Genomic DNA, 60,948 nt, shown 5'->3' with positions numbered 1-60,948 from the left:
CTTTATTTGCTTAAGACCTATTACATTTCTAACCTTCGACAATTCTGATGAAGGGTCACTGACCTGAAACATTAACTCTGCTACTCTCTGCACAGATACTGCCAGACCTGCTAAGTATTTCCAGCACTTTTTGTTTTTATTTCAGATTTCCAGCATCTGCAGTATTTTGCTTTTACTCCTTTGTGCTAAGTTTGACTCTAACCAGTGGCAAGTTGTCTCCCCCAATTCCCATTGACTTCAATTTTGCTAGGGCTCCTTGATGCCACACTCAGTCAAATGTTGCCTTGATATCAAAGGCAGTCACTCTCGCCTCACCTCAGGGATTCAGCTCTTTTGTCCCTGTTTGCACCAAGGCTGTAATGATGTCTGGAGCTGAGTGGCCCTGGCGGAACGCAAACTGAGCATCCACAGGCAGGTTATTGCTGTGTAAGTGGTGCTTGATGGCACTGTTGACGACAGTGTACATCACTTTTGCTGGTGATTAAGAGTAGACTGCTGAGGCAGTAATTGGCTGGATTGGATTTGTCCAGCTTTTTGTGGACAGGACATAACTGGGCAATTTTCCACATTGTTGATAGATGCCAGTGTCGTAGCTGTACTGGAAGCTTGGCTAGGGGCACAGCTAGTTTTGGAGCACAAGTCTTCAGTACTACAGCAGGATGTTGTTAGGGCCCATAGGCTTTTCTGTATCTAGTGCCTTCAACTATTTCTTGATATCACATGGAATGAATTAAATTGGCTGAAGATTGGCATCTGTGATGCTGGGGACCTCAGGAGGAGACTGAGACAGCTCTTCTGGCTGAAGATGGTTGCAAATGCTTCAGCCTTGACTTTTGCATCTATTTTGTAGAATAAAGTCTCTGAAGGCCTGAGAGTTTAAACTGACTATTTTTATTTCAGTTGAAATATGCTATGAAACATTGCACTCTAATACTGAGCCATTAAAGGCAATTTTACTGATGATGAATAGGAACAGGTCACTTTTGATGTTTCAGTCTTCTGTGTCCTCACGACTGTCCAATATATGACGAGATTTAGCAAATCCCACTCTATTGTTTCCCCGGTCAAAAATGGTGTAGAATTTTGCAAGAAAAACATCCCCCAGAATCCAAAGAGGTCCATTCGAGGAATATATATTTATTGCTTGGAATCCATATAGACACACTGAGTGTTCGTTAAACTTGTGTAATGAAAGAACAAAAAGTCATATTGAAAACTTTACAAGCAATAACATAATTTTTATTTATAATAATATTTTGTAATAAAAATAAAATGTGGATTAATCCAGTTGAAAGGGGTACCTTTTTAATATAGTCTTTTGCTTCCAATGTATATGGCACTCCTCCAATAGTGAAAGTCACACTTGGCAGCATGGGTATTTTTTTGCATTCTACCATAATCTGACAATTAAGAAACAGGTTATGGATTAAAGGGTTCACTTGAAACATTGCACACTATTTAAATGACTTGCTTAAGATCTAGGTTCTCTCTGTCTATATATTTGTCAAAGTACCAAAGTGGATGCAGATATAATCCTTGCTAAAATTAATGACCTCAAAACAGATCAGGCTGCTGACCCTGATCATATTCTCCCCAAGTTGCTCAAAAATACACAAATTTGGTTATATCCAAGTTGTTAGAGGGACTCGTTAAAGATATACTGTACAATCACCTCAACAGAGAAGGGTTATCAGGGAAGCTCAGTGTGGCTATTGGAAAAAAAAAGGTCATATTTCACCAATGTCATTAAATTTCTTGTGGAAGTTACAAAGATGGTGGATTTGCCAGGTCGACATTATGTATCTTGATTTTCAAAAAGCCTTTGACAATATTCCGCACATAAGGTTACTAAATGAGGTTGAGTCCTGTGGAAATGGTGGGAAAATTTTGGGTTGGATATGGAACTGGGTGCATTGCTGTAAACAGAAAGAAATTCTTACTGGTAGTGGTTCTATATGGCGACTGGTCACTAGAGGAATCTGGCAGAAATTGATGTTAGGACTATTGGTCTTCACCATCTTTCTCAACAATATGGACAAAGATTACAAAAGAGCTGTCCACAAATTCATGGATGACACAAAGGTATGTGTGTGTAAGGACCTTAGATGAAAAGAATTGATGGCAAGCGAATCTAGATACAATGGCCGGATAGGCCATACTTGTGTAGGGGCAATTTCAGGCACGTGTACACAGTGTAAGGTTGTGTGCTCAAGACTGCTGAGTGGGAGAAGGACCTAGGGTTATAATCCATGAGTCATTGAAGGTCCATAATCAGTGCCACATGGCTGTCATAAAACAAGATTGTTGAGCTAGGACACTACCCCAAGGAAATCCTGCAGTGATGTCCTGGGGCTGAGATGATTGGCCTCCAATAACCGCAACCATCTTGCTTTGTGCTAGGTATGACTCCGCCCGGTAAAGAGTTTCCCCCCTAATTCCCATTGACTTCAATTTTGCTACGACTCATTGATGCTGCATTTGGTCAAATGCTGCCTTGATGTCATTCTCACCTCTGTTACTGGGTTTCAAATTTGTGTTACATTAAAGCAGCAAAAATTTTGACAATCAATTGACAGAATGTAACATAACAGAAATAAATTAACTCTTCTAGGACCTTTCTAGTTGTATGTCTCAATTTCACACAAGGCAGTGTATTTATTCACAGATCCATTAGGAAAGCCAAGATTGACATTTCTGTCATTGTTTGCCATCCCATAAGTAGCCTGATATGTATTCTTGAGTATTTTATACAGAAATGTGATATTCATTGGTTTGACAACAATTGAATTTTTGACTAAAACTCAGAAAATTGATACAATCTGTAGATTCATGGGGATGCCTCAGTTATTATATTAAGTACCCAACACCCATAATCCCAGAAGTAATAAATAATTTCATAACTAGTGTCACCATCTAATTGTAAATCTCCTAAATGTTTCAATGGCGAATTTAATAAAGTACAGATAAATGTTTGACTGATATGTTAATGTGGTAATGTCAGCATTGCAAAATATCATATTTTTCTAACAAAACTCATAAGTTTTGTATTGAGTTGCACAAACATTTAGAACTATATATCCCTATGTCTTTTAAAATTAAATAGGTATGATCAGTTCAACAAATGTCAAATTAAAATTCATACCTCTCCCTTGCCAAGCTGAATTTCAGGAAAATCAGGAAACATATTTCTTATTGAGCTGTAAGGACCAGCTATCAAAGATGTTCCAGTGTCAACTATTGCAGTACATCCCTTGTGACAGATGACAGTGTCTTGATATGTTATACTGGATGGAAAGCATTGCATAATGTAAGTAATCCCTGAATCATAAGCACAGCAGATCAATCTTTACTCATTCAACATGACTGGTAATTCAGATACAGATCTTGATTTCAGATTCCAAATTGATACTGGTGTGCATCATAGGACTGAATTGTAACTCCCAATAGTGGATGGGTTGGTATTGTATCAGAGGTTAAATTTCAAAAAATGTGAAATAGAAATCCAACCTGCCTCAAACCCATCCAATTCTGGTTTTAACTGGGGTGACCAATCCTCTTGTGGGAAACAGGTCCATCATTTAAATATTATAATGAGGCTGCCTGCCTTCATTTTAGCATCATTCTATTATGATCTCATGTCAACTGGGCTTCCCAAACCTCAGGAAACCAAAGCGGTGAAATGAGGATTAGGAGTGTTTCCTCCAGGCCCAACAACCGACCGGGTAAATCACCCCACCATCCATCTCCTCTTTACCCCTCCCACACCATCTGACCCCTACTCAACCACCATCAGACCACTTCCCTCACCCACCACGATTGAGATATGCCCCACCACCACAATTGGTACACCTATCCCCCTGTGATTGGGAGCCCCTAAACTGCAGCACATTGGAGAAACCTGCTGTTCCGGTTTTCCTGACCTTAAGATCGTCCCCATCATGGAACATGCATCCGGACTAAAATTCAGGCCATATTGTTAGACCAACTTGGAGCTAATACGTACGGCCTATATCCAAGGGAAAGATTTGTTTTTGGGAGGAAATGGTACAGCTCAGGATGCGGGCATTACTGGGAAAGCCAGCATTCATTGTCCATTCCTAATTGCCCTTGACAAGGTTGCAGTGACCACTTTCTTGAATATAACTGAGTGGCTTGCTCGGCCATTTCAGAGTGCAGTTATGAATCACCATATTGCCATGGGTCTGGAGTCACATATAGGCCAGACCAGATAAGGATAGAAGATTGTCTCCCCTCAAGGACATTAGTGAACCAGATGCATTTTAAGATAATCTAGTAGTTTCACGGTTACCATTACTGATACTAGCTTTTTATTTGAGATTTATTTAATTAATTGAATTTAAATTCACAAGCTTCCATGCTGGGATTTGAACTCGTGTCTCTGGATTGTTTATCCAGGCCTCTGGATTACTAGTCCAGTAACATAACCAATATGCTACCATAACCTTATTCTGAGTAACGTATCAGAGAAGCCGCTCCATTTGCCATCAAAAAAGATGTACTGAAAGCTATCAAGACTGGGCTAATTAAGATTCACTGTTCCTTTCTGATTTATGACTATATAAATAATCTTAAATTCAGATGCTTTAATTGATTAAAAAGGTTAAATGGCCTTCCTTAATAAGAACAATTCTGGCAGGTTCCGGATAGTATCAACATGCATCAACAAATAAATAGACACTGCACACAACTGCAATACAGATTCTTTATGGTACTGTGCTTTCGCACTCACTTACCTTCGCACTTTTATTTGCCAGTAACCCTCTTGGGAGACATTAACCCAATTAATTGAGCCTGTGTAGCGCGAATGGTCGATGCCTCCCAGCAACAATTCACCACCATTTTCACTATCTGCTTCTCTAGAAAAATAAAAATGCATTTAGCGTACAAATCAAAAAGACTTCGGATGAAAAATGAAACTACAGAATTTCTATATTAGCATGACTCACATTTGCGATATACATTTGTCTCAGAAACTTGTGTTTGTATTATTTTCAAAGCACTTGTCGTCCCTCTCAAAGTTCTGCAGCATTGCACAATTATTTGGTTTAAATTAATAATAGGAGTGTGATTGGCGTTCGTGTACACCATTTATGCTATTACCACTATCGGCAGAGAAGATGGGACTGGTTTGTGGAAACACAACTTGCCAATGTGAAAATTTAAGGGTTCAATTTGGAGAAGAGGTGGCCTAAGACTAAGGAAATAAATTGCAATTGTCATTGCTGTTATTTCCCACAACAAGGTTCCTGTGAGAAAAATATCATTATTCAACATCACAAGTTCACTATTTGTTCCCTTGCAGAGATCAATATATGTGTCTAGCGGTTTGGGGTCCATATGAACACATCATTGTCATTCCTATTATGTTGCATTGATTCCCCTTCCGGCTGTTTTTCTGCAACTTCAGGATCTTAATGCACAGGTGATGTTAGAATTGCCTGCAGCTAAATTTCTTCATCATCCAATACCACTTGGGCTTGTCTTGGGTACATGCAGATGTATGTTTTGGTGTCATTTGTAAAAATCATAAACACCCATAACATATCAGTGTGAATTCTGTTGATATTTGTTCTACGAAGTCCAAAAAAAAATTCAGATGGGTTTTAATCAATTTCGAAAGAAACTCCATACAATAGCTATATGAATGATTATTGTGTATGGCTAAGTGTTTACATTCATATGTAATACAACTTGTATATCTTTACTGCAACTAATGATGGCAACCTTAAAAGCTACGTACACTTTTAAAGTGACAGATTTACCAAAGTTATCAGGGCCACTGGAGCTTATTTTTCCATTTTGTTTCAATGCATGTTATCCTGAAAAGCTTCTGTGGATATAAGCATTAGTAATGGTGATGATCTCCCAGTAGCAGCGTGCCACAATGATCTATTATGGGGAATTCGAGACTTCTCTTTTAATTTTGCAATATCAATTGTCATAGTGTAGTCACAGATTCTGGCCACTAGGTGGCTCTGTAGAGTGATTTCCAAAGCATTTCTCCCAACTCTGTTGCTCTTATTTTTATTAAAAAATTAACATATTCATCAACTATGAGAAATTTGGTAGTATATATAATTTCTGTTTATTTTGTTTGAGATATAAATTAGTGCACTACAAACACTACTGGTTTTATATAGTATGGAGATGCTGTAAAACAAACCTGTTTATTAGGACAGAAAATACAGGTTCTTTCAACAAACCCTGCTGCATCATTCTGTCGAACACTGGAATAGCTCCACCTTCAGCTAAAGAAGGATATCCTAGACCTAAAATACCATCAAAATGTGCTAGAGTAAATGTCGAACCAGGTTCATAGACAGATTCACCAAATTCTTGTCCATTTATAGTAACATTTCCAATCTGTAAAGAATGAAGAGAAAGAATAATAGATGTGCAGTTAGAAGACTGAAATCCAACTCATGTGATGATCTTAATCATGAAAACTGGATGGTATTTTCACTTTCCAGCCTCGCATGTGAAATCTACATTTTATTTTATATAATATATGCTTTTAACGATGTGTTGTTCAAGTCTGAAAAAACATTGAGACCCATAGCTTGCATATCACTGGGTCTATATAATAGTTTGAAGTAACTAACATACTAAAAATTGGTTTAAAAAGATACTTTAATGAAGTTGATGCAAAATGCCATCTTGCTATTTACTCCATTGGCCCTCATGCAGTTTTGAGCTGATATGCAGAATTATGTTCAGACTCTACACAGAATACATGGTAGCAACAGTCTGAGTAGCAAGAGATACTATGGCAATGTCACAATCATTGTGTTGAACAGACCCAAGGTAAATTGGTCTTAGAGAAAATTAATTGAACAGTAAAATAGATAGACTGTAATGAAAAAGTAAGGATAGTAGTTGGTGTTATGACAAGTAAGACAAACTTATGAGAAGGAAAACATATACAAGAAAAATTAAGGGAAATAGAAACAGAAAAAGACTTGCGGGTTGATGGGTAAATTGGCCATTGTAAATTGCCCCTAGTGTAGGGTAGGTGGTAGGAGAATTGAGGGAAGGTGGGATGTGAGAGGGAAAGGGGATTAATGTAGGATTAGTATAAATGGGTGGTTGATGGTCGGCACAGACTCGGTGGGCCGAAGGGCCTGTTTCAGTGCTGCATCTCTCTATGACTATGAGAAAAGGTATAGGTAATAAAAAAATATAGTTGAGTGAAATTGAGTAAGAGGGCTAAAGGAGCATTAGTGTACATTAATGAGACTTCATGGAACTTGTGGAGATGTGGATTGCCATGAATTAACACTAGTTCAATATGCTAGTTTAAATAGGTTAATTTTCTTGATTATCATGTAATGCAGCACTGAGCATATTTGAAGCACTATAGTATTAAGCGGTTCATTCCTGCAGAGGCAAAAACTCCAAAAGCAAGGACATTTTATATTCAATCAACAGCCCCTTCTAATTACCTGTATAAGCATTTTTGGTTGTTTGCAATGGTTCAAAGGCATATGTATTGGTGGGCTATGACACATTATATTAAAAACATTTTGACATATAACATTGGACACATCATTTATTAAACTAAAGTACAGTAGTGAAATCACTGTGGAGATAGGTTTCAATGATCTAACTGTAAACATTCTCCAGTTTAGATTTGTTTTAAATAAAGCCTATCAAAGGAGGATAAAGAAATAGGACTAAGAAAAGACACTCATTTGGGTCACCCTGTTAAGATCTATGTGCAGGTCCCACTCAAACTATGCTATGTTGTAATTACTGAGATTCTGTACAAGTTAACAACGGTTTTAATCATGCTTACTTTGACTTTATCTTTACCCAACACTCCTATGAGTTGCCCAGTGCCATATCGTATGGCAAAAGAGTTTCCTCTGGGAAAATATGATGATGACAAAAATGATTGAAAGCGTTGATGTTGTTCTATATAGAAAGAAGAAACAATTATAATTGGTAGATTAGTATTTTTATTCTATAGGACTAAGGATTGCTGCCTAGTCGATGATACCATTGGCCGGTCAGTTGATCTCAGCCTGGGCAGCAGTAGAGATACTACAAAGAACCTCAGTGTCTTGAGCTAATAAAGGGGGGAAAAAACAGCCAGGGCTATCGCCTTTGATCATTATCCTGTGATTGCTGCTGTAAAGTGGATTTGTATGGACATTGCATGAGGGCAGGATTGGGCTCAGCTAAGATGTCATCCACTGTGAATAACCTGCCAACACTCATGGTCAAGGCTAACACATGAAAGATGCTCACTAAGCCAAGGTACTGGAGGTCTGTTGCACTGTTAGAACTTTCCTCCAGCATAAGTGAGGTCCTTCAAGAGAGGAGAAAGTTAAGGAGAAAGGTTAATTGAAGAAAATCTCCACTTCTTTCTGGATCTTCTCATTGATATCACAGCAGATGAGGGAAGTAATCAGAGTCCACTGTCAAACTCTGTGAAGATTCATAGCAAGAACACCTATACTATGATGTTATTATTGCATTGACCCCCTCATCACCACGTAGGCTATTTCAAAGAATACTTCCAGGTAACTCAGTCCTGACTTTCTTGGCATACGCTAAATTCGCCCCATCAAAAAAAACTGCAGAAAAAGTGATGCCTTCCACTTTTCAGTAAATATTCAGTACAGAAAAATTCAAAATATTCCATAAAATTCATCAGAATATGCTCCATTTTACTGCTAGCTCATTTCTAATTGATAGTGAGCATTATAGCAATTCATTTTAAAACTAATGCAGTATTTTAAAGTATATCAGAAGTAATAACAGGATGTAGTAATAGAAGTTATATGCCTGTCCCAAATTAGCTCAGAGAAATTTCCCAACTTATAAATTTTGCCTTCCCGATCTGGTCCATGCTACTGTTAAGCCAGGTGTGAGTGGGTATATTACCAGTGAAAGAGGACAATGCACAAATCTTCCCAAATACACTCACCTTTCTTCCATGTAGTACATCTTCCTGCTAATAAAAAATATATTTTGTGCGTGCACCTCACGCATAGCATAAGCACACAACGTCCAATATGCAAATTCAAATAAAGAGTACATGAAGCCGCTTGCACAGCATAGCCTCAATAATCAATAGAATTGAAATGCTGAACCTGAATTCCAGCAGAGTCTCAGTATAAACAAGATGAATTTGAGTGCTTTTGTTTTATTGTATTTAAATTTAGCCTTTACCCCAACATCAAGATTTGCTGATTTCAGGGAGGTTTGGGGCAACATGGTCACTTTTTTGCAACAGCAGAGAGGAGGAGAAAGGTGCTCGAGTCTATTATGGTTTTATTCACATGCACAATCTGAACTCTCCTAACCCGAATTCTCAATTGAAATTTCAAAAATTTGGATTTTTGTTTTAATTAGCTAAGGGTATGAAGGGTTAGAGAGCCAAGGCAAGTTGGTGAGGTTAAGATACACATCAGCCATGAGCTAATTGAATGGTAGAACAGGCTCATGCGGCTGAATGGCCTCCTCCTGTTACTAACCAGGAAGAATAGAGAAACAAACAGGGAAGATTCCACAGAAGATTATAATCTTATAAGCAATAGCATGGATCTATCCAAGGTGGAATTTATAAGTTGACAAACAGTCAACAGCTCAGAAAGACTCCAGGATGACCACCCACAAATATAATTGTTTCTATAATAAGCAAACGAAATGTAGACTGAAATTTAACCCCCTCCCTGGGCTCGGAGGCGGGTGGGGGGGGTGCATAAATTTCTGTGGGAGGCGGGTTGTGCCCTGCCCATCGCCTACCCGCCACCGCTGCTATTTTACCAGAAGTAATGGAGGTGTCAAACGGCCCACCCACCACAGGCCAATTGAGGCCCTTGTGGCCAATTAATTGCCACTTAAGGGCCTTTTCCTGCCACTCTGGTCTTTTACCAGCAGCGGATGGACACTTCGGCACCCGAGGAGGCCGTCTAGTAAAACGTGGCAGCCTCCATTGCGGGCTTGGGAGGAGACACTGCTGATTGGGCACCCTGTGCCCCACAGAGGACACCCCACACAGCACAGGTCACCCCCACTATAACTACCTTGCTCTCCGACCCACCCACACCTCGCCGGGACATAGACGATTGTCCCAGTGAGACCCAATCCTCACTTATCTCTTTGAAGGGCTTCTTCTTGCTGGGTGCAGTTGCAGTAGTGGCCACTGCTCCCAGTGGCGCTGCTGGGACTGCGGAGCTGCCGACCTTCTGATTGGCTGGTAGCTTTTAGAGGCAGGACTTCCTGACTCAGAGGGACGGAAGTCCCAACCAAAGCCAATTAGGGGCCTGGGCCACCCAAAATAGCAGCGTGGCTTTCAGTCCTGGCAGAGATGGGCTCTCGATCCCCCGGCTTTTCAGTTAGCGGGCAGGGCCACCGCTTCAACATTAAATTCTGGCTGTAGGGTTGCCATGTATTGTTGGTTTGAAACCATGTGTTTGTAGTGTGTTGGTTATACCAGCAACATACTGCAACTCTATATTTCCATTTTAAATCAAACAGAATTATTTCATCTGATAGAATATGAATTGATGTAACTTTGATTTTACTCACTGCATGCCTCGCTGATGCAGTAGGCTGAAGGCACCCAGAGATTTGATGAGCCAGTGTCAAACACTACAGTAAATGTCTGTGGTGGAGTTCCAATACTAATCTCTCCATAATATTGGGCCTAAATGTTCAAAAACACAACATTAAACCATGGCATCATTTAAAGCATTCACAGTAAATGAAGTATTCCAAAAACCTAAATTCTCTTCCAGGATGCAACTGAGCTACTTCCAGGAGTAGCTCTCCCACGCTGGCTGCATGGGAGTGTTGTGGAAATCATTTATAAATCCTAACTTTAGGTTCCATAATTTACTCCCTATTCACACTCGCCTCTCATTCTCAGATTGACTCAATGGAGCTGACTTTTAACTTGCCGCCTGGGTATAAAACTGGTGTTGAGTATTGGATAAATGGAAATGAAAATCGGGCAGCTGATCTGCAATGACCAGTTTTATGCCCGGGCAGCATTGAAACTCCAACCCCTTATCTCCACACATACTTTTTGGACAAGTACTTATCTCATTAGCCTCAGCTTCCTACTGTGACTGACCTGGTTTGACCCATGGGCCAGCTGCTTTCTACTTTCCTCATGAGTGCCTCTTGAATCCTCACCTCAGACAGGCCTCTATCTATTTTAGAACTACTACTGATCAAACTGAATAGTCCCAGATCTCTTGTTGGAGGGTGAGCAGGAGCAGCTCAGGATTAATTGAAAACAGTAGTAATGCAAGCCAGAGCAGAAATACAGATGATGAGCTGAAGAGAGTGAACCAAATGAAAGTAACATAACTGTGACTTTACAAATTAGAGCTTTGTGAATATTAGACAGTAAGTATAGGGACTTCTGGGGGACAAGTTAAAATTAGACAGTTACTGTAGTGTTGTTCAAACTCTGACAGAAAACAAGTGCAGCTTCAAGGAACCTTTACGGACTGCTGGTTAAGCCAAATGTCGACGAGGTAATTATGAGTGCTGCAGGCCCAATACTTGCTCCATTCAGTTCAAATCAATTTCCAAACTGGGTCCTAAAACAGGTATTAGGCCCCTTATTAGCAGATTCAAGATGCTTAATACCTGTTTTGGGAAACTCTACTCTGTTGGAACCATTATAGAGTTGACATGTTTTTGACATTGCATTGCCTAAATTGGACCTCTGAGGCAGTTTTACACCCAGGAAATGAGTGCAACAAAGTTCGATTTCTCCCGCTATGCTTTGTTTCCAGGGTAGGTTTAGAAAAATTAGACTGCTGGAGGTCAAGACCAAAAAGGGAAATTTAAAAAAATACCTTCATCTGGAGGTGAGAGCAGCAGGACTGCTCTCTCAACTCCTTAGTACTATTGCAGGCTGCAGCTTGCCCTCACTCATCTCCCCTCCTATTCTCCACCCCTTTCTCAGGGTTTACGTTAGATCCACTGCTGGCGAGCCATTGCCAACATTGCAGCATACCACAGGGGCAAACATCCTCTGGAGGCATGATGTGCACCAGCAGCTCACTCAGATTATTAAGATGAGGCCTGAGGATCAATTTCAGGTGGTCCTCAGGTTGGTCTCTTCTGGCATATCCAGTGTGCGTGCCCCCCCCGGTTCAAGCCCAAAAATGGGCGCAGATCAATTTACTTCCCCTTTGAATTCAGGATATTTAGCAATCCTAAATAGCTGCTCAAAATGAGATGATGGCCCTGAGAATATAATTTAGTTAATGCGCAAGATTTTTCTATATTATATATACAGCATCCTGTAAGACTCTGATCTGTACAGTGTGGAATGCAGTCAGGCAGCTCAAGTTGTACATTGCATTCTGCCCATCGACAAAGGAGCTCTGGCATGTACATATTTTTACACATTCACAGATTTCCACTCTCCTGTGGGATGAATTGTTTTCTTAACATATGGCACAAAAATCACTCCTAACATTAGAAATATTGGAAACTAAATTTATAATGTCCCAAGGTCATGGGAACATTTTATGCTTCCTTTACACCAGGCTGGTGTTATACTATGCCTGGTGAGAAACCCAGGTCGCTTGCTCACTAAGCTGGTTCAAATCATAAAATATTTTCTTTAGAAATGTTTCAGCAATTACAGACTAACATTGTCCATGAAAACTGTACAGGTGCAGGGTATTTACAAACTGGAGTGTTATGAAAACAGTATGTACTGGAATTTTACCAAATGGCAGCCCCAGGGCTAAGGGAATAGAGTGGGGCCATGGGACTGATTGGATTGCTCTACAGAGAGCTGGCATGGACTCAATTGGCTGTGCCATAATGATTCTACAACTCTATGACTCTATATTATTCAGTAAACTTTGCTGCCCTGAAGATTGTGAGTTCTAGAGGAATTGAATTTCAAGATTGTCAAGTTCCTTTTATTTATTCACCAAATAGTTCAAATGATGCTTTGCATTTGCTTTCCTGCAACAAGGATTTTCTTTCCTTAACATCCAATTGGCATAAAGAAGGGAGACCTTTCCCTCCTCCCACCAGGTGGGTTTTGACGCCATTTTGAGCTATAGGCTTAACACACAGACAGTAGAGACAGAGCGAGAGACAGGAGCATGGCAGGAGCAGAGGTTTAAAAAGTGCTCCAAAAGCCCAGAATCGGAGACCGTAGACAGAACGAGACAGAGAGGAGCACGGCGGGAGGGGAGCAGGGAAAAATCGAAAAGTGACATCAGAGTGACATCACAACCAACAGAGAAAGCATGGAAACAAATAGCTGCTGGGGTGAGTATACAGGTAAGCTTTTAATTTAATTTAATTTAAATCAAACATAGCATCAAACATCACAGGCAAGCAGGTAGGTGATTGGTTTGGGAAGAAGCTACATGTTTGGTGAGTATCCGGTAAGTGATTAAGGTCCATTCTAATCCTAAAGTTTAAAATAGTAAAGGGACTAGTGGTAAGCTTAATAAAATATATTTTAAAAAGGAAAATAAAATAAATAATTGAATAAAATAATTAAGTAGTTAATTAAAACACATTAAGGATGGCAGGACAGGTGATGTGTCATGGCTGCAGCATATGGGAGCTCCTGGATGCCAGTGCGATCCAGGACAAACATGTCTGCGGTGTTTGTGGCTTGAAGAGTTTCGGCTCAGAGTCACTGAACTGGAGTCCGAGCTGCAGACACTGCAACACATCAGGGAGAGGGAAAGTTACCTGGACATTTTGTACCAGGAGGCAGTCACACCTCTTAGGATAGATCCTTCGTATTTGGTCAGTGGTCAGGGACAGGAGAGTGTGGCTGCAGCTGAGGCAGGTAAGGGGACCCAGAGGGCAGGAGTGCAGGAGCCTCAGCCTTTGCGATTGCCCAACAGGTTTGAGGTTCTTTCAGCTTGTTTGGATGAGAGTGGGGGCTGCAGGGTGGATGAGCAACCTGACCATGGCACCATGGTACAGGAAGCCATTCAAGTGGAGGGAGAAAAAAGGAATGTAGTGGTAGCAGGGGACAGTATAGTGAGGGGGATTGACACTGTTCTCTGCAGCAAAGAGCGAGAGCCCAGACAGCTGTGTTGCCTGCCGGGTACCAGGGTTCGGGACATCTGCTCAGGGCTGGAGAGGAAATTACAGATGGAGGGGGAGGATCCAGTTGTCATGGTCCATGTAGATACCAACGACATAGGCAGGACAAGGAAAGAAGTTCTGCATAGTCAGTATGAGGAACTAGGCGCCAAATTAAGGAGCAGAACCTCAAAGGTAATAATCTCTGGATTATCTGGATTATTACCTGAGCCACGTGCAAATTGGCATAGGGCAAATAAGATTAGAGAAATTAATGCGTGGCTGAAAGACTGGTGTGGTAGAAGTGGATTCCGGTTCGTGGGGCACTGGCACCAGTACTGGGGAAAGTGGTGGCTGTACCGTTGGGACAGTCTACACCTGAACCGTGCTGGGGCCATGTTCTAGCGAGCCGCATAACTAGGGAAGTAGAGAGGGTTTTAAACTGAATAGTGAGGGTAAGGGATCAAATTTGGGAAGATATGGTAAATCAAGGAGTACAGATAAGGCAAGAGAGAAAGGTATGAATATGGGAAATGATAAACAGACTGTGACAGGAAGGAACAGAGCGTACAAATCTAAGAGTAAATCAACAGATAAGGTTAAAGGTTACAAAAATAATAAAAGGACAAAACTAAACGCATGTAGCATTCGAAACAAAACAGATGAACTGAGAGCACAAATAGAAATAAATAAGTTCGATCTGATAGCCATTACAGAGACATGGCTGCAGGACGACATAGATTGGGACCTGAATATTGAAGGGTACATGGCCTGGAAGGACATGAAGCGAAGAAAAGGTGGAGGGGTAGCTCTGTTAATTAATGATAGTATTAGTGCAATAGAGAGGAATGACTGTGCAAAGATGGGAGGCAGGTAAGAAGATTGGACAGAATATAAAAACAGCAAAGAATGACTAAAAGATTGATAAGGAAGGTAAAATTAGAGTACGAGAGAAAGCTAGCAAGAAATATAAAGACAGATAGTAAGAGTTTCTATAGATATTTAAGAAAGAAGTTAACAAAGTGAGCGTTGGTCCTTAGAAAGTGAGTCTGGGGAATTAATAACGGATAATAAGGAGATGGCAGATGAATTGAACAGATATTTTGCATTGGTCTTCACTATTGAGGATACAAGTAACATCCCAGTATTAGCTGTATGTCAGGAAATGGAAGGGAGGGAGGAACGCAAGAAAATTACAATCACCGAGGAAATTGGTACTGAACAAATTGTTGGAGCTACGGGCTGACAAGTCCTCGGGTTCTGATGGACTTCATCCTAGGGTGTTGAAAGAAGTGGTTAGTGAGATAGTTGATGCATTAGTTTTAATTTTCCAAAATCCCCTAGATTTGGGGAAGGTTCCGTTAGATTGGAAAATTGCAAACTTAACTCCTTTATTCAAAAAGGGAGGGAGACAGAAAGCAGGAAACTACAGGCCTGTTAGCTTAACATCTGTCTGAGGGAAAATGTTAGAGGCTATTATTAAAGACGTTTTAGCAGGGCATTTGGAAAAATTCAAGGTAATCAGGCAGATTCAACATGGTTTTGTGAAAGGGAAATCATGTTTAACCAATTTATTGGAGTTCTTTGAGGGAATTACATGTGCTGCAGATAAAGGGGAACCAGTGGATGTATTGTACTTAGATTTCCAGAAGACATCTGATAAGGTGCCATATCAAAGGTTATTGTAGAAAATAAAAGCTCATGGTGTAGGGGTTGACATATTGGCACGAATAGAAGATTGGCTAGCAAACAAGAAACAGAGAGTAGGCATAAATGGGTCATTTTCTGGTTGGCAAGATGTAACGAGTGGTGTGCCACAGGGATCTGTGCTGGGGCCTCAACTTTTTACAATTTATATAAATTACTTGGATGAAGGGACCAAAGGTATGGTTGCTAAATTTGCTGATGACACAAAGATAGGTAGGAAGGTAACTTGTGAAGAGGACAAAAGGGAGCTACAAAGGGATATAGATAGGTTAAGTGAGTGCGCAAAGACCTGGCAAATGGGGTATAATGTGGGAAAGTGTGAAATTGACCACTTTGGCAGAAAGAATAAAAAAGAAGCATATTATCTAAATGATAAGAGATTGCAGACCTCTGAGATGCAGAGGGATCTGGGTGTCCTACTGCATGAATCACAAAAGGTTAGTTTGTAAGTACAGCATGTAATTAGGAAAGCTAATAGAATGTTATTGTTTATCACAAGGGGAATTGAATACAAAAGTAGGGAAGTTAAGCTTCAGCTATACAGGGCCTTGGTGAGACCACATCTGGAGTACAGTATACAGTACTGGTCTCCTTATTTAAGGAAGGGTGTAAATGTGTTGGAGGCAGTACAGAGAAGGTTTACTGAACTAATACCTGGAACGGGCAGGCTGCCTTACGAGGAAAGACTGGACAGACTAGGCTTGTATCTGCTGGAATTTAGAAGTGTAAGAGGCGATTTGATTGAAGCATATAAGATCCTGAAATGTCTTGACAGGGTCGATGTGGAAAAGATGTTTCCCCTTGTGGGAGAATCTAGAACTAGGGGTCAATTTAAAAAGAAGGGGTCACCCATTTAAGACAGAGATGAGGAGAAATTTTTTCTCTCAGAGGGTCATGATTCTTTGGAATTCTCTTCCTCAAAAGGCAGTGGAAGCAGAGTCTGTGAATATTTTTAAGGCAAAGGTAGATAGATTCTTGATAAGCAAAGGGTTGGAAGATTATCGGGATTAGGTGGAAATGTGGAGTAATCAGTTCAGCCATGAATATATTGAATGGCGGAGCAGGTGTGAAGGGCCAAGTGGCCTACGCCTGCTCCTAATTCGTATGTTCATATGTACTAGACTTCAGTCATGAGCTCAGTGGACACCTTGATTCCAGAATTCATATCTCAGGTTTATTTCAGACTCCAATGGCTTTAGCTGACAGCTTCCAGGTACTCCCATCCCTATGTGATATGTGCTCTTGTCAGGTGAGACTGTTCTGGTATCTAGTAACCTAGTTTTAAAAGCAGTTCAAAGCAGACTTCTATTAAACCTCACATTAAAAAAATAAACTGGGTCCAACAACCGCATAGAAATGGTTCTCAAAATATAGTGGCCTTCCCACTGATTTCACATCATACACTACATTTTTCTTTGGGTACTTGATATCATTTCACTTTTGATTGGTTTCTAACATATATTTCATTAGTTAAATGTTTCTAGATTTCTAAACAAATCTGCCATCAAACTTTGTACCAATTCCTTTGAGTGTCAAGCCCAGGTGATATACGATAGCCTTCCTGAGCACATCTCATACCACTGTTAGATTTAGTTCAGCTCCAGAGTTATAGGGACTGGTGGCAGTATCCAAATTGCAGCCTTTAACACGGGGGCCTGGAACTCATTTTTCCTCCAATGTTCTCCGCACAACACAATATAAGTGGGAAGTGCTTAGTGCACCAGGAGCCTATACATTGGTTGTGCACAAAGCTAGTGAAAGGAAATTCCTGATTGACCAATTTATTAGAGTTCTTTGAGGATGTAACAAGCAAGGTGGATAAAGGGGAACCTGTAGATGTGGTGTACTTGGATTTCCACAAGGTGCCACATCAAAGGTTACTACACTAAATAAGAGCTCACAGTGTAGGGGGTGACATATTAGCATGGATAGAGGATTGGTTAGCTAACAGGAAGCAGGGAGTAGGGATAAATGGGTCATTTGCAGGTTGGCAAGCCATTACTAGTGCAGTGCCACAGGGATCAGTGCCACAAAATTAAACAAGTTCATGGGAAAGGCTTCCTCTGCTATGTCCAGACTGGCCAAGAGAGTGTGGGAAAATGGCGCACTGACACGGAACACAAAAGTCCAAGTGTATCAAGCCTGTGTCCTCAGTACCTTGCTCTACGGCAGCGAGGCCTGGACAACGTATGTCAGCCAAGAGCAACGCCTCAATTCATTCCATCTTCACTGCCTCCGGAGAATCCTTGGCATCAGGTGGCAGGACCATATCTCCAACACAGAAGTCCTTGAGGCGGCCAACATCCTCAGCATATACACCCTACTAAGCCAGCGGCGCCTGAGATGGCTTGGCCATATGAACCGCATGGAAGATGGCAGGATCCCCAAGGACACATTGTACAGCGAGCTCGTCATTGGTACCAGACCCACCGGCCGTCCATGGCTCCGCTTTAAAGACGTCTGCAAACGCGACATGAAGTCCTGTGACATTGATCATAAGTCGTGGGAGTCAGTTGCCAGCGATCGCCAGAGCTGGCGGACAACCATATAGGCGGGGCTAAAGCGTGGCGAGTCGAAGAGACTTAGCAGTTGGCAGGAAAAATGTCAGAAGCGCAAGGAGAGAGCCAACTGTGTAACAGCCCCGACAACCAATTTTATCTGCAGCACCTGTGGAAGAGTCTGTCACTCTAGAATTGGCCTTTATAGCCATTCCAGGCACTGCTGCACAAACCACTGACCACCTCCAGGCGCTTACCCATTGTCTCTCGAGACAACGATGCCAAAGAAGACTAGTGCAGTGCCACAGGGATCAGTGCTGGGGCCTCAACTATTTACAATCCATATCTTGGATGAAGAGACCGAATGTACAGTAGCTAAATTTGCTGATGACACAAAGATAGGTAAGAAAGTAAGCTGTCAAAAAGATATAAAGTGTCCACAAAGGGATTTAGATAGATTAAGTGAGTGGCAAAAATTTGGCAGATGGAATATGGGAAAATGCGAACTTGTCCACTTTGCTAGGAAGAATAGAAAAGCAATATATTATTTCAATGGAGAGATACTGCAGAACTCTACAGTACAGAGGGATCTGGGTGTCCTGGTACATGAATCATAAAAAGTTAGTATGCAGGTACAAGAAGTGATTAGGAAGGAAAATAGAATGTTGTCATTTTTCCAAAGAGAATCGAGTATAAAAGTAGGGAAGTGTTGCTACAGCTGTACAGGGCCTTAGTTAGACTGCATCTGGAGTACCATGCACAGTTCTGATCTCCTTATTTAAAAAAGAATATAATGCATTAGAAGCAGTTCAGAGAAGGTTCACTTGACTGATTCCTGAGATGAAGGGTTGATCTTATGAGGAATGTTTGAGCAGGTTGGTGATTGGAAGAATGAGAGGTGATCTTATTGAAACATATAAGATCCTGGGGGAACTTGACAGGCTGAACGCTGAGAGGATGTTTCCCCTTGTGGGGGAGTTTAGAACTGGGGGACACAGTTTAAAAATTAGGGGTCTTCCACTTCAGACTGAGATGAGGAGAATTTTTTACTCTCAGAGGTTCATTAGTCTGTGGAATTCTCTTCCCCAGAGAGCAATGGAGGCTGGGTCATTGAACATATTCAAGGCTGAGTTAGATAAATTTTTGATTGACAAGGGAGTCAAGGGTTATGGGGGCAGACAGGAAAGTGGAGTTAAGGCCACAATCAGATCAGCCACGATCTTATTGAATATCCTGCTCCTGCTCCTAATTCTTGTGTTCTAGTTAAGATTACTAATTGTATTTACAGCACCAAAACAGGCCATTCAGCCTGACACATCCATGTCACTGTTTATGCTCCACACAGGTCAGAGGCTGAAAATTCTGCAGCGCGTAACTCACCTCCTGATTCCCCAACCCCTGTCCACCATCTACAAGGCACAAGTCAGGAGTGTGATGGAATACTCTCTACTTGCCTGGACGAGTGCAACTCCAACAACACTCAAGAAGCTCGACACCATCCAGGGCAAAGCAGCCCGTTTGACTGGCACCCCATCTGCAAACATTCACTCCCTCCACCACCAGCGCACAGTGGCAGCAGTGTTTACCATCTACAAGATGCACTGCAGCAACTCGCCAAGGCTCCTTCAACATCACCTTCCAAACCCACGACTTCTACCATCTAGAAGGACAAGGGTAGCAGATGCATGGGAACACCACCACCTGCAAGTTCCCCTCCAGGCCACATACCATCCTGACTTGGAACTATATCGCCGTTTCTTCACTGTCGCTGGGTCAAAAACTGGAACTCCCTCCCTATCAACACTTTGGGTGTACCTATACCACGTGGACTGCAGAAGTTCAAGAAGGCGGCTCACCACCACCTTCTCAAGGGCAACAAATGCTGGCCTTGTCAGTGACTGACACTCACATCCCATGAATGAATAAAAAAAAGAGCCTCCCCCAACCCTTCTTCAAGCCACATCAACATGTCCTTCTATTCCTTTCTCCTTTTGCTTAGCTAAAAGTGCTCAGCTTGCTTCCCCTTGAATACATCTATGCTATTCACTTCAACTACCCTTTGTAGTAGCAAGCTCCACATTCTAATCATTCTCTGGATAAAGAAGTTTCTCCTGAATTCCCTATTAGATTTATTAATAACTGTTTTATATTTATGGCCCCCTAGTTCTGGTCTTGTTCCCAAGTAGAAACATCTTGCCTATGTTACCCTATCAAGTCCTTTCTTAATCTTAAAGATCTCTATCAGGTCACCTCCTTAGTCTTCCCTTTTCTAGAGAAAAGAGTCCCAACCGGTTCGATCTTTCCTGATAAGTATATCCTCTCATAGGAATGTAAGAAATAGGGGAAGAAGTATTCCTTAGGGCTCCGTGAGCATGTTCTGCCATTTAGTAAGTGTGATGGCTCCTCCTCAACTTCAAGTCCACTTGCTCACCCTATCTCTAAATCCATTAGAGAACAAAACTCTATTGCTCACAGCCTTGAATATACTCAACAACTGTGCATCCACAGCTCTCTGGGCTAGAGAATTTCGAAGATTCACAACCCTCTGAGAGAAATTTCTCCTCATCTCAGTCCAAAATGGCCATTCCCTTATCCTGAGATCATGCCCCTTCGTTCTGGACTCTCCAGCCAGGAGAAACAGCCTCTCAGCTGGAAAAGCAGGGCCTTTTTCTAACATATATTTGCACAAATCCTACTGTCAAACCTCCCACAAAGCCAAGCATTGAGCAAGAGGAAGGTGCCAAAAACACTAACTTTGCATATCAGATACAAGAGAGTCTTTCCTGCAGCTGAGGCAGAAAAGAAAAGATGGTTAAAAAAAAACTGTAATGAAGACTTGACTATTTTGAGATTGGCCAAACCAAAGTAGACAAATCACGATCGAAGAAAGGCTTTGAGTTTGAATGAATAGGAAGTGCACTGATGGACATTTGAATGTGGGGAATAAATGGTTTTATGGACATACAAATTGGAGCAATGAGGGCCAGTGTCGAGGATCAGTGTCCTGTGCTCTAAGGGCACTTTGATATAGTCTGACCTGATTTGGGTTGGGCCATTTTTCAGGTATCTCGGCTGGCCACCTAAATCAGGTGTTAGGCATATACTATTGAGGGGCCTATATCTGTTTTAGAATCATAAATATCTACAGCATGGAAGGAGGCTGTTCAGCCCATCATGTCCACGCCAGCCGACAAGGAGTCATTCAGCCTAATCCAGGTTTCCAGCTCTTGGGCTGTAGCCTTGTAGGTTACAGCTCTTCAAGTGCAATTTAGGGCCCCTCTGGGAAATTAAATCGCCCTGAATTCTAATGAAGGCTGTCCATACAGAATGTTTGTTTAATTTTTCTCTTTCCAACATTTTCTGATTTTATTTCAGATTTTCAACATTTACAGCTCTTTTTATCTTCAGTCTATGTTAATGATAACTTAGAGTCATGGAATCATTTGCGGCAAAGACGGAGGCCATTCGGCTCATCGAGTCCATCCTGGCTCTCCACGGAGCTATCCAGTCAGTCCCACTCCCCCTCTCGATCCCTCTAGCCCTGTAAGTCTATTTCCCTCAAGCGGCTATCCAACTAACTCATGAAGTCCTTGGTTGTCTCCACTTCCACCACCCTTGTGAGCAGTGAGTTCCAGGTCATTACCACCTGCTGCATAAAAAAGTGCTTCCTCACATTCCCCGTGCATCTCCCAAAACTTTCAATCTGTGTTCCCTAGTCCTTGTACCATTAGTTAATGGGAACAGTTTTTCCTTGTCTAACTTATCTAAACCTGTCATAATCTTGTACACTTCTATTAAATCTCCCCTCAATCTCTTTTGTTCTAAGGAGAACAAACCCAGTTTTTCCAACCTAACTTTGTAAATAAAACCCTCTGTCCCTGGAACCATTCTGGTAAAACTTACATCCATATAATTTGATAAAGGCTCAGAAGTGACACCAACATCACGAGTCATTAAAATTTCAGAAGGATAACAGCTATTGTATTTGCGGACAAATGCATCGGAATTGTGATGTCGTAGAAATTCTTCAAGTGCATTGCGTTCGCTCAGGACTCTTCTTATTGTCTTGAAGCGGATTAGGGGAATCCTGTAACATGCATTAAATTCTCAGTTAGATACATCAGACTTGAATAAATGTAGTATTACAGATTACAACATGCAGGTTCGTTCTTCACTTATATTAAAATGCTCCTAATTCAGAATTTTCAATTACCATCTGTTATCCTCCCTTTCTTGAGATCATCTTAGACTACACACCATTTCTTGATTGAAAGGGCAGAGGGGTTGGTGTGGGCAATTTATGTCCATATATCTTGGCAAACAAGGAGTCATTCAGCCTAATCCAGGTTTCCAGCTCTTGGGCTGTAGCTTTGTAGGTTACAGCTCTTCAAGTGCAATTTAGGACTCTTTCCCATTATCCATCGTTCTCTCCCGCACTCAGTCTCAGTACCAGCTAGTACAAGGAACTCAGCATATGGGGCAATCATCACATGACCTGTGTACAAGAAATTTAATACATAGGCCTACCAGATTGCCTACTGACTTTCATTAACATTTCACTTTTCAAAACCTGACAGACTCTGTAATATTGCTACAAAACCAAATTTAAAAATACATCAGGATCAAAAAGTTCCTTTAAAGCGACTAACCCAGAATACATATGTAAGAGTTCAATGTTCCAGAAAAAACATATCATATGTAGTCATTTAGATTGTGATCTTTCTAAATGTATACACATCTGGTTTTATTTATAAGCAAATTTATCATTTTTGTGATATATAAAGTACTCTTGAAAAAAGCACCTGCAAGAAAAAAAATTACCAAGTTGTTATTTTTGAGCCTAAAACATTGAATAACATATGAATCCCAGGTTGATTGAAAAATATAAGTAATTTCAGCAATATATCAATGTCTGAATGTTCCCTTGGGTTTCTTGGATTTATCTAGTTGTTTTTAATATCAGTCCATCTTTAAAATCCTTGTCCTGCACTTTCTCACATCCAGCCCCCTGTTGTAACTCTTATGCAATGGTTTCTTCTGTTGATTTTCTCACCAGTTACCCTTGTATGAGGCTGCTAAGAAATACGGGCTCACTATTATAAACTCAAGTCCTGGAGTGGAATTTGAATCCACAACCTACCAACTCAGTTGGGCATGCTGCCAATTGAACCAAGTTCCAGTTATTAGAATTTATTTTCTGTTATATTTCAGAAGCCCTAAACCCCGAGAAAGCATTGTCCTCCAAAAGAATTACAAAGGCAGTATTTGAAGGCTGCATAATGGGTTTCCTCATGGAAATCCCACTTTATATAATATATATTTTCAGCCCAGCAATGACCTGCTTCCTCTTGCTAACCTCTCTATGGTCTCAGTAAAATCCATTCTACTCATAGCTAACCATCACATCTTATGTAGATATGTAGACAGCTGCTGAAAAATATCATGAGCCTCTAGGGATTGAGGCAACTGTTCTCTCAGAGACCCAAGTTCTAGAATAGACACAGGACAGGCTCCTTGGCAGATGAAAGGTTCTGCAAGGACCTAATGGGATGAGAGGAAGCAGCCCCTGGGACACACCACCAGCTTCCTCATTGGTACTAGGAAAAGGATAGTGATTGCAGCAATCAATGGAAGAATGGACTGTATTGATTCCCTGTGTCAGCCACATCCGTTTACTCCCTCTGAGATGCTAAGTGTATACTTAGCAAGCTGGTCGACATTGACTTCTCCAGATGGTAGCAATAAGGTCTGTAGTATTTCATTTACTACCTGCAAGACTGACTTGCCTGATCTCTCATGAAGCAGGGGAAGATTTGAAGTTACCACTTTCTCCAGGCTGTCCACTATTGAGTTGAAAGCCTCTTGGATGTTGGCATACAGGAGGGTAGTTCACTCCACTGCTATCCCATTTGCCACACATCTTGGGAGAGGCTAGGAATTTCATATTCTGCTACCATCATTCTCTTCATCGCAGGACTCTTGAGATCATCATTCATTTGCTCTGCAGCCAGCATTTGATATGTCTTCCATCTCCACTCAACTATGTCAGGCTCCACTTCCATATCTCCATCCTCTAGCTTCCTTGTGCTCTGTATCTCACCATGTGCCAATTACTCATCTACATTGTCTGTACTTCCTCGAGTGTGTGTCTCTGGGCTGCTAAGTGCAAGGGAAAAGGTGAATGATGGGTTGGATGAATGGCCCCTATTGTTGCCATAGGTAGAGGGAAGTGCGGGGTCTTGCTCTTCAGCATCATTCTAATCTGTCTCCTGGTTTGCAGCTTCTGGAGGATAAAAACAGTACTACTAACATGAATCTACTTGAGCAGAATTCTATCATAATCAGCTACTTTTCAGGATCTCTTCTGAGGAAAGTGGTAACTGCTGAAGAGATTGAAGAATATAAATAACAGTAAATAAGAAAAAAATACACATTCTTATGAACCCACTGAAGGCACTCCTACATCTCCATCACAAGTGTCGGGCCAGAACTGAATCTAATTATTACCACTCCATGCTCTGCAAAATGTCAGATATTGGCAGAACCTCCCCCTGTGGCCTGGGATTGTGTGCTCTCTTCTTCAGCAGGAGGAATGCATAATGTTAACTGTCTGCTGCAGTCTCCAGATCTTTCAGTCACTGTCAGTCAGGAATTGTAAAACAGATAATAGTAATGGTAAGTTTCAGGAAGCAAAGAACTACAATATGAGGCTTCAATGTACTGGCATGCATTACAGGATATGAACCACTTGACATAAATACTGCTAGTTGACTTTGCTCCTGGGACAAAGAACATGGTACCATGCAATACAGGCACTATTTGATTATTGTGCAAGGGAATTGTTTCTCTGTGATTCATTTGCCTGCCCTGTTATTGGACAGCATTGGGATTTTGGTGCCAAATCAGTGGAAGCTAGTGCACAGGTAGAACAAGTAATCACATTTCTTACCGCATCCCTTAATCATTTTAACCACTTCAATTAGATCACTCAATCTTCTAAACGCAAGGGGAAACAAGCCAAGTTCATGCAACCTGTCCTTATAAATTAACCCTTTAAGTCCTGTTATTATTCTAGTGAATCTGCACTGCAGCCCTTCCAAGGTCAATATATCCACGATACCCAAAACTGAATGCAATATGTCAGATCAGGTCTAATCAACTAAAACTTGTTCCTTTTTATATTCCAGTTCCCTGGAGATAAAAGCCAACGTTCCATTAGCCTTTTTGATTACATTTTGTACCTGTGCACTAGCTTTTAGTAATTTATGCACAAAGGCACATTAATTCCTTTGCTTCTCCACAGTTCCTAGCCTCCTGCCAATTTTAAAAAAATGTCAATTTGCCAGTCTTCAACCCAATGTGAATGCACCAGCTATTTCAGTCCCTATTCCAGGAGCCTGACCAGGTCAGCCTATGCAGAATTCATGTGCATAAACCCTGCCCTGCTGCACTTGTGATTTTTTCCCCCCTAATGTTGTTCCATATTTTGGTTGCACTTAAGCTTTTTGAAACATGCAATGAGTATCTTACATCCTTAATTTATCTTCCAAACTAATGTTTTATTTGGGTGTTGTTTCTGATTTTGCCCTAAACCTTGATATAACTATTTCTCATACTTTAAAACTATGCTGAGTATAAGAAATTTCCAAATAAAAGCTCTGCATGCAAATCCACAGTGTCAATACTCATTGGCAACTTAAAATTTTTGTTACGCAACAGAAAATGAAAGCAGACACAAAAAAAATCACATTTAAGTTTTTCTTTCACATATTTTCATGCTGAAACTGTGATCAAAAGACAACAAAAGCACAATTTTGAGTTCAGTACTCAATAATCAAATTGTAATATTCAGTTTATTTGGGTGTATTGGTGTAAAACGTGCACCTGGGACTATTCTGCCAGCGGAAAACAATTAACCACAGTGCTATATTAATTTTTCCCGAGCTTTATGGACAGAAGCCTCTGCAAAGATAGGACCTATGTATCAGGTGAAGGTACAATATACATGTCACATTTTTATGTATCTATATTCAATTTTCTAGTAGTTAGCAACAACATTGTTTTATTAGTTAAATTCATTAATAACTTAGACGGAAACAAGACAATATCAACTGCAAGCTCATAAGTTCATATTGTTGCTATTACACATACCTTCAAAATCAGATTTCATCCATTCCTCGGGAATGTTTCACACTCGAGTTTACTTCCATTCAGATGAATACTTTAAGATAGGCATTTGTCACGAGACATTGCATTCATTTCAGTAACTTTAAAGAATCCAGAAACCACTCACCTGATGGCACATTCTGTAAGGTAAATTGAAACTAAAACTGTTATCAGCCACTTCATTTCTGCTCTGACTGGACAGATGTAACTGGAGCTATTAACTTCAATGTATGTCAGTAACACTAAAGTGATTCAGTGAATTATTGAACTTACTGTCATCAAGACCCCATGGCAAACAAGGTAAACAAAAGGCATCATCACTGTTAGGCAGCAAAAAGTCCATTGTTTACATTATGCAATAGTGTAATTTGTGATTTAAAGATTTCATTGACATCAATGAGCAAATTAAGCTCTGTTTCTAAACAATTTTTGGGTGAGTAGTCTGATCATGGCATATGTTTTCAGTTTGGCACATTTTTGTACATTTGCTTCCATGGCATAATTCAGTAGAAGACACCATAGACACGTTGTGTTACCACCTTCCAAGCGCTCTGCACCATTCTACTGATACGCTGGAATGCCAAATAGGCCAAACACCTTTACTAATTTCTTGGAACCGCAACTGTGTCTGTGAGGTGTTGATGCAGTTGATCTAGGTTGAGCTGAAACCTTAATTTTTTTTTATTCCTTTAAATAACCTCTATGGCTTTTGAGTAGTGCCAAGTACAGGCATAGTCCTCTGTAATTCACTCCTCCAATTTGAACATTCACCTTAGAAATTTCACTTAAACAGCCAACAATATATTAATAAATTCCATTCTTCCAAACAAGGGTTGTACCTGGAGAGAGGATTCTGAGACATATAACGCTAGGCTAAAGTACTGGTGAGTACAGGTCTATCTTAGGTGCTTCTTCTTATGGTGTTTCTATGGTCAGACACCACCTGAACGTTAACTGTATGGAATCACGTTCTGTTCAGGAAGGCAATAGGGTTGATGTGAGTTGACTAGATGGGTACATGGATGCCACCCCCTTTGCCCTGGACTCTTGGCAACCCTGCCTGATGGGGAAAGTTCTGTCCAGATGATGTCGCCTCTCCACAAAGGACGTGATGAAAGTGTTAGCCTTATATGGTGTGTCTATGGACTGCTGACTGGCTGAGCAGAGGTCCACTTTAATGATTTGGAAGTATTTGGTAGCACTAGTGAAAAGCCATCCCTGTAGTAGATGTTATCTGCAGGTCAGCTTGAATAGACAGCTCTCTAGTGAGACAGAAGCAGAAGCAGCTAAAATATATCATCTGACATGCCCATGTAGTAGTGTCAATAAATGCTGATGGATATAGATAGAATGTCAGAAGTTGATGAACCTGGATTTGGTGTCCCATCATGAACTCATCTTCTTCATGTCAGTTATTAGCACTGTGAGAACCTCTCCAAGGAATTTCCATCTTAAGTACTTTATTTGCTGCAACTTCAACAGTGGCAGCAAGCTAGAAGCTTGGGGAAAGTCTTCTGAAAACTTGCTCTAATGCATAAATGGCACCTCCATAGTAAAATGAAGCTAAATCTAAGACCAAGATTCAATTAAACATCAAGGTTTTGATTTTTTTTAAAAATCAGAATCTTACCATTAACTTTTTCTAACTAGCTTTAGGAAGGCCACTGTATCAACCACATGCTCATTTTGTATGGCAAACTGAGTATTGAGGATAAAGCTAGCTCAGGGGTCATGAGATTTGAACTAGGGCCTGATTAATATAATTTGTATATTGTAATGAAGGCCACCAATGAGCCTCCCTTTCCCTTCCAGTTTTCTATGCAATAGAATGCTAACTGCATGAACAAAAAATGCTTCCAAAAGGTTCTGTGCCATCAAAGCATTAAAAGATAAAGTTTCATAAGTCTAGGGTCTGAGATCTGGCACACCATAAATGTCACATAAAAAAAAATCATGTCAGTATAACTTGGATTTTGAAGAAATTTCATCTGCTCAAATGATTTATAAAGAAGTTTCATTATCTATCGAAGCCTAGGCAAGTCCAACAATAGGATAAATGACAACCAGGGATGGTAGTTAAAATCAGCGACATATCATGTGTAAATATGTGTGAATTAATTTTATAGACACGTTTACATTTATGTTAAGAAAGAACTTTGAAGAATGTATGCCTTTTGATTATGCATCAACAGTACTGATCCGTAACTTTCACGTGCAATCTCTGTTGGCTCAGCACTAAAGGGGCATCTTGACCTGCTACTGCTGATAGAACAGTTTGATACAGCCTGTTATGTTTGCGAAATTCTACAAGGTACTGACAATACAAAACTGGGGATGTAAACAATCTACAGGAAAACTAACCCTTATCGTGCCAGCGCCACTGCAGGATTCTAGACCTGCTGTGCAGTGATTATGTATTTGAACATTTCATCCTGGACACTGTTTTAAGAATTACATAATGTTACAGTAACGACAATACTGAAGCATTTTTTTCAATGTTTTGTTTTATCTTTACTGGTGTCAGCCTTGCCTCAGTGGTATCACTCTTGCCTTATAGGTTCAGAGACTTGAGCACATAATCTAGGATGACACTTCAGAACAATTATGAGGGAGTGCTGCACTGTCCTTTGTATGAGATATTGATTATAGACCCTTTCTGGACTCAGGTGGCTATAAAGCATCCCATGGCAAGATTTCAAGAAGAGCAGGGGTAGTTCTCCCATTGTTCTGGCCAACATTTAGCCCTCAACCAACACCACTAAAACAGGTTATTCAGTCATTTAACTCATTGCTGCTTGTGAGACATTGCTGTGCACAAACTAGCTGCTATATTTGCCTTCATTACAACAGTGACTATGCTTCAGAGTACCTCATTGGCTAAGAAGCACTTTGGGAGTTCTGAGGGCGTGAAAGTCAAACTGCTTTCCTTCCATTTCCATGTACTTAGAGTAGAAACTTGCCTTTGAGTTTTTTTTAATACTTTGTACTTGATAGCTTTTCGTTATTTTACTTTGACAGAACAGACAATACTTTTACAACCACATACAAAGAATAACAGGAATAAATATTCAATATTCTTCGGTTAATTTACTTAAATTCCTTAGTGTAGTGGTATGGAAAGATAGTCTAAGAGTCTTGATTAGCAATGTTATCTAAATCAAGTTAACAGGTAAACATAATGTCATGGGAGAGCAGCAACAGTGTCAATATAATGGCATCTTACTTCAATGAACATCGCTTAAGTCAGAACCTGTTATAGACTGGGCATTTTGGATTCATGGTTATTGAAATTCCAGGGGAAGGGAGAAATGGGTAATAAAAAGTCAACTGGAGCTTATAGGGGGAATATACATACAGCAATTCACTGTTCCCACTTGAATAGTAATAAAATACCCCTTGGATGAACATAGCTCTCTCAATACCCTAGCTGTTACCTCCAATCAAAGGCATCAATATTTTCAAAGGGTACTCCAAAAGATACCAGCCTGGTGTTTCCGCTCAGTTGTGCTGATTTTGTTTTTGACGCAAATCGGCATAACCGGTACAAAATATTGCGGAATTTTAAATGCAAATTACATTCAGTGCAACTAGAGTTTCTGTGATCTTTTTTACTAGTTTAAAAATATCATGCTAAAGCTGGTCCTGTCCACAAAACTGGCCAAGCTCCCAGGATGAATTAATCACCATTGGGAGTTTCCATTAATTATGCTCATTTGCAGGCCTTCAGGGAGACTCTAAAGCTGGCTCCTTTTGGTGCATTTTAGAACATCATTAAAAGAAAATGTTTTAAAAGTCATCAATTGCGCCCAGAATGGAAACTCTACCCTTTTATATTTGAAGGACGTCTACAAGATGAGCTGGATAAAATATGCAACTGGACAGAACATTGGCAGGTGAAACTTAATTATAGTTTAGTGCACATAAGAGAAATGGTGCTGCACAGATTATTTTGAAAAAGCAAAGGATGAAGTAAAAAAAACACTACCAGTCTTGGTAGACTTGGTTTTCAACATTGTCAGGCAAACCGCACTGCTCCCCGCCCCCCACCCGCAACCTACCAAGACTGAGGCACCAATTATTTCGCCACATGAACATTAAAACTTAAAAGTGCAAGCCCCTGACTGGAAAGAAATGTTTGCATTGTAACAGATGGTGTTGAAACAATGGGGATCCAGTAGTTGCTTCCCCAATACACAGAAGTGGTCAGACCAGTTTTAGTCACATGAATAACTGGCTGTTGCAGAGAATTTGAACTTCCAACAAAGAATTTTGAAGAGAACGCCGTGTGCTCATGGACTAAGAACATCTCCTCTCCTGTCCGCCTGCCTTCATCTCTTTAAACGGAACTGAATCTTGTGAAAACACGTGAAACTCAAAGAGAGAAAGGTTTCCTATGTGAATATGGTTTTAAGAAGACTACTGGGCCCCAATGAAGTGCAAGGCTATATCTTCAATCAAGGACTACAGCGACCTCGAGAAACAGTAACAAGATATTGTGAACTGTATTAGAGTTTAAGTTTAAGGTTTAATATATTTCATCTTCTTCTTTAAAGCAAAGAAAGCCTGTTTGTGCTCATTTCTTTGCCTTATAATTGGAAAGTTGTGAACAAAGATTCACAAAGGGGGAGTTCAAAACACAGAAATGCTGGAACCACTCAGCTGGTCTGGCAGCATCTGTGGAAAGAGAAGCAGAGTTAACGTTTCGGGTCAGTGACCCTTCTTCGGAACTTGCAAATATTAGAAATGTCAAAGGATATAAGCAAGTGAGCCGGGGGTGGGGCAAGAGATAACAAAGGAGAAGGTGTAGATTGGACAAGGCCACATAGCTGACCAAGAGGTCATGGAGCAAAGGCTCAGGTCACTGACCCGAAACGTTAACTCTGCTTCTCTGTCCACAGATGCTGCCAGACCTGCTGAGTGGTTCCAGCATTTCTTGTTTTTATTTCAGATTTCCAGCATCCGCAGTATTTTGCTTTTATTTTAGTGTTTAATTCACTGCCACTTCTCTTCCAGGAATGCCTACCTTGAAGAAGTTCTGCTCTTCCCTCCAACGGGATTTTCAAAGAATAAAGAACAGTACAGCACAGGAACAGGCCATTCGGCCCTCCAAGCCTGCGCCGATCTTGATGCCTGCCTAAACTAAAACCTTCTGCACTTCCGGGGTCCGTATCCCTCTATTCCCATCCTATTCATGTATTTGTCAAGCTGCCTCTTAAACGTCTCTATGGTACCTGCTTCCACCACCTCCCCCGGGAACAAGTTCCAGGCACTCACCACCCTCTGTGTAAAGAACTTGCCTCGCACATCCCCTCTAAACTTTGCCCCTCTCACCTTAAACCTATGTTCCCTAGTAACTGACTCTTCCACCCTGGGAAAAAGCTTCTGACTATCCACTCTGTCCATGCCGCTTATAACTTTGTAAACCTCTATCGTGTTGCCCCTCCACCTCCGTCGTCCCAGTGAAAACAATCCATGTTTATCCAGCCTCTCCTCATAGCTAATGCCCTCCAGACCAGGCAACATCCTGGTAAACCTCCTCTGTACCCTCTCCAAAGCCTCCACGTCCTTCTGCTAGTGTGGCGACCAGAATTGCACACAATATTCTAAGTGTGGCCTAACTAAAGTTCTGTACAGCTGCAGCGTGACTTGCCAAATTTTATACTCTATGCCCTGACCAATGAAGGCAAGCATGCCGTATGCCTTCTTGACTACCTTATCCACCTGCGTTGTCACTTTCAGTGACCTGTGGACCTGTACGCCCAGATCTCTCTGCCTATCAATACTCCTAAGGGTTCTGCCATTTACTGTATACTTCCCATCTGCATTAGACCTTCCAAAATGCATTACCTCACATTTGTCCGGATTAAACTCCATCTGCCATTTCTCTGCCCAAGTCTCCAACCGATCTATATCCTGCTGTATCCTCTGACAATCCTCATCACTGTCCGCAACTCCACCAACCTTTGTGTCGTCCGCAAGCTTACGAATCAGACCAGCTACAGTTTCCTCCAAATCATTTATATATACTACAAAGAGCAAAGGTCCCAGCACTGATCCCTGCGGAACACCACTAGTCACATCCCTCCATTCAGAAAAGCACCCTTCCACTGCTACCCTCTGTCTTCTATGACAGAGCCAGTTCTGTATCCATCTTGCCAGCTCCCCTCTGATCCCGTGTGACTTCACCTTTTGTACCAGTCTGCCATGAGGGACCTTGTCAAAGGCTTTACTGAAGTCCATATAGACAACATCCACTGCCCTTCCTTCATCAATCATCTTCGTCACTTCCTCAAAAAACTCAATCAAATTAGTGAGACACGACCTCCCCTTCACAAAACCATGCTGCCTCTTGCTAATAAGTCCATTTGTTTCCAAATGGGAGTAAATCCTGTCCCGAAGAATCCTTTCTAATAATTTCCCTACCACTGTCGTATGGCTCACTGGCCTATAATTTCCTGGATTATCCTTGCTACCCTTCTTAAACAAAGGAACAACATTGGCTATTCTCGTTTGTCTCTTTTACCTTGTTCACCTTCATTGCTTTCTATTTCCCTCCTGGTGGTTGATAAAGTGTCTACCAAAACTTGTTTTCACAGCCACATCTCCTTCCTCAGTGACTGCCTCCGGCTCTGAGTTATTCCACGTGGATTCCAACTGTATTTTCACCCATCATGTTTTGAATCCACCCAGGATTACAGGTATCTCCGAGAAATACAACGTTCGTCGGACTGCTACTCTCACCGCATCCTGGGATCCACACTCAGTGCTATGCGCCACCACATGCACACACCGATACTCTCTCTCCAGCAGCACCGCCTCACCTTATCTCAAAGCTGTTCGACTCCGCAGTTTCATTTCATCTTTCACCTCATCCGACGCATTAACAAAAAACTTTTTTTCTTCCTTTCAGATGTCAAGGAACGCTAGCTCCAGCAGCTGATGGGGACGAATACTCCTCCAGATCCTCCTTCCGCTTCACTTCCCTCTGACCCCACCCCTTCTGATCTGACCCCTTACCGTGTATTCACTATACCCTCTGACCTCCCCCTCTCTGATGCTGAACGTTCTGTACTCAGCAAAGGTCTCAGTTTTATCCCCTTACGTCCCCACCTCAATGAACTTCGCGCTCGGCATGACGTTGAGCTCTTCTTCCGTCGCCTCCGTCTCCGGGCTCACTTCTTTGACCAGGAGTCCTCCCCCCGACCAGCAGACCCATTCACCCGCCTCCAGCATTCTCCCTCCACCTGGACCCCTCCCCCTGGCCTCTTACCCGCTCTTGATCTCTTCATTGAAAACTGTCGGCGAGACATTGGTCATCTCAATTTCTCTGCCCCCCTCACTCATTCTAACCTGTCCCCCTCTGAACTTGAGGCACTCCGTTCTCTCAGGTCTAACCCCGACATGGTCATCAAACCTGCAGACAAGGGTGGTGCTGTTGTTGTATGGCGTACCGACCTCTACCTTGCAGAAGCTCAACGCCAACTCACAGACACCTCTTCCTACCTCCCTCTGGACCATGACCCCACCACCGAGCATCAAGCCACTGTCTAAAGAACTGTCACTAACCTCATCTCCTCTGGAGATCTTCCGTCTACAGCTTCCAACCTCATAGTCCCGCAACCCCGGACAGCCCACTTCTACCTCCTTCCCAAAATCCACAAATGGGACTGTCCCGGCAGACCTATTGTGTCAGCCTGCTCCTGCCCCACTGAACTTATTTCTTCCTATCTTGACTCTATCTTTTCTCCGCTGGTCCAGTCTCTTCCCACCTACATCCGTGACTCTCCTGACGCCCTATGTCATTTTGACAATTTCCAGTTTCCTGGTCCCAACTGCCTCCTCTTCACTATGGACGTCCAATCGCTCTACACCTCCATCCCCCACCAGGATGGTTTAAGGGCGCTCCGCTTCTTCCTAGAACAGAGGCCCACCCAGTCCCCATCCACCACCAACCTCCTCCGCCTGGCTGAACTTGTTCTCACATTGAACAACTTCTCCTTCAACTCCGCTCACTTCCTTCAAGTAAAAGGTGTTGCGATGGGTACTCACATGGGTCCTAGTTATGCCTGTCTTTTTGTGGGGTATGTCGAGCGTTCTTTGTTCCAGTCCTACTCAGGCCTCCTCCCCCAACTCTTTTTCCGGTACATTGATGACTGTATCGATGCCGTTTCCTGCTCCCGCCCTGAACAGGAAAACTTTATCAACTTTGCTTCCAATTTCCACCCTTCTCTCACCTTTACATGGTCCATCTCTGACACTTCCCTTCCCTTCCTCGACTTCTCTGTCTCCATCTCTGGGGATAGGTTGTCTACTAATATCCATTATAAGCCCACCAACTCCCACAGCTACCTGGACTACACTTCTTCACACCCTACCTCCTGTAAGGACTCCATTCCATTCTCCCAGTTTCTCCGTCTCCGACACATCTGCTCTGACGATACTAGCTTCCATGACGGTGTTCCTGATATGACCTCCTTTTTCCTCAACCGAGGATTCCCCCCCACTGTTGTTCACAGGGCCCTCAACCGTGTCCGGCCCATTTCCCGCACCTCTACCCTCACCCCTTCCCCTCCCTCCCAGAACTGTGACAGGGTTCCCCTTGTCCTCACTTTCCACCCCATCAGCCTCCATATCCAAAGGATCATCCTCTGCCATTTCCGCCACCTCCAGTGTGATGCCATTACCAAACGCATCTTCCCCTCCCTTTCCCTGTCAGCATTCCGAAGGGATCGTTCCCTTGGCGACAACCTGGTTCACTCCTCCATTACCCCCACCACCTCATCCCCGTCCCATGGCACCTTCCCCTGCAATCGCAGGAGGTGTAATACCTGCCCATTTACCTCCTCTCTCCTCACTATCCCAGGCCCCAAACACTCCTTTCAGGTGAAGCAGTGATTTACTTGTACTTCTTTCAATGTAGTATACTGTATTCGCTGCTCACAATGTGGTCTCCTCTACACTGGGGAGACCAAACGCAGACTGGGTGACCGCTTTGCGGAACACCTCCACTCAGTCCGTAAGCAGGACCCTGAGCTTCTGGTTGCTTGCCATTTCAACACTCCCCCCTGCTCTCATGCTCACATATCTGTCCTGGGCTTGCTGCAGTGTTCCACTGAACATCAACGCAAGCTCGAGGAACAGCATCTCATTTTCCGATTAGGCACACTACAGCCTGCCGGACTGAACATTGAGTTCAATAATTTCACAGCATGACAGGCCCCCCCATTTTACTTTTATTTTTAGTTATTTTTTAAATTTTTTACAATTTTTTTTCTTTTGTTTATTTCATTTCATTGTAGTTTGTTCAGTTTGCTTACCCACTGTTTTTTTTCATGTTTGTACTTGCTGATGTTCAATCTTCAGTTCGTTAACACCCTATCTGTACTAATGCTTTGTCTTTCAACACACCATTAGCATATTGTTTGCCTTTGCTCCATGACCTCTTGGTCAGCTATGTGGCCTTGTCCAATCTACACCTTCTCCTTTGTTATCTCTTGCCCCACTCCCGGCTCACTTGCTTATAACCTTTGACATTTCTAATATTTGCTAGTTCCGAGGAAGGGTCACTGACCCGAAACGTTAACTCTGCTTTTCTTTCCACAGATGCTGCCAGACCTGCTGAGTGGTTCCAGCATTTCTTGTTTTTATTTCAGATTTCCAGCATCCGCAGTATTTTGCTTTTAGTTCAAAACACAGTGTGTTTCAAATTAAACCCTCTTACAATAAGACTCGGTAAAGCGAGCAAAAGGCCCCTCGAGACATTTCTCACCTGGTCATAACAGAAACTGGGTGCTAGCATCCAAATTGTTACCCACAGACAAGTGAGTTAAATTGGAAGTGGGGAGCCAAATTGTTCACAAACAAAAAAAGCAAATCAATACAGGTTTTCTTGTGGTTGTGTGTGATTGTATACTAACATGTCTGCAACTGAAACTAATAGCTCTCCAAGCCAGGGTGAAGTAACTTGGGATAAGTTAAAAGCACTGTCTATGGAGGAGTTGAGAAAAATGGCTGAACAGTATGGAATCACTGTACATGGCAAGGCTAGGAAGTCTGAACTCCTAAGGCTAGTGGACAACCATTTTTCCCTTGAATCTGAAAAAGTAGAAATGGTTAGAAGCAGAGTAGTGTTAGCAAAGATACAATTAGAACAGAGGAAATTTGAGGAAAGCAAGAGGGAGAAAGAGAGGGCCTTCCAAAAGGAACGTGAAGAAAGAGAAAGACAGGAGAAGGAACGAGAGAGGAGAAAGAGGGAGAAAGAATATTCCGGAAAGAATGTGAAGAACGAGAGTTGAAGCGGCTTGAGTTAACCAGGGGGCGACGGAGTAACCCTAGTGAAAGCAAAGCCAATATGGAGGAATATAATGCAGGGCTAGGTACAAGGTTGCTAAACCTCACTCAATTTATTCCAAAATTCTATGAGGAAGATGTGGAAACATTTTTCGTGTCTTTTGAGAAACTGGCAAGGCAGCTAAAATGGCCAGCTGAGACCTGGTCTCTTTTACTGCAAAGCAAACTAACCGGAAAAGCCCATGAGGTTTATTCCTTGTTGCCAGATGACAGTTCATCAAATTAAGAACTGACCAAAAATGCTATCCTTGGGGCATATGAATTCGTACGCAAAGCCTACAGCCAAAAGTTTAGAACCCTCAAAAAGCAAGCCAATCAAACTTATCTGGAGTTTGAAAGAAGCAAGCAGCTGGTTTTTGACCAGTGGCTGAGGGCTCTTAAAGTACAGCTCAGCTATGAGAATCTCAGGGACGTAGTTCTGTTAGAGGAATTTAAAAATTCTCTCCCATTCTGAATAAAGACCCATGTAAAGGAGCAGCGGGTTCAGGGAGCCCAGCAAGCGGCCGTTCTGGCCAATGGGTTTGCTTTAATTTATAATGTAAATATCTGAGGGACTTGAGGTTGTTTTCGTTGGAGAGAAGGAGGAGAGGTGACTTAATAGAGACATATAAGATAATCAGAGGGTTAGATAGGGTGGATAGTGAGAGTCTTTTTCCTCGGATGGTGATGGCAAACACGAGGGGACATAGCTTTAAGTTGAGGGGTGATAGATATAGGACAGATGTTAGAGGTATTTTCTTTACTCAGAGAGTAGTAGAGGCGTGGAACGCCCTGCCTGCAACAGTAGTAGACTCGCCGACTTTAAAGGCATTTAAGTGGTCATTGGATAGACATATGGATGAAAATGGAATAGTGTAGGTCAGATGGTTTCACAGGTTGGCGCAACATCGAGGGCCAAAGGGCCTGTACTGCGCTGTAATGTTCTAATGTTCTAATAAGTCGGTTTCCCGGGGATAACCTTTCCTAATCACCCCCACAAATCTGAAAAGGACAAAGGGTGGGAAGGTAACAACTGCCCAGGCAGTCCTGGAAGAGAAAGGAAAGCAGGAGACATAGGGGGCCCTCCTCCAGCCAAAAGGTAAGGTGCTGTGAGCAAGAGTGAGACCCGGAGACCTATGTGCTTCCATTGTAATAAGGCAGGGCATTTAAAAGCTGACTGCTGGAAACTAAAGGGAAAACCAGTAGGGTTAATCGGGGCATACCCGCTCAGTGAAGATGAGGGCCTGATGGAAAACACAGAACAACCTGTGGCTTTAAGTGCAGTAAGAGTGCAACCCTGGAAGCTTACTACGGCCAGTGCAGGAAAAGTTAATAGGATTCCTGAAGGTTATAAGGGTTTTGTATTTGAAGGGAAAGTAACCCTTGAGTGGGGCAAGCAAGCTCTTCGTGATTCTCAGGGACACGGGGGACACCAGATCACTTTTACTGGGAAAAGGCCTGACCTTTCCTCCAGAGAGTGCACCAAAATGGTGGTGAATGGTATGGAGGGCAGTGTATGTCTGTACCTGTACACCGGGTGCACCTGGAGTGTGACTTTAGTTTCGGGACCAGTGTGCCGAGTTTGCCTGTGGACAGGGTTGACCTGCTTCTAGGTAATGATCTGGCAGGGGTGAAGGTGGCAGCCCCCCCCACCCCCCCAGTAGTGAAAGAAAGACCGCAGAAGGTCAGAGAGACAGTGCAGTGACAAGAGACAGACCCCTGCAGAGTCCCTGAACGTGTAATAGGTCAGGTCATGATCAAACCAGCTCCACCAGAAGAGATTGCATTGACACTGTAGACAAATGAGCAGGAGGTCTGCCTGTCTGAGACTTTCTTTGGAAAGTTAGGAGACCCAGGGAATGAATTCAATGGATTTTCCCGAGGTGAGGCTTAGGGAGCTGACCCAGTATTGCAAGAGATAGCACAGGCTGCCCAGTCTGAAAGTTAAGCAGAGGGAGTCCCTGATTGCTGCTATTTAAAGAGTGAGGTACTGATGAGGAAATGGAGTTCTCCTCACAGACCTGAGGGCAAGAAGTGGACAGTAGTTCACCAGTTAGTGGTGCCACAGAGAAATATTAAGAAGGGCCCACGAGACTACAGAAGCTGTACATGCCTGTATACAAAAGACCAAAACCCGTATAAGACAGCAGATTGACTGGCCAAAACTCCACAAAGATGTGGTGGAGTACTGCAGGAGTTGCCACATGTGCCAGGTTGAGGGGAAACCCCAACCTACAGTGAAACCTGCACCCCAAGTCCTGTACCGGTGTTCGGAAGACTCTCCAGCAGAGGGCTGGTGAATTGTGAGGGACCCCCACCGAAAACAAAAGGGGACAGGCAGGCACATGGCTCGCAAAAGTTTAGAAAGAGAAGGGGAAAAGGTAATTAAGAGGGCAAGTTTAAGGAAGTCTGGGAAGAATCCTGAATGAAAACCCCTACTGTCTGGTCAACCAACCCTAAAAAATGTTAAAAATTAGACCCCACTTCCTCCTATGAGAATGCTAACAGCAGAGGGGGCAGAGAAACAATGAGGGTGATGCCTCACCTAGTCGAAGTGTCACAGGAGAATGCAGTTAAGTCTGCACAAATACCTGCAGGTAGGAGTGTCCCAGAGAACAAAGGGGAGATTAACAAAGGATCCTCCCCCACAGTCAGAGGAAAAGGGAACCACCCATCCCCTGAAGCCAAAAGTCTTTGCATGAATCAGGGAGTTCAGGATAGACCCTCCTCCTACTAACTCTCCTGAGACAAAAAAGGGGGAAATTAAAGCAGCCCTGGCACCCAGAAAAGACCATTTTTAATTAGCTTTAAGATTGGCGAATGAAAGGAAATGGATGAGAGAAATGCATGGTTTTCTTTCTGTATCTTATATTTCTCTCAAACTCTAATGAAATGCGCCATTTTTCTTCAAATCACATTTCATTCCCCTGGGTGTGGAGGTGTCAGGCAAACACCCCACCTACCAAGACTGAGGCACCAATTATTTCACCATATGAACATTAAAACTTAAAAGTGCAAGCCCCTCACTGGAAAGACAGTTTTGCATAGTAACAGACGGTGTTGAAACAATGGGGATCCAGTAGTTGCTTCCCCAATACACAGAAGTGGTCAGACCAGTTTTAGTCACATGAATAACTGGCTGTTGCACAGAATTTGAACTTCCAACAAAGAATTTTGAAGAGAACATCGTGTGCTCATGGACTGAGAACATCTCCTCTCCAATCTGCCTGCCTTCATCTCTTCCCACAGAACTGAAACTTGTGAAAACACATGAAACTCAAAGAGAGAAAGGTTTCCTACGTGAATAAGGTTTTAAGAAGACTACTGAACCCCAATGACCATATCTTCAATCAAGGACTACAGCGAGTTTGAGAAGCAGTAACATGATATTGCCTCAAACTGTTCTACTTATTTTTTCTTCTGCTCTTTTCTGTCCCTATCTGCATGTTTATATCGCGTGTGCATGTTAGCATGGGCATGTGATATATCCATAGGCGTGAACAGTCTTAGAGTTTAAGTTAAATTTCATCTTTCTTCTTTAAACCAAAGAAAGCCTGTCTGTGCTCATTTCTTTGTCTTATAATTGGAAAGTTGCGAACAAGGATTTACAAAGGGTGAGCTCAAAACACAGTATGTTTAAAATTAAACCCTGTTACAATAAGACCAGATAAAGACAACAAAAAAACACATTTCTCACCTGGTCGTAACAACAAGTTCAATCAAAGCAGAACTGCAATAAATGAAGCAATTACAATACTGAACTATATAGCCTCAATCGTATAATAGAAGATAGAGGAAATTCTTCTCTAATTCTATAGTGCTTTGGTTTGATTGCACCTTGAATCCTGTGTCCAGTCTGGTCACAGAGACACCAAGGAATTAATGAACTCAGGAAGAAGTTCAAAGAAGAGTCGCGACGGTGATCCTTAGAATCAGAAGGCATGAGAAAAGACTGAAAAACGTCAGTTTTGAAAGGAGGCAACTATTAGAACATTACAGCGCAGTACAGGCCCTTCGGCCCTTGATGATACGCCGACCTGTGAAACCATCTGACCTACACTATTCCATTTTCATCCATATGTCTATCCAATGACCACTTAAATGCCCTTAAAGTTGGCGAGTCTACTGCTGTTGCAGGCAGGGCGTTCCACGCCCCTACTACTCTCTGAGTAAAGAAACTACCTCTAACATCTGTCCTATATCTATCACCCCTCAACTTAAAGCTATGTCCCCTTGTGTTTGCCATCACCATCCGAGGAAAAAGACTCTCACTATCCACCCTATCTAACTAATGGCGATGTGATACAGGTACGTGATAGTAAATAGTATGGGATAAAGTAGACCCATAAAATTACTTCAAACCAAAATGGTGTGTCTAGAATGAGGGGCGAACAGATTCAAATTCTTAAAATACAATAGATAAATAAGTAAATAAATAAATAATACAAACAAATAGGGTAGATATCTGGAAGTTTTTCTCACACCGGGTGACCTACACATGGAATAGGCTTCCAGGTGCAGCAGTGGAGACAGAAACCTGGAATAATTTAAGTAACAATTGGATACTGTGATGGGAAAAATGCAATGTGTTTCTGAATGGATGAGCTAAGATGAGTCAAATGGCCTACATCATCCATATTGAACTTAGGAACAATTGCACATGAGGAGTTATGTGTTGTTAGGGAATATGAGACCGCCACCCTTCCTTTAAGATAGATTTCTCCCCAACCCCTTCTCCCTGCACTACATATTATCCACAACCAAAAGAACAGGCAGCTTCCTGACTATAAGGCCTCCAAGAATGCGGCTTGAGAATGAGCCTCTAGAAGGTGTGCAGCACTGAACTGGGGATAATGTATTCTCAGATTTTCTCCCACTACTTGGTGCATTGTCACAACATTAGAAACACAGCATGTGGGGCTAGGTCGGTCCAAACCTCTGCCATAGCATATTGGAGGGTTAGCCCCCTCACACCCCCTCCCTCGACTAGTTACATGTGGAATAAACACGTTGGCTTTATAAATTAGAAAGTGATCACTTAACCCAACAGAAATGTTAGGATCTTGTGTGATTCATTTTTGCATGCATTTCCGTTCTCCGTGATAACTTCATAAATTATACTGCATTAATTAACCATATACATGAGCAGGACTATGATTTCATATTAAAGGACGAAATAAGACCAGATTTCTGTGCGTTTTCACAGTATAATCCATGTTGTTCAAACAATCAGATCTAAAATTTCTTATCTTGAGCTCGGATTTGGTAGAATTAATTTGTTTCTCACACACCCCGACCGAAATAGAAATGAATGTTGTGGGTGGGGGGGGGGTGGGTGGGAAGCTTTGGATAATAAATACCTGGAGAGCAGCCAAGAAAAAAAACAGGCTGGTTTTCTGAAAAGATGATGAGAAGTAGAGTTGGCAAGAATCCCTCCTCTGACTTTGCCAGCTATTTGTGTCAGCGTTCCAATATACTCAATCAAATGGTGCATTAGACAGAAAAGTTCAACATAGTTTCGTTGATTTAAAAATAACTTGTGTTCACACTGCACCATTTCCTAATTTATGAAAATTAAACATATGACGGACAATTAGCTCTGGCTTGCATTAACCGTTGTTTGAAGTATGTGTGACAGCCTGGCCACATACAAATTACTGGAGTGTAATTTATAACCCGCTGTTTTCGGGATTGGTAAATATGTCTCACAAGAGCACCACTTACGACTGTAGATAAGGAAGGAGATGGCAATGTTGTGCTGGAACCTTAACATATATGGTCTTCACTGTAAGGTCACGTTCAACTCGCACTTCAGCCAGCACTCTTTGTTATCAGGAAACCTCTCTGCAAGCTCAACTATTTAAAAGCATTGAAGAGGAACATCGCCCACGAAAAGCTTAATCGAGGTGGATTTTACATTACAGGAGTACCCGTAGAATTAAAGTGTTGGAACCGACTGGAAAATGTAGCAGCCGTTGGGATGGGAAATGCTATAATGTCTGTGGTTGCTTTTTTCCCGTCGAAATCGTGCCAGAAATACCTTATCGGAGGTGACATCGAAGAAATGCCACCAGATAAAATGATGGATTTGAGTGGGAAACATCTGAGGACGTTTCCCCTTCAGGTCTGTGCTTTTACAGAACTCATGAAGCTGTACCTGAGCAACAACAGTCTGAGGAGCCTTCCTCCTGAGTTTCATCTGCTGGGCTGCCTACAGATTTTAGCTCTGGATTTCAATTGTTTTAAAGAACTCCCCCAAGCGGTGTGCCGCCTCCGCCAGCTCTCCATCCTGTACCTGGGCAACAACAGTCTGTGTGACCTGCCAGCGGAGCTGAGCCGGCTGACTGAGCTGAAAACACTGTGGATCGAGAGCAACTGTTTCGAGCAGATCCCGCAAGTCGTTTCCGAGCTGAGGCAGCTGAGGGTCCTGCACGCTGGCTGCAACCAGCTGGAGATCCTACCCAAGGAGCTCCGGCGCATTCCAGAACTACAGAGCATTTGGATCTCGGACAATCTGTTCAGCGAGTTCCCCCAAGTTCTGCTGGAGATAAACAGTCTGGAGATCATCGACGTGGACAGAAACAAGATTAGGTCCTTCCCCAGTTTGGTTCACATGAAAAACCTGAAGCTGGTGATCTACGATCGTAATCCGTGTAAGAATGCCCCCAGGGTGGCTGAGGAGGTCAGGAGAGTGGGCAGGTGGGCTGATTATCGCCCCGAGGACAATAACAAATTGTCACCGGAGGAAATGGTTGAGCAAATTGGAGAAAACGAAGACATTGAAACGACAGAAAAGAATAAACAAAACAAAGATTCTGGTCAGAAGGTGTTAGATTTAACACCGAAAGCGACTTAATCCCCTGTGGCGTAATTTTCAAGCTTCCAATTTCGCTTTAACTATGCAGAAATATATGCAGTAATGGTAAATGCACTGTTTTTTCTCTCTTGGTGAATGTCTCATTATGGCGCACTCTCCTGCTAGTGATGTCTGCCCCTAGGACCTCAACACAAGTGGTAATTCTTCAATAATAAAAATTGAAAATGATGGAAATACACAGCAGATCTGGCAGCAACTGTGGACAGAGAAACAGAGTCAATTTTTCAAGTCGATGACCTTTTGTCAGAACCGGAAAAAATTGGAGCTGTAACAGATTTTAAGCAAGTACAAAGGCTGGGAAATGACAAAAGAGATGATGGTGGAAAGCAAAAGGGAATGGTACTGGGACAAGTAGAGGAACAAAATATGGGTCTAAAGGAGGTGTAAATGGGCATAACTGAATCAAGGCTGTAATGCCTAATTGAAAGATGAGGTGCTGTTCCTCGAGCTTATGTTGAGCTTCAATGAAAGAGTGTAGGAGGCCGGGGACAGAGGTCAGAGTGAAGCAAAAGAATTTTTTTAAAGTGGCCTGAAGCTCAGGGTCACACTTGTAGACTGAACTCCCCAATGTAGAGGAGACTGCATCATGAGCAGCCTGATCTTGGCCCATGGAACTGATTTCTTCCTTTCTTGACTATTTTCTTTCTCCTCTTGTCTAGTCTCTTCCCACCTACATCCACAACTCTCGCTTAAAGTCTTTTTCCAGTTCTGATGAAAGATCATTGACCTTTAATGTTAACTGTTTCTCTCTCCACAGCTGCTGCCTATTTCAGCATTTTCTGTTTTTATTTCAGATTTCAAGCATCTGCAGTATTTTGCTGTTGTGTTAGAATCATAGAATCATAAAAATTTTAAGGCACAGAGAGAGGCCACCTGGCCCATGTGTTGTTATAATCCTTCATATATTTTTTTGAATTACAAATAATGGAATCGTTGGATGGTGCAATACGGTGCATTGTTAATCATCTCTGATCAAAAGATGATGGAGAAAACCTGAAGACTGCCAGGTAGAGCAGGAGGATGAGAAAGCTGGAATGCAAAAGGCCTAACACAAACCGTGCACTCAATATACCATACCCCACATGACCTTTGATGGTGGGAGTCAATCCATAGAGGCTAGCAATGGGGAAACGGCGTTGCTGGTTGTCATGGGCAAGCAGAGAGGTCAGCGTTTCCATAACAAGACCCAAAATGGTGGGTTGCTAATATTTGCCCTTAACACTACCCAGAGGTCAAAAGCATCTCAGGAAAACCCCCTTCTCAAGGGAATTAGGGTGCCTCCCGCACTGCTGGTGCTTTGTTTTATAGGGGTGTTTCTGATAGCATGCTTGCCACTGGAGATAAAACAGTGAAGCAAATATGGCATTACTGTGCATCTAACCTATTCTGTATCTGATCTATGAGCAATTCACTATAGCACTTGGTATTCTAAGTGGATATGCGTTTGATTCCAATGAGGGAATGCTGCACTGTGGGAGGTGCTGCCTCTCGGATAAGATGTTAAACAGATGCCCCATTTGCCTGCTCGGGTGTATGTAAAAGATCCCACAGCACTCTTTCAAAGAAGAGCAGGGGCATTATCCCCGGTGCCCTGGCCAATATTTATCCCTCAATCAACATCACAAAATAATAGATTGTCTGGTCATTATCACATTGCTGTTTGTGGGAGTTTGCTGTGTGCAAATTGGCTGCTGCATTTCCTACATTACAACAGTGACGACATTTCAAAAGTACTTCATTGGCTGCAAAGTGCTTTGAGACATCTGGTGAAGATGAAAAGTGCTATATAAATGCAAGTCTTTCTTTCTATTCACCTACAAATGCAGTTCCTATTAACAATTTTCAGCAAGTATACAATCAGAGAGCGATGGCTGCCAAGTCTTCCTGCATTGCTGTGGGAGGAAGGTGTAGGCCACTTTTACACTTATGCATTAAATAGTACCTGCTATTAACTCATCAATTTCTTAAGAACAGTTTAGAATGCGAGGCAAATCTTATTTGGCTTTCGCCAATACCAGCTTTATAGCCTTGGGTTGCCCCCAACATCAAGTGCAACATTGGAGAAAATCTTGGTAACAAAGAATCCTGGGCTCATTATACCGAATGCATCGAAATTCTCCAAGTTGGGTTTTTTTGAGTAATTCCTAAGAAAATGCACTTGGAGGTAGAGATGTCTGGCTCTCCACAGTGGCATGCTGACCATTTTGGATCTGGCCATGACTGTAGGCCTGACAGTTCATAGTTAAATTGGCAAAAAATGCAATTTCTGAGCAACAAGCCTATGCCCAAATCTCACATGTTCACAGTTACTTTGTTGTTACCAAATCCACCCCACAGTAGAAATAAAGACTTGCATTTATAGAGCACTTTTCACAACCTTTGAGACCGGATGTCTCAAAGCACTTTACAGCCAATTAAGTACTTTTGACGTTTAATCACTGTTGTAATGTAGGAAATGCAGCAGCCAATTTGCACACAGCAAACTCCCACAAACAGCAATGTGATAATGACCAGATAATCTGTTCTTTTGTGATGTTGATTGAAGGATAAATATTGGCCAGGACACTCGAGTTACCTCCCCTGCTCTTCAAAATAATGCCATGCAATCTTTTACATGCACCTGAGTAGGCAGATGCAACCTCGGTTTAACGCCTCATCCAAAAGACAGCACCTCCCACAGTGCAGCACTCCCTCAGTATTGCACTGTACTGGAGTGTCAACCTTGATTTGTGTGCTCAAGTCCTGGCATGTGACTTGAACACAGAAGTTTGAGAACCAGATATGAGAGTGCTACCAACTGAGCCACAACTGACAACTGTTAACTTGATAGCGTCTAGAGCCAATTCAATCACAGAAGCACTTCCATACAATAAAGGGGTCATTATACGATCCTCTTGGTACCGGTGTGCCAAAAAGCTTGGTGCAACATTGGCACCAAAGCTACAGTGTAAATAACAGCATTTAACTGCAGTGCAGATCTTATTTCAGATGATGGGGCCTTGATAATTCTTCAAATACTTACATATTTCTTACCATCTATGGACAAAATATTTTTATATCCATGCATTCACAGTGTATTAAAGTTTCTTCTAAGATATGCATATTTCCATTTCATGAGGGTCGAGTAAGGGGTCTGTAGCTGAAAAATCATGTTCTTTTGACAGTTGCTGAACTTCCAGTGCTTTCTGTTTTTGTTTCTGTAGTGATTTACCTTGCTTTACAATTTGCATAGGTATAATGTTTACGGTGACGTTTTGTATACCACTGTAACATGCATTTTCTGCCTCATGAGGCAAGCAGGCTGGGGGTAACCACAGGTTCTAAAACCCCTCTCCCCTGCCCCATAACCCTCACTTTCCAACAAGAGTGAGGAGTTTATGGACTTCTTGGTCATTAAGATCATTCATATCGTTGCCTCTGTTACACCTGTGCCCACCCCTGCTCACCAGCACCCACCCCCCCGCAACTCCCATTTAAAGCTAATGAGGACATGTGGTGTTCCTTCTTTCTTTTACATTCCTTCATTGTAGGAACATTATTATGCACATTCTTAAATTGAAAACTATATATTTGAAATAGGAAATAAATGTAGATGAACATTGTGTGTTGAGCTCCCCTGAAGGCTCAGTTGGTAAAGGTGGCATGTAGATATAGATCAGAATATCTCTGGCTTAATTGCTTGTCTGTGCCATGTATACTGATGTCAGCGAGGGTGGCGGTAGTGTTTCTACTGGCCAACACTAACAAATCAGCCAGACCACTGGTTTTTACTGCTATCTAGTGACTCATACAATAAAGTTGTGCGTGTGTGCCAGGTGAAACTGAGGTCAACAGTGATGCCTCCTCCCACTCCCTCGCCCCCCAGGACAAAATAGCAAAAACATTCATTCGAGGGAGTTTTTAGAATTGTAATTTGAGCCAAATACCACATGATAAAAACCCTGGGCAGAATTTTATAGTCGCAGCGGGGGAGGGGCTGTCCTGACAACAGGCCCGCAGCCAGGGGCGACCCTGCCTCGGCCATCTGCGGGACCCATGACTGTATTTTACAGGGGTCAATTGATTGCTGTCAGACCTGCTGTCCCTTTAAAGGACAGCTGCCTGCCTCCAAAAGCTGCCAGCCAATCGGAGGGCCAGCAGCTCAGCAGTGCCACTGGGAGCTGTGGCTACTGCTGGGACTGCATCTGGAAGAAGAGGACGCCAAGGAAGGGCGTCGTCCTCCTAACCAGGTACGTGGGGTCTGAGGGTACTGGGGCCAGTTAGGCAGGCCCTGGCAGGGGCTGGAGGTGGGGTGTGGTTTGGTGACAGCAGGCAGTGCCATTGCCATGGGGGTGACCATTGCCACCAGGGAACCCCTCCATGGGCCTGAGTGCCCGAATTGGAGGCCTCCGTTGAGCCACTGGAAGGCCGCCAGGGTGTATTTGGTGGTTTCCCACTCGACAGAGCAGTCATCCAACACTGGTAAAATTCCAATGGCGGTGGGAAGAGGTCCTTAATTGTCCACCTAAGTGGCTCAATTGGCATCTGGGCGGGAGAGTCATTCTCCACTTTCCCCACCACATTAAAATGGCATGGTGGAAGGAAGCTGACGGGCACTCCATCCCCCGCCTTCCCTCACCATTTTACAGGCCCCACCCCAGAAGGTTGTTAAAATCCAACATATTTCAGTGCCAAGGGTTAAGGGACAAGGGTTAAATATGGCACATTGACATTTTTACATAAAAACTGCATTAAACCAACAACTACAAGGTTCTTGAATTTTACTAAATTCAATTGAAGCACTGATCTAGCGTAAAAGGGTATTCCTAATAAAATGTTCAGTCACGGTTTGTAAATTAAATATTCAATTTTATTTTGTCCCTCAGTACCTGCGAATCATTCTTTGGCTTTTTTTAAACAATGCTTTACTTGGTAATTTTTCAACAATAAAGGGACTGCATGTGGGTGGGAGAGAATATAACGCTCCAATCATCTCACTTTGGGCAGCTTCCTGGACTTACAATGTACTGAATTGATCATCCCATTCATTGCTTCAACTATGATGTTCTTTAGAAACATGCATAATTTTGCCATTTGAAGGTGTACTCAAATCAGCCGGCAAAAATTCAAAATAGCAAACTCAACCACTAGCCTCGGCATATCCAGGATATAAATTGAACAGTGGGAAAATGTGGCAGAAAAACTTCATAACAACGTGACCGATATGCTTAAATGAAGATGAAACAAGGTCACCTAGATTCTGGGCTTCCACATGGAATCTTTAGGAAAGGTAGCAAACGTTACTCACTGCCAGCAGACATCTTTCCTTATTTGGAAACTGGGCTCATTATCCTACAAGCATGCCGTGGCTTGTTTATAACATATGATTTTCTTCACACTAAGCATATAATTTTATTTTCATCATATTGACAAATTAAAACTTGGGAAACACTTTTTTCCTGCCACAAACATTTGATTTTATGAGATTTCAACAGAAAAGTTTTGAATTTGAGAACTAACCCAGTAATTATGAACTGATATGTACGAAACAGGCCCCTTTCTCTTTTTAAAATGTAAGATGCCAGAAGAATCAGCTTCATGGAGGAGAATGTGAAGCATTTTCATGTTCTATTTATACCGTGATTTGAAGACTGGAAGACTTCCAAATCCCTTATTGTTCTTGTTTACACTTGAACTATTAATGCTGATTATTCCACACCAAGATTCTCTGCAGTCTGCAGAATCTGTTAGGCCTGGGTCAAACTCAAATTGAAGATCCACCCACAGAAAAAGGCAGTGGGAATAATAACTATTTGAGGTTGGAAATTGTTGTGACATCATTAACAGTTTGAATACTTCATACATCATCACAGGAAGTTATGTCAACCAAAATGTGATAGAGCAGTTGGAGTCGTGTTAGTCATCTAATCACACATGTATGATAGAGCACTCTTGTAAACTTGCTACTTCACCATAAAGAACCCACTATTTAACTGTCATTCAGCTCAAGATTGGTACCTTATTGCTGAAGAAAGCAATAACACAATATGGTGGCAGCAATGTGTATATGAAGACCACAGCGTGAAGGCAGCAGAATGCATTGAAGTAGCAATACAGCGGACAGGCTCAGCAATGGTGTTCAATGGAGGCAGTGATCTTGAGTGAGACATCGGTAACAGCAATCTCTCCCATCAGAATCTGTCTAAGACAAGACAACGCGACACATCGTCGGAGGTAGCGGCGGCAGCATGACACTGTCAGGCTGGACGACCATCCGCTGAATTTGATGCTCAGGAGAGTGTGAGTACATGATGGGGGTTGGTTATTTCAAAGGTGGGCAGCCAGAAAAGGCAGGAATCGGGCTCAGGAAAAGCAAGCAGAGTTGGTTCACATTAGAGCTGGGGAACGGCACTGCCATTAAACGCCATGTGTTTTCCTGCCACAATTGCTTCATGGGCAGAGTGTCCCTGATCGCAGGCTGTAAGTCCATACTACAGGCACTGACCTCAGGGTATGGCTGAAATCCGATGCTGTAGACACAGCAGACCTGCAATTTTTTTCCCCTTTATGGAAAGCCTCCAAAAAAAGGGAGGCATTTAAAGGGGAAAGCTCCAGCTAAGTAACTGGTATCATGGCTACCAAATACCCGTCAATGAACTGGAAAGCCCAAGACCTCCTCCACAAATTCCAACTCTTCAAACAGTGCATGGAGTTGTGCTTTTTGGATCTTGCTATCACAGAGCTTGACAAGCAAGTGATCAAAATAAAAATCGACAATGAAGGGTTCCATCGCCTCAACACCTCAGGATTATCTGAAGCAGACCAGAAGGACCCAGTGAGACTCTGGACTGCATTAGAGGACCAGCTGATGGTCAAGATTAATTTTAGAATCCATCTTCTCGAACTGATGGTATGCAGACAACAGTCCATGGAGACCATCAATCAATTTGTTAGCAGATGCTGTGAGAAAGGAAAAGTTTGTGATCTCTCGGAGGTGGGGTTATCCGAATGGATAATGGATTTGGTCATTGCATCTACCCTGATAGTAGCTTTTCAGAAAGAGCCATTAGACAAAGAAAAAGGGTATGACATTGAAAGTCTCCTGAAAGAAGGCAGCAAATTCATGGCCACAGCTGCAAGCAGGCAGTGCATATGAGCACTTGTCACAACAACCATAGGTGAAGTAACGAGATTACCTCAGCAAGGCAAGATATGCGGCAGGTGCGGTCTGATGCACCAACTGAGAAATTGTCCTGCGTACGTGGATACCTGCAAGGTGTGTGGTAAGAAAGGGCAGTGGGCAAAGCTGTGCAGGAGGTCTGGTAATGGAAAATTGGCCAGAAGTCACAGCAGGCCACGACCTGACAAGAAACAAACACCACCCTGTGAGAAAAATGGATGCATTTGTAAGAGGCCAATCTAAACACAGACATGTCCATGAGATAGACAAGGATGTAAGTGATAAAGAAGTGTTACGACTAGGTCTCAGGCTCCCCTTTCGCCTCTTCTCTGGTTTGACCGCAACAGGGTTTATCTTTTTAACACATTGATCTAACGTACCACCTCAGTGAGAGTTTGCTCTTGTTCCTCTAATATAATTGCAAATGAACCAATCAGATAGCTTTTCTTGTGTTTAAACAAGAAAGATGTAAGTTTATTAAGTTTATCACTCTAAATCGATTAAAATTACTAAAATACGCTATGCATCCACACCCCAATTCACACAAGAGCCACAACACATATAAATAGATTACAGAAGGAAATAAAGAGTTGGGAGGTTGGAGTAGAGTGTGTAATAAATGGAATTTAAATACTGAATCTCAGTTCCAGAGTTCTTAGTTGAACTTATAGTCCTGAAGTACTTGCTGGGCCATGTGCAAGGTTCAGGCTTGTTTCTCAGGTTCTGGAAGAGGGACTTTGACTGTGTCCCCGAGTTGCTGGCTGTGCTGGGCCGTAGGTTTGAGGCTTAGCAGTTGCAGCCAAGGCTTCTCTGGGACTTTAGGGAAGGTCATGTCTTAATAACTCAATTGAGTTTTTGAGGGAGTAACAAGGAGTATTGATGAGGGTAGTGTAGTGGAAGTGGTTGACATGGATTTTAGTAAGGTATTTGACAAGGTCTCACATGGCAGACCCGTCAGAAAAATGAAGGCCCAAGTGATACAGGAGAATGTGGCAGGATAGATCCAAAATTGGCTCAGTGACAGGAAACAAAGGATAGTAATCGATGGATGTTTTTGCGAATGAAAAGCGTTTTCCAGTGGTGTTCCACAGGGCTCAGTGTTGGGGCCCTTGCTGTTTGTGGTATTGGACTTAAATGTGGGAGGCATGATTGGGAAATTTGTAGATAACACAAAAATTGTCCTTGTAGTTGATAGTGAAGAGGATAGCTGTGGACTCCAGAATATCAATGGTTTGGTTGAGTGGGCAGAAAAGTGGCAAATGGAATTCAATCCAGAAAAGTGAGAAGTAATGCATTTGGGGAGGGCAAACAAAGCGAGGGAATACACAATAAATGGGAGGATATTGAGTGGGGTAGAAGAAGTGAGCGACCTTGGAGTACATGTCCATAGGTCCCTGAATGTGGCAGGACAGGTAGATAGAGTGGTGAAGAAGGCATATGGAATGCTTTCCTTGATTGGCCAAGGTATAGAATACAAAAGCAGGGATGTAATGCTGGAACTGTATAAAATGCTGGCTAGGCCACAGCTGGAGTATTGCGTACAGTTCTGGTCACCACATTACAGGAAGGACATAATTGCTCTACAGAGGAGATTTACAAGAATGCTGCCAGGGCTTGAAAGTTGCAACTATAAGGAAAGATTGGATAGGCAGGGTTGTTTTCCTCAGAACAGAGGAAGCTGAGGGGTGACATAATTGAGGTATACAGAGTTATGAGGGGCCTAGAGAGGGTAGACAGGAAGGACCTGTTTCGCCTAGCGGAGAGGTCAATTACCAGCAGGCACAGATTTAAGATGATTGGTAGAAGGATTAGAGGGGACATGAGGAAAAACCTTTTCACCCAGAGGGTGTTGGGTGTCTGGAATTCACTGCCAGGAATGGTGATGGAGGCAGAAACCCTGAATTCTTTTAAAAGGTACTTGGACATGCACCTGAACTGCTGTAACCTGCAAGGCTATGGACCAAGTACTGAAAGGTGGGATTAGATTGGGTGGCGTTTTTTGGCCAGCATGGACATGATGGGCTGAATGGCCTCCTTCTGTGCCGTAATTTTTCTATGGTTCTATGGTTTTAAGGGAGAGAGGAAAGAGAGATGTTCCTTTGCTGGATCTCAGTTACTGTCTGTCTTCTGAATCACCACTCACAAATCCTCAGAGTGGCCCAAGCAGTCACATGATATGACCACCTCTTTGTGTGTTTGAGAAACTTCTGGAATGGTTTCTGAAATTCAAGTCTCTCCCCCCAGGCTGCCCAGACTTACTTGGTGGGGGGGAGCGGGTTGGCTCTTTCAAAATCAATGGGTGTTGATGGCTTTTGATGATCGACAGTGACAAGGCGATCTTAGATAAGTGAATCAGAGAGTACCCCATTGTTTTGGCTAGGTTAAGTTAATCACATCTGTCTCCACCCTAATCCTTTGGTTTTTTTCATATGCAAATTGTGTGTGGCCAACTTGGCAGCTAGCTGTTCTGTTTTAAAAGTTATAAGAACATAAGAACTAGGAGCAGGAGTAGGCAATTCAGCCCCTTGAGCCTGTTCCGCCATTCAATACGATCATGGCTGATCTCATCTCGGCCTCAACTCCACTTTCCTGCCCGTTTTCCATAACCCTTCAACCCATTACTGATTAAAAATCTGTCTATCTCCTTCTTAAATTTACTCAATGTCCCGGCATCCACCGCATTCTGGGGTAGTGAATTCCATAGACTCACGAACCTTTGAGAGTAGGAATTTTTCCTCATCTCTGTTTTAGATCTGCTACCCCTTATCCTAAAACTAGGACCTCTCGTTCTGGATTGCCCCACCAGAGGAAACATCCTCTCTACATCTACTTGGTCAATTCTCTTAATCATCTGATATACCTCAATTATATCTCCTCTCATTCTTCTAAACTCTAGAGAGTAAAGGCCTAAACTGCTCAATCTCTCTTCATAAGACAAACCCCTCATCTCTGGAATCAATCTAGTGAACCTCCTTTGAACTGCCTCCGATGCAACTACATCCATCCTCAAGTAAGGGGACCAAAACTGTACGCAGGTGTGGTCTCACTAATGCCTTGTACAGTTGCAGCAACACTTCCCTAATTTTATACTCTATTCCTTTAGCAATAAATGCCAAAATTCCATTTGCCTTCCTTATTACCTGCTGCACCTGCATACTAGTTTTCTGTGATTCATGCACGAGGATACCCAGATCCCTCTGCACTGAAGCACTCTGAAGTTTCTCTCCATTTAGATAATAATTTGCCTTTCGATTTTTCCGACCAAAATGGTTTAGACAGGCATCAAGATCGGCGTAGGCTTGGAGGGCCGAATGGCCTGTTCCTGTGCTGTACTGTTCTTTGTTCTTTATTAGGTGGAGGACAGTTAATCGAACAGCACCACCCTGTCAGCAGGTTTAATGACCAGAGAGAGGAATGCTGCGTGAACAGAGGGAAGCAGTTCCTAATGAAAAAAATCTAAGGAGGCCAAGAGCCCAGAGGGACGGGTTCCAGATGGAAAGAGAATCCTAAACCTGGGAGAAAGAGTCTGCTGTGCAGGGGGAGGCCTCCTGGCCAAAGAAATGGGCACAGAGGCAAAGACAACAGAAAATGAGTTCAGCATTGTGCTGAGCTTGTCATTCACTGAGTGGGGCGCTAAAGGGATGAAGCTGAAGCCTTTGGGGATCGTGCAAACAAGGCAAGAGGTGAGATTTTAAGAAGGGATGGGTCAGAGGAACGTAAAGGAGGTTTGGAAAAAGTGTCGTGTCCAAGAGCTGTTGAACCTTACGATCCTTGACACCTGAAAAGAAAGAACCAAAGTTCTTTTTTGTTGAAGCGCCAGATGAGGTGAAGGATGAAATAAACTGGGACGAGGACAGCTGAGGTAAGAGTATGTCGGTGCTGCTGCTGAAGGGAAAGATCAAGAATGTGCATGTGGCTGAGCATAGGTCTCAGGAAGTCGTGAAAGCAGTGGTTCAAGAAACGCTGAAGATCTTGGAAACAGCTGTATTCATGGAGTCCACATGGAATAAGTTGGAGTCAGAGGTAGATTTCTTCCCATATCGACTTTTACCTTCCTAGTCCAGTCTCTTCCCACCTATATCTGTGACTCTTCCGACACCCTCTGCCACTTTTAACAGTTTTGTTTCCTGCCCCAACCATGAATGTCCCAATCCCTGTACACTGCCATCCCCACCAGGACAGCCTGAGGGCTTTCCACTTCTTCCTTGAATGGAGGCCCAACCAGTCCCCCATCTGCCACCACCCTCTGCCGCCTGATTGAACTTGCTCTCATTTTGAACAATTGCTCCCGACTTCACTCACTTCCTCCAAATAAAAGGTGTTGCGATGGTAATCTGTAAAGGTCCTAGCTATGCCTGCCTTTGCATGGGATAATTAGAACACTCTTTGTTCCAGTCCTACTCAGGTGCCCTCCCTCATCTTTTTCCAGTACATTGATGATTGTATTGGTGCCATTTCCTACACTCGCCCCAAACTAGAAAATTGCAATGTTGCTTCTAGTTACCACCCTCCTCTCCTCATAGTCCATCATCAGCTCTTCACTCTCTCGACTTTTGTGGCTTGTGACTGTGGAATAGGCTACCAACCAATATCCAATAAGCCCAATGACTCTACTTCCTGTAAGGACCATAATTCCATAAGTTTTAAGGTACTAAATTGGGGGAAGGCTAATTATAACAATATTAGGCAGGAACTGAAGAATTTAGATTGGGGGCGGCTGTTTGAGGGTAAATCAACATCTGACATGTGGGAGTCTTTCAAACATCAGCTGATTAGAATCCAGGACCAGCATGTTCCTGTGAGGAAGAAAGACAAGTTTGGCAAGTTTCGGGAAGCTTGGATAACATGGGATATTGTGAGCCTAGTCAAAAAGAAAAAGGAAGCATTTGTAAGGGCTGGAAGGCTAGGAACAGATGAAGCACTTGAGGAATATAAAGATAGGAGGAAGGAACTTAAGCAAGGAGTTAAGAGGGCTAAAAGGGGTCATGAAAAGTCATTGGCAAACAGGATTAAGGAAAATCCCAAGGCTTTTTATATGTATATAAAGAGCAAGAGGGTAACCAGGGAAAGGGTTGGCCCACTCACGGACAGAGATGGGAATCTATATGTGGAGCCAGAGGAAATGGGTGAGGTGTTAAATGAGTACTTTGCATCAGTATTCACCAAAGAGAAGGACTTGGTGGATGATGAGCCTAGGGAAGGGAGTGCAGATAGTCTCAGTCGTCTCATTATCAAAAAGGAGGTGGTGTTGGGTGTCTTGCAAAGCATTAAGGTAGATAAGTCCCCAGGGCCTGATGGGATCTACCCTAGAATACTGAGGGAGGCAAGGGAAGAAATTGCTGGGGCCTTGACAGAAATCTTTGCATCCTCATTGGCTACAGGTGAGGTCCCAGAGGACTGGAGAATAGCCAATGTTGTTCCTTTGTTTAAGAAGGGTGGCAAGGATAATCCAGGAAATTATAGGCCAGTGAGCATTATGTCAGTGGTAGGGAAACTATTAGAGAGGATTCTTGGGGACAGGATTTACTCCCATTTGGAAACAAATGAACTTATTAGCGAGAGGCAGCATGGTTTTGTGAAGGGGAGGTCGTGTCTCACTAATCTGATTTGAGTTTTTTGAGGAAGTGACAAAGATGATTGATGAAGGAAGGGCAGTGGATGTTATCTATATGGACTTTAGTAAAGCCTTTGACAAGGTCCCTCATGGCAGACTGGTACAAAAGGTGAAGTCACACGGGATCAGAGGTGAGCTGGCAAGATGGATACAGAACTGGCTCTGTCATAGAAGACAGAGGGTATCAGTGGATGGGTGTTTTTCTGAAAGGAGGGATGTGACTAGTGATGTTCCGCAGGGATCAGTGCTGGGACCTTTGCTGTTTGTGGTATATATAAATGATTTGGAGGAAAATGTAGCTGGTCTGATTAGTAAGTTTGCGGACGACACAAAGGTTGGTGGAGTTGCAGATAATGATGAGGATTGTCAGAGGATACAGATCGGTTGGAAACATGGGCGGAGAAATGGCAGATGGAGTTTAATCCGGACAAATGTGAGGTAATGCATTTTGGAAGGTCTAATGCAGGTGGGAGGTATACAGTAAATGGCAGAACCCTTTGGAGTATTGACAGGCAGAGAGATCTGGGCGTACAGGTCCACAGGTCAGTGAAAGTGGCAACGCAGATGGATAAGGTAGTCAAGAAGGCATACGGCATGCTTGCCTTCATCAGTCGGGGCGTAGAGTGTAAAAATTGGCAAGTCACGTTGCAGTTGTACAGAACCTTAGTTAGGCCACACTTAGAATATTGCGTGCAATTCTGGTCGCCACACTACCAGAAGGACGTGGAGGCTTTGGAGAGGGTACAGAAGAGGTTTACCAGGATGTTGCCTGGTCTGGAGGGCATTAGCTATGAGGAGAGGTTGGATAAACTCAGATCGTTTTCACTGGAACGACGGAGGTGGAGGGGTGACATGATAGAGGTTTACAAAGATATGAGCGGCATGGACAGAGTGGATAGTCAGAAGCTTTTTCCCAGGGTGGAAGGGTCAGTTACTAGGGGACATAGGTTTAAGGTGCGAGGGGCAAAGTTTAGAGGGGATGTGCGAGGCAAGTTTTTTTTTATACAGAGGGTGGTGAGTGCCTGGAACTTGCTGCTAGGGGAGGTGGTGGAAGCAGATACGATAGCGACATTTAAGAGACATCTTGACAAATATATGAATAGGAAGGGAATAGAGGGATATGGGCCCCGGAAATGCAGGTGTTAGTTTCAGCAGGCATCAAGATCGGCGCAGGCTTGGAGGGCCGAATGGCCTGTTCCTGTGCTGTACTGTTCTTTGACTCTATTTCATCATCCTAGTTTCACCGTCTGTTGCACCTTCGCCAACCTCCATACCAGTGCTTCCAATATGTTCATTTTGCTCAACTGAGCATTCCCCTCCACTATGGGTTAACATGACCCTAATTGTATCTATTCCATTTCCCACATTTCTGCTGTCACTGCTCTCCTCCCTCCCAGAAACACTACAGGATTCCCCTTGTTGCACCAAGGCTCCTTAAGACAGCACCTTCCAAACCCATGACCTCTACCAACAAGGACAAGGGCAGCAAATGCATGAGACCACCACCACCTGCAAGGGCCCCTCCAGGTCACACACCATCCTGACTTGTAACAGTATCGCCATTCCTTCACTGTCACTCAGTCAAAATCCTGAAACTCCCTTCCTAACAGCACTGTGGGTGTACCTATCTCGCATGAACAGCAGCAGTTCAAGAAGGCAGCTCACCACCACCTTCTCAAGGGCAATTAGGGATGGAAAATAAATGCTGGCCTAGCTAGCGACGCCCACATCCCATGAATGAATTTTTAAAAAAGCTTCCGCCTTTACAGTCTACACATTCAATGAATCATTCTCCACAATCCAGCATGATGCCACCAAACAGATCTTCCCCCCCCTTCCCTTTCGGCAGTCCAAAGGGACCATTCCTTCCCCAAAACTCTGGTCCATTCCTCAACAACACCCAACCCTTCCCCTGCAAGTGCAGGACGTACAATAACTGCCCTTTTACCTCTTTTCTTCCCACTATCAAGGGCCTCAAACACTCCAATTCTGATGGTCACTGACCTGAAACGTTAACTCTGCTTCTTTCTCCACAGATGCTGCCAGACCGGCTGAGTATTTCCAGCATTTCTTGTTTATTCCGCAAACACTCCTCCTACTTTAGTATAATGCATTCACTGCTCATGATATGATCTCTTTTACACTGGGGACACCAAACACAGATTGGATAACCACTTTACGCAACACCTCTTTTCAGTTCGCAAGTGTGACCCGAAACTTTTGTCATTTTTATTCTCCGCTCTATTCCCACTCTGGCCTCGGCCTCCTGCACTGCGCCAATGAAGCTCAAGGAACAGCATCTCCTCTTTTGATGAGGCACTTTACAATTTTCTGGACTCAACATAGAGTTCAACAATTGTGAACATCTGCCCCCATTTTCTTTGGATGGCAGCTGTTGATAATTCTACTATTTCCATTTACCACTGAAGACCTATCTTTTATAACTTGTTTCATTTCCATCTTTTGCTTGCACCATCATCCCCTTTGTCATTTAATCTTTCTCCTGCCTTCTACCCAATCAGACCTCCCCTTTTTTTCTCCTCCTGCCCCATATTTGCTTAAAACCTATTAAATCTTTTTCCAGTTTTGACGATGGGTCATCGACCTGAAACTAACAGTTTCTTTCTCCACAGTTGCTGCCTGACCCGAGTATTTCCAGCATGTCGTTTTTATTTCAGATTTCCAGAATTCAGAGTATTTTGCTTTCATATGCAATCTTCCCCCCATGGAAGTGCTAGAGCAAATTGCTGAAATTGGAGATCCGCTTACGCCAAAACTACTTTGTATTGGCATTAAACTTGTAGTGCAAATGCACCTTTAGACTCCGGATCCCTTCCAAAGTCATTTCAAATTGCCCAGGAACCTGACAGATAAGGGTGTGGACTAAGAAAGCTGTTTGTTTCAATTTTTTCAGCCCTCCAAGTTTTGCACTACGGTAAGATATACAACTGTTTTGCAAATGTCCCACCACTTGGAAAATCTACTTAATATCAAAATAGATCATGCCAAATATATTCACGAAATAATAAAATATTGAAGTTTGAAAATTAAGGGATTCACAGCACAGAGATGCCATCATGTCAGTTTGCCTATCGCAAATCATTAACTAGGGATACGTACTGATCTCATTTCCCCATATCCTTCTATATTCTTCTTTTTCACATATTAATTCAATTGTCTCAAGTTATGTTGTAGCCTCTGCCTAAATACATCTGTAGTAAAATATTCCATGTTTAACAACCCTCAGTAAGAAATGTTATAACTTCCCCTTTGTAATATTTAATTTATACTTTTTTGTTACTGAATTGTTAATCAATACTTAGCTGCTCAAAATCTCAAACTTCTATCTGATGTCAGTTAATCATCTCTGTTCCAAGGGGAAAAAGATCCAATTTTTTGACCCTATCATTGACCTCTCATTCCAGATATCATTCTAGCAGATCTTTTTATTGCTTGAATATCCTTCCTCCAAGGGGATGTCCAGAGTCATCTAGAATACTCCCAACTATGGCCTCACCAATGCCCTATACATATTCAACATCAATTGCTTGCTTTTATATTCTATGAACCCATGTATAAAATTTGAATCCCACTTACCTTTGTGACATTTTCTACTTACACTTACAGCTTTAAAGATTTATGGAAGTCTGAACAGAGATAATTCTCTCACCTATTTTGTTAAGAATTTAGACTGGGTTTTGTTCTGCATACAAGAAAATATAAACAGTTGCTTCAAATTTAGAAATAAAAAGCATGAGAATTGGTGATGACAAAACTTTAATATAAGACGCCTTGAATACAGCCTCATCACAAGCGTCACACTGCACAAAAGAAAGATTAAATTGAAACCGAGACACAACTTCAATGTGCTACAATTTTATAAATACAAATTTTCTAATTTAGTCTATTGGGTGATTTCCCGTGTTCACTATTGGCACGAGTCCACTGTGTTCTCATCACCGATGTTCATGACTTAGCAAGGATGGTGATCAGGTACACGTTTCCTGAAATAGATAATCCATATTATAATAAACACTACCTGCAATGTAATAGCTAGTATAATTGTAAAATGTACAATTACAATTGTAATATATGTAATTTACCGTTAAGATGTAAAAAGTTGCAGTTAAGGTGCAAGGAGCGGGAGGTGGCGCAGGGAGCAGGTGTTGCAGTAAAATGTTATAAAAGGAATTTAACCAACTGTCATTCCACAGACGCAAAATTTCACTGGATCAACATCCAACCAACCAAAACAGTGCGGACCGACAAAAACGGCTTATTATTATAGACTCTTAGTCAACATGTACAGAGCTTTACCTTGGTGCTGCCTTAATAATATCATCTACCCGAAGGATCATTTCAGCTGCCTCTGCTGCGCTCAACAGGACTTGTCTTTTCACTTGGAAGCTCTCTGTAATACCCAATGCTGCCATGTCCCCAATGGTGCTACTGGTCATGTCTAACAATAGAAATTGCAGATGTGTACTTATTACAGCAAATCACTTCAAATACACCTGAAGCCAATGTAAGTGCATTA

The 60,948-nt window shown here is 42.5% G+C and overlaps 3 protein-coding genes across 3 annotated transcripts in view; 1 reads left to right on the top strand and 2 right to left on the bottom strand.

The window, feature by feature from the left end:
• Positions 1-875: 875 nt before the first annotated feature.
• LOC137379814 (cathepsin E-B-like) lies at positions 876-26,675 on the bottom strand. Its single transcript, XM_068051193.1, has 9 exons — positions 26,560-26,675; positions 22,170-22,353; positions 10,561-10,678; positions 7,817-7,935; positions 6,185-6,384; positions 4,755-4,877; positions 3,143-3,284; positions 1,302-1,400; positions 876-1,180 (listed from the first exon to the last, which is right to left on the bottom strand). Exons 1-9 carry the CDS (start codon positions 26,613-26,615, stop codon positions 992-994), a joined length of 1,230 nt encoding a protein of 409 aa, XP_067907294.1. The 5' UTR covers positions 26,616-26,675; the 3' UTR covers positions 876-991.
• Positions 26,676-42,641: 15,966 nt separating this feature from the next.
• lrrc10 (leucine rich repeat containing 10) lies at positions 42,642-43,684 on the top strand. Its single transcript, XM_068051192.1, has one exon. The coding sequence runs from the start codon at positions 42,742-42,744 to the stop codon at positions 43,615-43,617; it is 876 nt and encodes a 291-aa protein (XP_067907293.1). The 5' UTR covers positions 42,642-42,741; the 3' UTR covers positions 43,618-43,684.
• A 16,487-nt stretch (positions 43,685-60,171) lies between these two features.
• The window catches only part of cct2 (chaperonin containing TCP1, subunit 2 (beta)), a 34,993-nt gene continuing 34,216 nt past the window's right edge, over positions 60,172-60,948 (bottom strand). Inside the window, exons 15-16 of the mRNA XM_068050403.1 lie at positions 60,729-60,870; positions 60,172-60,415 (exon numbers count right to left, since the gene is read on the bottom strand). Coding sequence (XP_067906504.1) covers positions 60,385-60,415; positions 60,729-60,870 — 173 coding nt within the window. The 3' untranslated portion in view covers positions 60,172-60,384. The remainder of the gene's footprint in view (positions 60,416-60,728; positions 60,871-60,948) is intronic.

The sequence above is a fragment of the Heterodontus francisci genome, chromosome 18, assembly GCF_036365525.1.
Source record: "Heterodontus francisci isolate sHetFra1 chromosome 18, sHetFra1.hap1, whole genome shotgun sequence".
NCBI classification, from domain to species: Eukaryota; Metazoa; Chordata; class Chondrichthyes; order Heterodontiformes; family Heterodontidae; genus Heterodontus; species Heterodontus francisci.
The sequence above is the reverse complement of the archived record's forward strand: the minus strand, read 5'-3'. Positions and strand labels throughout refer to the sequence as shown.

Coding starts and splice junctions, on each gene's coding strand:
- LOC137379814 (XM_068051193.1), bottom strand. CDS start 26,615: ATGAAGTGGCTGATAACAGTTTTAGTTTCAATTTACCTTACAGAATGT. Junction 10,679..22,169: donor CTTTATCAAATTATATGGAT/GTAAGTTTTACC, acceptor TTGAACATTTAG/GCCCAATATTATGGAGAGAT. Junction 7,936..10,560: donor CTGCATCAGCGAGGCATGCA/GTGAGTAAAATC, acceptor CTTTCTATATAG/AACAACATCAACGCTTTCAA.
- lrrc10 (XM_068051192.1), top strand. CDS start 42,742: ATGGGAAATGCTATAATGTCTGTGGTTGCTTTTTTCCCGTCGAAATCG.